Here is a 72,089-nt window from a genome sequence, read left to right on the forward strand (position 1 = left end):
AAACTGACTTAATATGGATTGTTGTCACATTCCTTTAGATATTCATGGCCAACTCTCAAATCAACTTTGATGTATTAAGTGTTGAATTGCATAAGAGTTATACGATCATATGCTATAGAATCATATTATTTAAGGCGAAGAACAAAGCACTTGAATTGCTGGGACAAGATTATAAGGAAAACTACTCTAAAATATTTTGGTATATGCATGCAAATCTTGAACTTTAATCTTGGTTCATGTCGTTAAACATAAATTGGTTAGGTGGTGGTTAATATCTTCATTTTAGGAGATTTTTTTGTTATGTTTGATGCCAATAGTAGAGGATTATTTTAAAGGTGTAGTTAATTCATAGGAGTTAATGGCTATCATATTAAAAAGCTGTACAAGGGTATGTTGTTTATAAAGAAGTTATATTAGCGGATAGGTTGTAATGATGGGGAGTGACTTTGCTTTATGAGTGACAAACAAAAGAGGATTTTAAATCCTTTAGAAAGCGTGTTTCTAACTTCCTTGAAGAGATATTATTACAGGCATATTTGTGCCAATTTCGAAGAGAAATTTTCTAATTTTTTTATTGAAGTTCTCATTTTGGAAGGCATGTAGAAGCTCCAATTCAGTTGAGTTCAACAATCACATTGCTAAACTATACAATATTAGTAATGCCCATCATAGATCGCCACTACATATTTTAATTATATGTTAGGCTAAGCATCAGTTTCCTAATATAAAATACTCCCATGTCAATAATAAAATGGCAAAATCCTTCAACAATGACTGGATTAATAACTTCAGAAGTATGTCAATTCTAAGAATGCTTAAGGAAATAAGAAGAATGATATTGATTCAAATTCATTAGAGGTATGAGCAAGTTGTTGTTTGGCAAGATGAGCCGTCTCCACTCATTAGAAGGAAAGTACTTAAAAGGAGGGAACGACTTAAAACATTATCTGTCATATTTGGCCATAATGATACATGATGGAAGACGTCTCCGAAAGAACAACTATTGATTTAAGGGCATAGCAATGTGATTGTGGCGAGTGGGATCTTTGGCGTGCCTTGTCCATATACACTTCATTGCATTGATGCAATGAGGTACAATATTAGTGACTATATGCACGGAAGAAGGGAGCCTTCAAGAATACTTGCAACATCAATACTATTCAATTCTTGATCAAAGCAAATGGCCTACTGATAACTCTATGAAATGAGAGTTATTATGACAATTCTAGACTTAAATTAAGATCACTTAGAGAGTAAATGATGTGTTTCTATTGTATTTTTGTTACATTTTGCATAAATATTCATATTAGTTTAGTCTTAATAAGGTTTGCTTAATTTAAAGTAATTCGCTCAAATTATATGCATAATTGTAGGTTTTCAGAAGCTTATAATTCATGGAAGGAATGCTGATGCAATAGGCTTGCAAAAATGAGGAAGAACTTAGCTACAAAAGAATTGAAACAAATCTGGAACATTGCAGTTGCTGTAGCCGTTATTGTAGCAACATTGCTGTAGCAATCCTGGAACAATTCCGTACGGGATACTTGCAGAATTGCGATTTGCAGTTTCCTAATCTAACTTATGTGCGCCCTAGGCTTCCGTTTACTCTAATTTTCAGCTATAAAAGAAGCACACATCATAAAGAATAAGGAGGGCCGTCATCCAAGGGGAAAAACAAAAAGAAACAAAAGAAAAACAAGATTCAAGAGAGGGATTAAGGGCTGAACAAGAGGAAAAATTGCAGAGATCAATTGGGAGCTCAATCTTTCTTATCCTTATCTTGTTTTCATGTTTTCTATTTATTCATGGGGATGTGTTTCATGGCTGAAACTTTATTCTTTATTTTTCTTTTGCAAAATCATGAACTAAATTTATTTGTAGTTGAGTGATAAACAATCTTGATGGTTTATTGACTGAATATATATGTTGTTGCATGTTTGCTGTAGCAGTTTGTTTTGATAGTATTTATGTTTATTCATTATTTTGGTTGATCACCCATTTAATGATACAAGTTAGGAGAGAGCCGCAAAAGGGCCTATCTTAGTGGAACATATCAGAGCAATACTTGGTTTTAGATTGGGTTTCCTGGATTGAGTTTAACTTATCCCAAAAGGGTCATGCTTAATCTAAAATTAGTGATGAACTAGACATAGGGATTCACTTTGTAGGGTAAATAGAACCTAAGCGTGTAATGCTATATCTTATGTTGGCATAACAACTGATCACTATTAGGTTGTATATAGATATAAGATATCCAACATGCGACGGCTGAGGATACATAAGGATTCTGCCCAGTGCTGTAGCAACCGAGCCAAACATTAGAAAAATAGTCAATACCATTAAGAGAGTTTATTCACTAAACTACTCTATATTCCCATTGGTTTTATCCTTGAGTTTGACGTGATATTACTTTGTTACATTTTATTTATTACGTTTTTATTTTAATTAGTATATTAGTTTCATTAATTGTTTTATTTTATTTTAGCACAAAATCTGCACTGTTAAGATTGCTGTAGCAAATCTGATAACATCAATCCTTGTGGAGACGATCTTGAATACTCATCACTTTATTACTTGTTGTGTATACTTGCACATTGACACCAATAGCATTAGTATTTATAACCAACACCTACACTTACACATGATAACTTGTAGTTGCCTATTATCATTAGAGCTATCAACAAGACTCAAATAAAGAAAAAGAGATAGGTTGGTAAGAGAAGGTCATTCTAGATGAGTTTTAGTATTAAGTGCTCAAATTAAGATGAGTTGGGAACAATGTAAGGACTTCCAATGTTCAGAAAGGTTCATAAAAAAAATCAAATAGGAGAATATCCAAGGCTTCAACACATATTATCAACTGGACTCTCACTATTAATGTACACATTCTTGAATGAATACTAATAAAAATGGTGTATATTTGTATGTCGCATAAAGGAGAAATCTCATACACCAAGAATCAAAAGGGAGAGAGCTTAGGCACCAAGAAAAAAGGGCAAGAGAGCTTAAGAACCAAGAATGTGTGTACTAATATTGTTACAATTGATATATATCGAATCTAGTAACAATAGAGGAGATAACATGTATAATTAATGAATGACAACAGAACCCAAACTAATCTATAATATATATAGACATACATACACGCACGAACGCACGTACGCATGGACACACACACACATATATATTGAGAGATCAGATGATGCATCGCCTTTCAATTGTAAGCACTAAAATATGAAGATGTATTATATTTTATTATTCAGCCACATATATGAGTTTGCGTTTTTGTATATTTTATACATAGTATGACACTATCAAATTCATAGGATTAATAGGGCCTATTTTTCCTTAGTTAATCCTAACCATACAAATAAAATTTCCTTTTTTAGTATATAAAAGTCTCTGTTGATTTATATTGGCTATCCAAAGTACAACCTAAATTTCGTTGTTTAATTTACAATTCATTATTGGAACACTTACGTATTTAACACATGGATAAGTCGTGTTTATTTTACTATTAGTATCTATTTTTACTTGATCATGTTTTATTGCAATGATATGTACCCATAATAACTATTCTGAAGATGGTACTTGACAACTATAATAAATTAGGTTTGGTTGCTTTTATGTTCAAATATGATATTATTTAGCATATAATTGTAATTGTAGTGAATGTATTGAGTATGTTGAATCATAGGATTAGATAATAAAATTTGTATTCTTTTAAAATAGTACAGAAAACTAGACTTAGATACATTCTTTTAATTAGGGCTATATAAGCATACGACATATGGACTATATTACCTCAACAAAAGGATTACATATATAGCTAATGCTTAGGATGCACTATTAGAACAAGAAATCCTTTGGTGAAAACCATTGTCTATAACCCAGAAATATTCATGATGTATCACCAAGAATCAATATTGAATTATACAGAAGCGTATTTGAATTTATAATGCTTAATTGCTCTTTAGAGTTGTGTAGTTGGCCTTCCAGATCAACATGTTCTCTTAGAGAATCCTTTAATTTTCTTTGCGCTCTCTCTCTGACGCTAGGATGTAAGAAAGAATAGAAAGATACATGTGACCTGGGGACCATAACCACTTATATAGATAACTTTTCCTGTTATCTTTAGGTATTCCTATTTCAGCCCATCATGGAAATAGAAGTTACCTCTTAAGTCTCTACATATTGAAGGCATACAGCCATACACCCTATCAGATACATTAAAGCCCAAATTACTAAAAATCTTAACAAATCACTTTTACTTGGGCTTAACTCTATATGACAACCTGTAACACGTAATTATTCACATATAAGCCCAAAATTGGATTAAGGATCCAACAATGCTAGATTAAAGAATTCAACAATCTCTCACTTGGACTATATGCGTAACTTTATAATTACGCTTTGCAATATAACTGTATGAGCTCAACCTTGCTGTTTATTACCAAAATGTATCTATAACCAATCTGGTCCATTAATCATGCCATGATCCAAATGGTATTCGTTACAACTATCGTAACGCGAACCATCAATGGATATTATGCCAATACAATTGAATGACATAGATCATGATGTGGATGTGTAGCATTGAGATTTTATGCAACGTGATCTTAACATATCTATTTCTAATTGTTCTACCTTAAACCTTAGTGAGATCAAATCATACTGAAATTAGAGTGCGAATAAATCAAAACTTTATTTATGCAGAAAATAACTTTCAATATCCATAAACTGAAATAACTGAAAATGTCTATAATAAAGGAGCATCTAAAATCACAATCTCCCACTAAAACTGAATATCTTTTATTGACATGACACCTATACAAGCAGTGTGCTCATGAGACATCTTAGGTGGCAATCTCTTAGTAAGTGGATCCATAATCATAGAGTTTGTGCCGATGTGCTCCATAGACAATTGTCTACTCTGAACTTTTTCTTTAACAATTAGGAACTTGATGTCTGTATACTTTTGACTTTTGTTGTTGTTGGAATACAGTACTGTTGACTTATTGTCACAAAATAACTTAAGTGGTCTATAAACACCATATATTATACGCATTCACGTGACAAAATTTCGTAGCCATATTCCATGATTGGATGTCTCATAACATGTTATAAACATTACTGCCATCGTAGAAGAGACTATAAGAGACTGTTTAGCGCTCTTCCAAGAGACAACACCCCTAGCTCATAGATAGATGTAACATGCATCTAGCAAAATCAGAGTTAGTATACCCAATAATCTCAAGCTGATCCAAACTCTATATGTGAGCATATAGTTTTTTGTTCTTTGTAAGTACCGTGAGATCCGTTTGGTTGCTTTCCAATGGTCTACTCTTAGATAACTTAAATACCTACCCAACATCCTAGTAACGTACTCAATATCTAGTCACGTACAAACCTGAACATATAATAGACTTCATACTGCTGACACATAAGGAATCTTTTGCGTTTCCTTTCCTTTAAAAATTATTTTTAGGGCAATGATTGAAACTAAACTTGTCTCCCTGAGCCACAAGAGTATCACATAGTTTGCAATCTTGCATGCTATATCTCTTGAGAACCATTTCGATATAACTCTTTTGTGATAATCAAAGAATACCTTGGGAGTGATCCCAGTGTATCCGTACGCCTAATACAAAAGAGGCGTTACAAGATCTTTTACCTCAAAGTTCTTAACTAGAAATCTCTTGGTGTAGTGCAACAAGCCTATATCGTTGCTGGCAAGGAAAATGTCAACGGCATAAAAACAGAAAAATATACTTGTTCCCACAGAACTTATGATCTATACAATCATTGACCATATTCATCTCGAAAATGAATGAGATGATAACTTGATAAAACTTGAAATACCATTGTTGAGATGCTTGCTTGATCTAATAGATGGATTTCTTAAGTTTACAAACTATATTCTTTAGGTCTCCTGACACAAAGCTTTCTGGTTGCACTATATAGATCATCTCATCAATGTCACTATTGAGATGACCCTTTTGATTCTTTTACTGAGTTGGTTCTCAACTTCAGCCTTAAAATTTTTGAACATATCCAAGGACTGTGACTTCTCATGGAGAAGATATATGTAGTCATATCTAGAAAATTGTCTATGAACGTTATAAAATATTATTGACCATTCCAAACAGTCACAAGAAATGGCCTATAAATATCCTTATGTATGACTTCTAAGATATCCAAAGTCTTGTTGGCTTCTAATTTCTTTTTATTGGTTTCTTTGTCCTTGATACAGTTAATACAAATATCAAAATCTATTAAACTAAGGGGTCAAGAATTTTGTTTGACACAAGTTTCTCTATTCTTCGTCTAGAGATATGCCTAATCTCTTGTGCTATAGCGTAACTGAATTCTCATTGGTTAATTTTCTCTTTAAATACCGTGTATTAAATTGCAGGGATTTATTAAATGAAGCAATTGTATCAAGCAAATAAAGATTTTCATTGCCTGACAAAGAACCAGAACCAACTAGTTTTGAATCATGAAACAAACTTAATTTTCCATTTTCGAAATGAACAAGAAAAACCAGATTTATCTAAAGCAGAAATATAAATCAAATTCAGGTGAAACAAAAAATGTTTCATCATGATCCAAATAAAATCCAGTCTTTAACAACAATATAAATTTTCCAATTTCTTCAACTTCAATTGTCTTGCCATCGCCCTTATAGATGTATTTTTCACCATCACTGAGTTTTTGGTAACTCAAGCAATCTTACATAGACACATTGATGTGAGTGGTTGCACCAGAATCTATCCACCACGTATATGTAGGTACCGAAGTTAAATTAACCTCAGAATAAACCAAACTAAGAACGGTACCTTTCTTAGTATGCCATGCGTGATAATTAGTGCAATGCTTCTTCTTATGCCTTTTAGCCTCAGAGAAGAAACAACTAATACCTTTCGGATTATCCGATTTCTTTTGTTGTTTCTTTTGAGATTTTTATTTGCAACTTCCTTAACCTTGTTCCTTTTCTTTTCTTTTTCCTTGCTCTTATACCTTATTGAAATTAAGCTTGTCAAAAGCGTACCAATTTCAGCCTTTTCGTTCTTGACAAACCTCTGTTCAATTTGTGTAAGAAACTTCTTAGCCGTAGTTGCCTTTTCAGACATTGAGCCTCTAAATGCTTCCTAAATGACCTTCTTCATGATCATGATACACATGTGATTTGATTATCAGAGGTATTTTCATCTGTAAGAGGTGGGGGAGAATCAACCCTTAGCGTAGGATCAAGATCTATGACTGCGAGAATTATTATAAGGTTTTTTGCTATGATTTGAAGTTAGAGCCATTTAGCATAAGAATAGAATTGATGTTGGCAGTAATATTAACAGTAGACATAAGTAAACAGAGAATAACAAACAAACAAAATAAGCTCATGTTAGTCTTAAAATAAAAATAAATTCAAATAAAGGTAAGCCCCATCTTAAGATACTATACACTCTATTAATATTTCATCTTTGGAAAAAATATTAACCTATAAGTGATATCTTGGTATAGTAATTAAATACAAATAATAAGGACATGTCAAACAATGAATCTTCCTTTGGGCCAATTTATTGTTCACATGTAAAACCGAATAATCATCAAGTGTTTATTACCACAGGTGCACATGCAATTCTATTAAAAATGGACCTTCCTTTGGGTCGATTGATATTTACAGAAATTACATATACAGAACCATTTTATATTCCAAATAAATTAGTTTTCACAAGAGAGGTAACTTGGCGACGAGTTGCTTTAATTAATTTATCTCAAAATATATATAAACCTACCAGTATTTGAATTTGAAATTGTATCAAAAATTAATAAAAAAATTTTGGTTTATGCCCGGTCAAAGGTCAAAGTTCAAAGTCAACAAATAAAGGTTGACCGTTGATCAGTCAACTATTGACCAATTTGGGGCTGAATAGGACTTGAACCAACCGCCAAAAAAAAAAAGAAAAAAACTCTAACCTTAATTTTTTTAATCTTTTTCTTCTTCTATGACCACCGTTTTCACTACATGCCGCGACTAGTATGATGGCGTCTCTCTTTCTTCTTTTTTCTTCCTTGGTTGTCGCTGTTGAAAAAAATAGCACAACATGCTATTTTGAGGGCACATTTTGAGTGGGTCCCACTTAACGAAAGTGAAAAATCTTGTGAGGTTCGGATTCTACTCCGTTAATACTTCAAAAGTATAATCTTATTTTCTCAAAATGGTGCTTGGGTGAATGAGAAATTGTCTCTCAAAGTTCACCCTTGAAGTTGGAAATTTGAAAGGAAATGAGGCTTATCCCACATGGGAAAAAGAAGCCTAGGGATTAGTGTTTATATATAAACACTTAACCATACATGAGTAAGAATTATAAGGATAGAGGCTCTCTCCACACACGCGTGCGCAGGGGGGGTGCAAATCCAAGACCGATTTGGTTGAATTCGTGTGCGCCCGCACGTCCTGCGTACGCGAATGTCAGCCCAAAATCATCCATGCAAGCTTGGCACATTTTTTTATTTCCTTTTGAATTTTTGTGTAACAGTTTCACACGTTTGAACACGTTTTTGAATTCAAACAAGTTGTAACAGCTTTACAATTATTTCTTGCTGTTATGTAATTCAATTTTTGAATTGAATTGTTTAAATTCAATGGCTATTACAACAATTTAATAATATGAATTGAATTCAAAAATTCAATACAAAGCTGCTGTTACATCCTCACATGGCTATAAAAAGGCACCTCCTCTTCTGTTTTTGGACACTCTGAAATCAGCACTAAGAGCACTTATTATTTTTCTTCCCTCCTTCTTCGTTTATTTTTTCTGATCAAGTTCGTTGTTGTGGTTTGCCGGAATTTCCATCCTGTGCTTGATCGGAAATTCGTCCCCGTTGTATCCTAGGAAACAGATACCAGCAGACCTTAAGTACTACAAGAGGCGGTAAATCTGTTTTAAGAAAACTGTCTTGTGCAGGCCTCGGGTTTTTATTTCTAATTCGGTTTCTTTCCTCTTCTGTTCTTCATTTGTTGTTTCCGATTGCTGGTTTACACTGTTGTTTAAATTGGCTACAATTTAAATTGTTATCTCACTGTGTATCGTTTTTCTTACAGTCGCTTTTACCTGATCTGCCATAGGTTGGTGGTTGTGGCGTGCTTGTTCGGCCGTGCCTCTCCCCAATGCTCGCGATGGCTGTTAGCTTGAATCCTTAAACCGAATGTGTATTTTTTTAATGGGAAATTATCAGCCATATACCCTTAAATGACACTCTATCAAACGTGTGTGAACACTTTTCAAGTGTATCACTCGTATACCCTAAGTTGACAAAACACTTATACCATCCACCAATCCGTTAACTTCTGTTAGAAAGTTAACAGAATTGTGGCAAATTGACTATTTTGTCCTTGAAACTCAAAATGAGGTAAAAAGATAAATTTACCCAAAAATTAAAATAAATTTTCAATACACAATTTTTTTTATTTTGTTATTAACAATACATTTTTTGATTAAAAAAATGAATTATTAATAGTACATATTATTAACAATTATCCTAAAAAATATCTATATTATACCATAAAAATTTATTAACAACATATTATTTACAATTATACATATTATACTACAAAAATTTTCAGTTGGAGCTTGGAGGAGTAGATCTTAAAAAATTTAGGCTAAATTTTGGAGGAGTAGATTCGGTTGTAAAATAGTTTTTTTTAGCAATTATTAATAATTATCCGATAAATACGATGACATGTCACTTTTATCAATATATATCATATGACATGTCATGTTTTACTAGGTAAATGGGATGATATGTTGTTTTTTTAATCAAAGTTTCGTCAATCTTAAAAGACTAGATTACCCTTATGATGTCAGCGCTTGCAAACAGAAGTTAACAGATTGGTGGACGGCATAAGTGTTTTGTCAACTTAGGGTATACGAGTGATACACTTGAAAAGTGTTCACACACGTTTGATACAGGTGTCATTTAAGGGTAAATGACTGATAATTTCCCTTTTTAATTAATCCTTAAAAAAATAACAGCCATAATTTTTTTTCAAATTTAATGATACCAGATTTGAGAAAACTAAAACTTTATTCATTAATCCAAAATAAAATTTGATTATCAATGATTCAACATAAAGAGGCTTTGATACAATTTGTTAGAACAAGAAATCCTTTGGTGAAAACCATCACTTATAATTCAAGAATATTCATGTTATATAACCAAAAATCAATAACAAATTATGCAGAAGTATACCTGAATCCATAACACTGATTGCTCTTTAGAGTTGTGTGGTTGGCCTTCCAAATCAACACTTCTCCTAAAGAATCCTTTAATTTTCTCTGCTCTCTCTCTCTCTCTCTGATGATGGGATGTTAGAAAGGATAGAAAAATACACGTGACTTGGGGATCATAACCACTTATATAAACAACTTTTCCTATTGTCTTTAGGTATTCTTATTTTAGCCTATCATAGAAATAGAAATTACCCCTTAAGTCTCTACATATTAAAAGCTCACATCCTATTAATACATTAAATTCGAACTTACTGAAAACCTTAATAGATCACTTTTAGTTAGGGTTAACCCTATATGACAGTCCGCAACACATAATTATTCATATATAAACCCAACATTGGGTTAAGGATCCAATGATGCTAGATTAAAAAATCCAACATGCACTAGTTGTTTCGACTTTTGCATCATTAGATCTTAAGGCATTGATTTAGGTACAAAAAACAGCATATATTCATGATCTACATTATCTTGGCAGCAGCTGAACCCTTTTTTGGTTGTTGAGACATCTCCAAGATAGCTTTCATTGACACTTGAAAACTCACTATCCACAACTATTGCGAAATCTCCTTTAGAAACAGCTCCGTAATTAAAGTTATCGCTCTCTAAAACCCATTATTTGAAGTATCAATACTCATTTCCATTAGGACAATGATAATAAACTTGTGTAGATTGTCATCAGATTCTAAAATCTTCAATTCAACATTCATGTTGCACTCGCATATTTTGTTAGAAAATCTGATGAGCTTGCCATTGACTATATCCCTCTAAGTTGGCTCGAAAAAATTGTTTGATTTGTTTGTTGTGTTTGAACTTTGAGAATCCATTGACATTTAAATGTGCTTAAAGCTGAGTTTGGAGAATGAATGATGAAACGCTATCTAAATCTTAAGTTGAAAATGAAAGGAATGGCAGTGAATGTGTAGGTTGTGAATGAATGTTGTTTAATCTTGTGTTTGCTTTGAAATAAATATGAGAATCAAAGTGAAGATTAACTGTACTTGAATGCTTGATTAAGGCTGTTTATGTACCTAAATTTAACTGATAATTTTATTGTTTCGCAGGAACAGCAAAATTGTAAAAATTACTTTAGTTTTTACAATTTTTTTATTTTTCATTATTGATTCATCAAAATCAATATGTATTCTTCTAAGGGGTATTATGGCAATTTCATACCCTTAATACAATTTTGCTCCAAAAAAACTATAGCTATTACACTTTAGTTATTCAAAATTTTGATGTCATCATTTTTTTTGGAGGATAAGCAAGAGTATTTTGATCTTTTAATTAGTTAGCAAGCGGTCCACGAAATGGTACACAAATGATAAGGGTGAGAAGTGGAATTACTGTCGTACATTCTACTAAACGGAAAATACATTAAAGTTGAGGAGAAGAAACTAAAAATAACCCTCACAAAGATATTGAATACAGTTGAGTAAAATGCAATTGTTTTTAATAGTTATAAGATATAAAGTAATATATAGTTTTTGATGGGATATTCCAAGAGATTGAAATGTGAAAATAATAGAGCTTTGGACCCCAATATGCTATTTTGGGGAATGGAATAAACTTAAAGTTTGTGCTTGCCCCTTCTGGGTTGTATTTGTAGATAAAAGGTTGATATTTGGGAGAAATTTAAAGTTTGTGCTTTCCTCTTCTAGGTTGTATTTGTGGATAAAAAGTTGATATTTGATAATAAAAGAGGCTAGCTGATTGGCAAGTATGTACGAAGCCTTCCCACAAATTGGCATCTTTCTATCTTTCTATCTCTCTGACTTGATTTGGAATAGTGGCCTACGAGCACACGGAGATTCTCTCCTCTTTTTTCAATTATTTTGAATGTATGAAATTTGTCATGATCCATCAAACCCCACTTGTCCATTGGGTTTGGGAGGTTCTCATTAAGTAAATTCAAGTACTATTGAATGGGACTAAGCTAACTGCTAACCTTCACTTATTGAGAAATTACTTCTTTCTTTGGAATACTTGTCAAATTGTCCGATATATGCTATAGTCATGTTTCTCTAGTGAGAAAATATAGGAAAATAGGAGAAAGCGAAATGAGATTCTCCAGAGATTCAGTTGATAAATAGAAAGTATAAATGCCTGTGCAAACCTATGCGCCGCCTAGGTAGTCCTAGCCTTGTGCTAGGATTTCTTCTTTTCTTAATTATGAAATAATTAGATAGAAGTATATAATTATTCCATAAATTTGTAGATGGAATAAATATTTCTCGTCAAATTAGTGAAAATAAAAATTTGGATTATAAGTTAATTTTAATGAGTCCAACAAAAGTCTAATTGTAAATATATTAGTAAGCTCTGATTATAATATATTATCATTTCAAAAAATAATTATAGAAGTATAAATAAATAGTCTAACTGGTTTGTGGTAATATTTATGCGTCGTTAGATCTAAGCAAGAATTTAATTCTCTTTAGGTGTATTTATAAACGTCCAATAATTTCTCAACTATACATACTTACATTGGTCCAACTATGTTACATCAGTTATACTATACCACTTATTTTGTCTTTTGTGACAAATTTTCATATAAACCCTCCACTCACTTTTATTTAACATTTTTTCATAAATATTAAGTTTATTTCTACCTACATCCACAGGTACATTTCAGTTAGCACCTCATAGCCAATATTGCATTTGTATCACAATACCCCTCTTTACTTTTTTTTTTTTTTGATTAAGCTCATTACTATTTTGAAATTGAATAATAGGATATTTAATTTAAACCTTACACTCCTTTTTTATTACAATTTTTGTTTAAATATCAGGGTTTTTTTTCATCCATTATCAAATTTTATTTTACACTTTTATACTCTTTTTATTTCAATTTTTTATAAATATTATGGTACTTTATTTCAATTTTTTATTTCAATTTAATTTATAAATTTTTTATAAATAGTAGTAGTAGTAGTACTACTACTACTACTACAAGTACTACAAGTACTACAAGTACTACAAGTACTACAAGTACTACAAGTACTACAAGTACTACAAGTACTACAAGTACTACAAGTACTACAAGTACTACAAGTACTACAAGTACTACTACTACTACTACTACTACTACTACTACTACTACTACTACTACTACAAGTATAAGTACTACAAGTACTACAAGTACTACTACTACTACTACTACTAATACTTTTTGTAGTAGAACTATTGGGGTTAAATAATTTGTTATACATGTAAGCAAAAAATACTATATATAATATTTATTAAAAAAATTTATAATAAAAGAGTGTAAAGTGTTAACTGAAATTTGATAGCAGATTTTAAAAAATATCCTAATATTAAAAAAGAAAAAAGAGTGCAAGGTTCTAAATTAAACATGGTAACTATTCAATTTCAAAATAGTGAAGAGGGGATATTGTGATACAGGTGCAACATAGAATAAAAATAATATTAAATTGTATAAGGTGCTAATTGAAATGTACTCATGGATGAAGGTGGAAATTAACTTAATACTTATGAAGTAAACTTTAAATAAAAATGAGTGAAAGGGGTTTTATCAAAATTTATAGCAGTGATGCCACAAAAGACAAAAGAAGTGGTATGATACCACCGTTGTAACGTAACTAAACCTTACATATCTATTTTCACCTAACCTTTAGGAACATGATCAATTGTCCTTTTAGTAGAGCATATGATCCTTTTTCTTTTCTCCTTCCACTAGCTTTCTTTAATTAATCCATAAGGTGCTTCTAGGAAGATCATTATTTTTTTTCTTTTTTATTCATTATTAACTCATGTACCTTGAACTTAAGATCTAAGCCATAAGACAATAAAAGAGATTTCAGCAGTAATCTATTTGGACAAGGATTCAGAGATAAGCTGAATTTCTACTAAGTACTAAATTAATTGTTGTTAGGTAAGAACTATAAAAAATAAATATACAAAATAAATCTTGAACGTTGATTTTTGCTTAGCAAAGCATAAGCTTAGTACCGAATCATAATCCTAAATTTAGACACTATAAAAGATCTATCAATAAAATTATCAAACCCATAAAAATACACAAAGGGATAATTTATAACATTAGGGAAACAAGATCTTTATATGAGAACTAATATTAAGGAATACATATATACAAACTATTCGATACTAACTAATTTGGTGCTATGGCATGATTGCTACAACCCATATTTATTGTTTTTATTGATAGTGAAACTTTTAAAATAATTACAGTTAGTTTTACCATAGAAATAATCAGTCGTAAAGAGAATTGATTAAACGTTTTGCATAATTTATTTTTAAAAGTGTTGTAAGTTTTAAAAGTAGTTATATGTATTTGATAAATCTTATTATTAAATTGATGTGAGAATGTAAATGATTGAATCAAATATAATGTTGAATAAAGTTTATTAGATATTTATAAACATGTATATAAAGTATTTTTTTGTGTATATAAAATAATTAATAACTAAGATAAGTATTTTGTATTATTAATCTTATTTTTTATTTTGTTATGTTAATATACTTTTTAACAATAATTGTCTCTTTAAAGTTAATGATTTTATTTCCTAATTGATAATGATAATTTTAGATTTTTATAATATATATGACGATACATAAGGAATTGTATTAAGCATGAAAGTGGTTCTCAAAATCATTTTTTGAAAGGTTCTCCTTATTTACTTTTTAAACCTGCTATAAGCTAGGGTTATTTTATTAAATGTCAATTCTAAAGAAATTTACCAAACATTAAAATTAGATTAGATTTTTTCAAAATTACTTTTGAACTTCGTAAAAGTGATCCCAAACGTTTCCTTTATCAAAATAGGCCAAATCAGTCAAAATTACAACATTAGCAAAATTGAATACAAGTATAAATAACAAGCTTCATATGAGAACAAGAAGTGCTCAGACCCATAAATAATTTAACCGAGCTATTTTAATTAGGGGTGGGCATTTCGGTTTTTGGTTTGGTTTGGTTTCTATTGAGTGTTGCATTTCGGTTTTTGGTTTGGTTTCTGTTGAGTGTTGAACAGTGTATATTCATAAAAGGTAAATTCATCATTTTACGCTATAAGTCTCATTAACATCTCTACTTTTATGTATTTCAGTCTCTTAAACTTTAATTATGTGTATTTTGTCATTATTTAAGTATTTTATATATTTTAAGGTTATTTTGCGATTAATAAGAAATTGTACTGTACATCAGATGACATTTCCGAGCTCAGAATAGGTAAAAACCATAGAAAGGGAATAAAGGGTAAAATCATAACTTTAATCATGCTTAAGGTCTCGGATGGCGGCACTGATGTCATGAACAGATTTAGAAGCCCTAGAAACCTAAAGACAATAGACACTGAGGTAAAACGAACTCCGATTGCATAAAAAAAAGATTTATAGAGTTTCGAATCTAGTAGTGTAGGATGTATGTTAATTTGGTGGAGCCCAACTCACTTTGCATTGACTGATAATATGGTAGGTTTGTCCAAGTTTTGAGTATGTTTTTATAGTAATATGTAACATCATATTAAGGTTAGTATCATAACTTCTCATTTCTCTTTATTTTCATTAGTTTTGTTTTTAAATTTTTATGTGTTCATTGTTTGCATGGTCAAAGGTCACAATCATCTAATCTAAAATCTGTAAACCTTGTATTAGAAAAGACACTCCGCACACTAAGACGTATTGCATCACAGGGTAAAATTGTAGATAACATTGAAATAGATTCAAAGCAGCAACAACTACAATCACCACAGGAGTGGTCATTTAAGGATTACTTTAGTTCATTAGCTAAATTGAGCATATCATACATATGATACCCAAATGTAGCTGCTAGGAGTTTCGAGTAAAACCCAGTGTGCTAAATTGTCTCCTATCATTTTGTAGCCTAGAAAAATGAAGATACAATCAATATTTGAATGATTTTATGCTATTTGTCAAAATTTTAAATAGAAAAACTTTTTAAATGAAGATGTTAAGCTTAGACTATTTCCATTTTCTCTAAAGGATAGAGCTCGTTTTTGGTTTAATACATTACTTGCTAATAATATTACATTATGGGAACAATTGTTAACCAAAATTTTTAAATAAATACTTCGTAGTGCATAAAATGAATGCCATTCATAGGAAAATCTCAGAATTTACTCCGAAAAAAGACGAGCAATTTCTCGAAGCATGGGAGTGATTCAATGGGCTACTCTTGACGTGTCCATATCATAAATATGAGAAATGACACCAATGTCAGTACTTCTTAGAGGGACTATTGCCACATGTGCAAGAATGGTTAATGGCAATAAGTGGAGGTGAGCTAATTTGTAAAAGTGCATTAGAAAATTGTGATTTCTTCCAGCAACAAGCAGACAATGCCCAACAACGAAAGGCAAATTCCGAAGCCAGTTAGTGCCTAATATTAAGGGAGTACATGAAATTAGTAGTGGTTCATCCTAGCAGTATGAAGAGGTCAAAACCATCATGACCTTGTGAAAAGGCAAAGAAGTCAACAACAAAGTGAAGATACCAGGGAAAAAGACAACTTAAGTTGTACCTTTAGAATTTGAAGAATCATCACCCAAGGAGGAAGAAGAAATAAGCCCACTAAAATACGTCCCTAAATCTCTATTCTCTTAGAGAGTAGTGTTGAGTGTTAGAAAATGCATATTTATAAAGGAGAAAACCGTCATTTTACATTTTAAGTCTTACTAACAACCCTTACTTTTATATATTTAACCTTCTTGTGATTTAATTACATGTGTTTTATTTTAATTAAGTATTTTATGTATTTTAGGGGCATTATAGTCATTTCACAATAAAGAAGAGATCAGACGGCAAAACGGACATCACTTTTGAACTCAGGACGGTCGAAAACCTTAGGAGGAGCATAAAAGGAAAAATGGCACTATTCACATGTACGGTACTATTCACGTGTACGGTACTGTATACGTTACTGTTCACGACACTGTTCACATAGACGGATGATGACGTGGCATTGACCGATGATGTGGCATTGACTGATGAGGTGTCACGATCCTGTTGGACTAAAATTCTTATGTACTGTTGATGGTGACGTGGCAGCATATCAGTGGACGAAAAATCTCGCGTACGGTGCATGCATCACACAGGATTATTTTCAACCAAACCGCGTTACTGTTCATCCGGGTCAAACCGTGTTACTGTTCATCCGCGTGGTCAAACCGTGGACTGTTGACTGATGACGTGGCGCAATCCTGAGCGTCCAAACTGTTTTTAATCCGATGGCCATGATTTACTCCATGTATCTATAAAAAGGGGGCCTCCCCCCCTAATTTGATATCTCTGAATCCATTTTTGGGATCCATTTTCTGTAATTCCTTCTCCATCTTGTATTTTCTTCGTATTTTAATAAATTCCCATTTTGCCCCTAGTTCAATTATGAGTGGCTAATTTTCTTTCAAGCTTGGGTTGAAGGTGAAGTCTCAACATGTGTCATGGGCTTAATTTGGTAAATTTATTTTCTCTTCCCCTCTAATTTTTGTGGATGTTTTGACTTCTCGTCGACAAATAATAATAGTCTTGTCTAGATACCGCCTTGGTTACACCGGCTCTCTAGTATAAGGTTATTATTATTTGGCACGATAAGCCCTTAGCACCATATTGATTAGAGCGTGGTTCATGAGGTGTGGATTCCCCCCTCATGATTTAATTGGCATTAATACGGATTATTTAGCCCATGATGCATGTTGATACGGATCCAGATACCCAAGTACGTCATTTCAATAGAATTATCTTCAATTTATTCTCGCCATTGCAATTCCAATTTTAGAATTTATTCTCGCCATTTTAATTTAAGTTTTAGCATATACCAAATCATTTCCACCATAAATCCAACAACCCATTTACAAAATTAATTCTATACACAATTAAAATCCACCTCCTCGTGGGATCGACACTCATCACCATAGATCTATACTACAATAGATTCGTGCGCTTGCGAGTACATTAAAATTTGCACAACAAGTTTTTGGCGCCGTTGCCGGGGAGGTAAGTAATTTTAATTCATAGAATTAATTTTTGTGAACAATTTCTTTTAATTATTTTCTTGTAATTTTTTTTATTAAAAAAAAAAGAAAAAAAAATTGAATCTGCATTTAAAGGTTAGTATTTTTTTTTCTTTTTCTCTTTTGTAAAATTCTGTAATTTAATTTTCAATTTATTTTTCTTTGTAATTTTTTTTGTTTATCTTATTAATTTATTTTTAGTTAATTTATTTCACATATTTGTTTTTGTGTATTTTTATAGTAAGGTTGTAATAGCGCAATAAGGTTAGTATCGTAATTTCTCCCTCTTCTTTATTTTTATTTGTTTTGTTCCCATTTTTATTTTCATTTTATTTGTTTTGCATGCATGGTCGTAGGTCATTATTACCTAATCTTGAACCTATAGACCTTGAATTAGAAAAAACACTTCGCACACAAAAGCACATTAAAAATAAATTTGAAATGGATTTGCAACCACAAGAGAGGCCATTTAAGGACTACTTCAGTCCTTTAGCTAATTTGAGCACATCATGCATAAGATACCCTAATGTAGCTGCTAGGAGCTTTGAACTAAAACCTAGTGTGCTAAATTGTCTCCCCACATTTTATGGCCTAGAAAATGAGGATCCATATAATCATCTGAACGATTTTCATGCCATTTGTCAAACTTTTAAATATGAAAATTTTTCAGACGATGATGTTAAACTTAGACTATTCCCATTTTCTTTAAAGGATAGGGCTCGTTCATGGCTTAATACATTGCCTGCTAATAGCATTGCATCATGGGAACAAATGGTTACAAAATTTTTGAATAAATATTTCCCAGTACATAAAACCAATGCTATTCGCAGGGAAATCTCGGAGTTTACCCAGAGAGAGGACGAGCAATTTTTCGAAACATGGGAGCGATTCAATGGGCTACTCTTGAAGTGTCCACATCATGGGTACGAGAAATGGCACCAATGCCAATACTTTTTGGAGGGATTATTGCCGAATGTGCAAGAATGGCTAATGGCAACAAGTGGAGGAGAGCTAATGTCAAAAAGTGCATCAGAAATTTGGGAATTCTTCCAGCGACAAGCAGATAATTCCCAACAACGGAGTCGATCACTTAGGACTACTAGAAGAATTAAAGGAGTGAATGAGGTTCAAATTGGCGAATCAACTTCAGGAATCAAAGAAGTCAAGGAGATGGTTGAAGGTCTTGCTCGACAAATAGCATCGTTATCGACTGCTAAATCAACAGAACCACATGACCAGGACTCATACTCAGATCAAGCCAATGCCATAGGTGTAATGAGAAAGCCATCAAATTACAACCCATACTCCAACACATATAACCCTGGATGGAGAGACCACCCCAATTTTTCATGGTCTCAAGGATTCCAACAGAATGGACCAGCAGCTCCAGCTCCACCAATGCAACAAATTCCTCAAGTTCCTCAAGCCTCTCAGCCCCCATTCAGACCATACAATCAGAACCAGAACTACTCTCAACCCAGACCATGGGAGGATGCATTCCAAAATTTCAAAAATGTTACTCACTCCACGATTGAGCAACAGAATCGCACCATTGATGGACTACGAAATGAGTTGAGAGCAGGCTTCAATTCACAAGCCCAATCAGTTTCAAGCCTCGAGAAGATGGTGGGACAACTTGCTTCTTCAGTTCAGACCTTGGCAATGACCGTTGAGAAAGGTAAGTTTCCAAGTCAACCAGTGCCTAACCCTAAAGGAGTACATGAAGCAAGTACCAGTTCACCACAGCAGCATGGAGAGGTCAAAGCAGTAATGACCTTGCGAAAAGGAAAGGAAGTCGACAACAAAGTGGAGATGCCGGTGACAAAAGAAAATCAAATTGTACCTGTGAATGTTGAGGACTTATCACCGGAGGAGAAAGAAGAAACTAACCCACGAGAATATGTTCCGAAAGCTCCATTTCCTCATAGGTTAGCTAAAGGAAAAAAAGGGAAAATCCACAGGTGAGATTCTTGAAATCTTCAAACAGGTAAGTGTTAACATCCCTTTGCTTGAAGCTATTAAACAAGTTCCATCTTATGCCAAGTTTCTTAAAGACCTTTGTACTAAAAAGAGAAATATGCATGTTCAAAAGAAGGCATTTTTAACAGAAAACGTTAGTTCTATACTCCAACATAAAATTCCTTTAAAATGCAAAGACCCAGGCTCCCCCACTATCTCATGTAGTATAGGGAACCACACAATTGAGAATGCTTTGTTGGATTTAGGAGTTAGTGTAAATCTTTTGCCTTACTCTGTATTCGTGAAACTTGGACTGGGAGAATTACACCCAACTCCAGTGGTGTTACAGCTTGCAGATCGGTCCACGAAAATACCTCGTGGTATTGTGGAGGACGTGCTTATCCAGGTAGACAAGTTTTATTTTCCTGTTGATTTCATTGTAATTGATACTCAACCAATACAGGATTCAAGGAAGCACATCCCCATTATTCTAGGCCGACCTTTCTTGGCAACTGCGGATGCTCACATTCAATGCAGGACTGGAAATATGCAGTTGTCCTTCGGCAACATGACTATGGAGCTAAACATTTTCAACATTGCCAAACAACCTTACAGTGTAGATGATGGAATTGTTGATGTGGATTTAATTGAAGCATTAGTTGATGATACTTTTGTTTCAAACCTTAGTGATCCTTTACAAACATGTTTAACTCACTTTGGTTTGGATTTTGATATTGACAGATCGGTCGATGAGGTCAATGCCCTGCTTGACTCAACACCATCTATGGACACTAATAAATGGAAGTCAAGAGTTGAGCAACTAGCACCATCAGAGAAGCAACTCATTCCATCATCAGAATCACCACCGAAACTCGAGCTCAAACCATTGCCCAACACTTTGGAATATACGTTTTTGGGAGAAGAAAGTACTCTACCGGTAATCATCTCAGCATCCCTCAATGACGAACAAAAAGGTAAGTTGTTGGATGTTTTGAAAGAGCATAAAGGGGCATTAGGATGGACCATAGCAGACATTAAAGGTATAAACCCAGTAGACTGCATGCATTACATTCACCTTGATGAAAATGCTAAAACTACTAGGGAGATGCAACGTCGGTTAAATCCTAACATGAAAGAAGTTGTTAGAACTGAAGTCCTTAAGCTATTAGATGCAGGTATCATTTATCCAATTTCTGATAGTTCATGGGTCAGTCCTGTACAAGTTGTCCCCAAAAAGTCAGGAGTCACAGTAGTTACGAATGCTGATAATGAATTGATACCCACTAGAGTAACTACAGGATGGCGTGTATGCATTGATTATAGAAAGTTGAATTTTGTCACACGTAAAGACCATTTTCCTTTACCATTTATTGATCAAATGCTTGATAGATTAGCAGGCCATGAATTTTATTGCTTTCTAGATGGCTACTCAGGATATAATCAGATTCCCATAGCACCAAAAGATCAAGAGAAAACTACTTTCACTTGCCCTTTTGGCACATTTGCATATAGGAGAATGACATTTGGATTATGTAATGCACCTGCTACATTTCAACGATGCATGCTAAGCATTTTTTCTGATATGGTTGAACGATTTCTTGAAGTCTTTATGGATGACTTTTCTGTCTTTGGCGATTCATTTGATCAATGTTTACATCATCTAACACTAGTTCTACAGAGATGTATCGAGAAGAACTTGGTCTTAAATTGGGAGAAATGTCATTTTATGGTAAAACAAGGTATTGTTCTTGGTCACATCATTTCGAGCGAAGGTATTGAGGTTGACAAAGCCAAGGTGGATCTCATTTCTAATCTTCCTCTACCTAAAACAGTCAGAGAAGTAAGATCTTTCCTTGGGCATGCTGGTTTCTATAGACGTTTCATAAAAGATTTTAGCAAAGTTTCTAGACCCTTATGCAATTTACTTGCTAAGGATGTACCTTTTATCTTTAATGATTCATGTCTTATGGCGTTTGAAAAATTAAAACGGTTGTTGACATCATCACCCATCATTCAGGCCCCAAACTGGAGCTTACCATTTGAACTAATGTGTGATGCATCTGATTATGCAGTAGGAGCAGTATTAGGACAAAGAGTTGATCGAATTCCCCATGTTATTTACTATGCTAGTATGACATTAAATGATGCACAGTTAAACTATTCAACTACTGAAAAAGAAATGCTAGCAGTAGTGTTTGCATTAGAAAAATTTCGATCTTATCTCATTGGTTGTAAAATAATTATATTCACAGATCATGCTGCTCTTAAATATCTTCTCACAAAGACAGATGCAAAAGCCAGACTAATTCGTTGGGTGTTACTTTTGCAGGAGTTTGACTTGGAATTCAAAGATAAGAAAGGGACAGAAAATATTGTGGCGGACCACCTCTCTCGTCTCCATTTTGACACAATTACAGAATCATTACCATTGAATGAGTCATTTCCAGATGAACAATTAATGAATGTGGAAGTATTACCTTGGTATGCTGATATAGTTAATTATCTTGTTACAGGTAAACTTCCAAAGCATTGGACCAAGCAAGACAAGGCTAAATTCTTTGCAGAGATAAAGAATTTCTTTTGGGATGACCCGTATTTGTTCAAGTATTGTGCAGACCAAATTGTTAGACGATGTGTCCCAGAAAGTGAAATTCAGAATCTCCTTTCATTCTGCCATGAACAAGCTTGTGGAGGCCATTTCAGTGCTAAGAAAACCGCGACTAAAGTTTTACAATGTGGTTTTTATTGGCCAACTATATTTCGAGATGCTTACACTTTCTGTTCTTCATGTGATAGGTGTCAACGAATGGGGAGCATTACGCGAAGGAACATGATGCCACTAAATCCAATTTTAGTGGTTGAGATTTTTGACGTATGGGGTATCGACTTCATGGGACCCTTTCCCCCGTCTTTTGGTCATCAATACATATTGGTTGCTGTTGACTACGTATCGAAATGGGTAGAAGCAATTCCATGTAGGACCAATGATCACAAGGTGGTGATAGGATTTTTGAAAAGCAACATTGTCTCGCGCTTTGGATTCCCTCGAGCAATAATCAGTGATGGTGGTGCCCACTTTTGTAACAAAGCATTCAAAGCTCTTTTGACAAAGTATTCAATCACACACAAAGTGGCGACCCCGTATCATCCGCAAACCAGTGGCCAAGTTGAGATCTCCAATCGAGAAATAAAGCACATATTAGAAAAAACGGTGAGGCCGGACAGAAAAGATTGGTCATTAAGACTTGATGATGCCTTATGGGCATATAGAACGGCTTTCAAGACCCCGATTGGGATGTCACCCTACAGGCTAGTGTATGGAAAAGCTTGCCACCTACCTGTGGAACTCGAGCATCGTGCATATTGGGCCATCAAGAAATTCAATTTTGACATGCAGCAAGCCAGCTCAGAAAGAAGATTACAGCTGGCAGAACTTGAAGAAATTCGCAATGATGCATACGAAAACGCCAAGATTTACAAGCAACGAATGAAAGTCTTCCATGATAAGCAAATTATGAGAAAATCGTTCACTCCAGGTCAGAAAGTGCTTTTATTCAATTCTCGCTTGCACCTATTCCCAGGTAAGTTACGCTCTCGTTGGTCTGGTCCCTTTATTGTTCATACTGTTTTTCCACATAGGGCAATTGAAATTAAGGACCCAGAGAACGGTGTCACGTTTAAAGTTAATGGTCAAAGATTAAAGCCATATCTAGAGTACCAACCACATGATGAAGACACCGAAATAAATTTGAGTGACCCACCAAATTTGAATTGATTTTTTTTTTCTTTTCGTTGATTTGATTTTTCTTTCTTTCTTTTTATTATTATTCTTTTGCTAATTGAAATTGTTTTTGCATAAGTGTGTTTATTTTACCATTAAGTTTTCTCTTATCATTTTTAATCATGAGTCTCATACTTAGACCGTTCCTCCTGAACATTCTTAAACCACTTCAACGTGTCAAAACTCATCTCAAAAGACAGATTCAATTTTGTAAAACACATCGCATTTGGGCTCTACAACCACCAGAGTTAGTAGCCTATGTTGAGGGTTTAGAACACCAACTCAGAGACATTGAGAGAAGTGTTTACGACATCCAGTTGGAGCTTGAGGTAAATTCAATACGAGGACGATTTTAATTTTCTTTGTGTGTTTTAATTTGTTTTTCTATTTGTGTGCTTTAGTTTGTTACCCCGGTGAAGTGGCGGATAACGGTACTCCGTGACAATCAAGTCGGTTACTTCAGTTTCCCATAATAACTGATATTCTGAGGCGAAGGTATGGACAGAAACGAGATTCTAGCGAAGCTTCACAAGCGATTCCCTTCACTTCCTCAGAATGCCCTCCTTACGATCTATAAAGCTCGGTCCGAACGTAGGCGATTACTCATGAGGAATAACATACCTGCTGACATCCGTTGGTTAATCGAGGCTAAAGTACGATCGGCAAGTGAGTTACCTCCAAAATTTATTGCATACATGCCTGGTTGTGGTAAAGGAAATTATGCAAGAAAACGACGAGCTCGAAGAATTTCTGTTGCTTGTCATAAGTGTGCCAGAATGAGTTGCAATAAAAACCCATGTTCTTTAGGAATGGTGTCTGATAACAGGGAAGATAAGATTCAATTCATTAGGGATGGCTTAGATAAGGAGTCATTGGATGATATCCTTTTGTCTCTTGAAACGCATCCCAGTGGATATGTGCAAGGAGCGATTCTCCAGTTATGGCCATTATTCCAGAAAGAGCATGCACGATATAGTCTCGGGAATCTGACTATAAACGACCCTGTTTGCCAGTTTATAAGAAAACTGGATAGGAAGCCTATCCTCGACCCATAGAGGGCGTTCAAGCCATTTCTGGACGTAAAACCAGAGGAAGATGTGAGCCACAGTCGCAACTACCTGTAAATATCCTTTTACTTTATTGTTATTTTATTTCACTATTGTCTTATTGTTTGCATTATTGTCTTTAATAATTTTATTACTGTTTGCTTTTTCCTTTTTACTGTTTTCTTTTTGACTTGCGAGCCACGTGCTTTACGCGTTATTTGACACTAACATATTACCTCATACACAACCATGACCCACTATCACCGAGACTCTTAAATGTGATTTCTTTTTTGTCAAGCACTCACAAATTGTTTTCGAGAAGTATCATAATGGCAGCTACTCCCAATAGACAATTCAAGAACATTTGTGTGCTTTCTGGATTTACCTATGGCAAACATAAAGAGTTCGTTGAGGCAGCCATAGATCTTGGTCGAAGCATAGCAGCGAGAAAATTACACTTGGTGTATGGAGGAGGTAATCGAGGGTTATCAAAAATGGTCTCAGAAGCAGCTTTTATCAGAGGAAGTCAAGTGTTAGGCATCATCCCAAGAGTCCTAAAACCATTGGGCAGTTCGTCTGACTCATCAACTGGAGAAGAGTTAGTCGTCTCAGGTATGCAAGAAAGAATAACTGAAATGCTTAATTATGCTGATGCTTTTATTTTCCTTCCAGGAGATCTTGCAACACTAGAGGCACTTATGACACTAGCATCTTGGGCCCATCTACACATTCACCAGAAACCCATCGGTTTGTTAAATGTCAATAACTTTTATGATGGCTTTATCGCATTTCTTAACCATGCAATAAAAAACTATTTCATTCCCTCTAATGCGAAAAAACTCTTTATTTGTGCTCACACTGCTAATGAGCTACTTGATATGTTACAAGCTTATCGACCAGAGCCAGACCCCTGGACCTTTGTGTTGGAGCGTCCAAATAATGATGGTAACAGTAGCCGCAGTAAGAAGTACAAATTAGATTTAACTCTCCGCCTGTAAATATTTTCTTTTGTGTTGCACCACCCAGGTGATGTCTTCTAAACTCTACTTCTTTCATTTCAAACATTGAGGACAATGTTTCGTTCTGGTTGGGGGGAGGGAATAGTCGACAATTGTGGAATTTTGGTTAAGTTTTTACTAATTTTTTGTTGTAGAAACTAACTGTTGCTAACTTTTTGTGTTGAAGATGGCTGAATATGGAGTGTAGTTACTCTAGAAACGCATCTTCATTGTTTGAAAAAAAAATTAAAAAAAAAAAAAATTCAGACATTTTCTTTTTCTTTATTATGTGTTTATGTTTATTTTTCTTCTTTAATTTCTCCTCTATAAATATACATTTTCCAACTTTTGAGTCGAAGATGGCTGAATATGGAGTGTAGTTCCTCTAGAAACGCATCTTCTTTTAAAAAAAAAAATCATTTTCGTTTTCTATCATTTTACGTGTAACTTTTCTAATTAGTTTTTATACATCATTTTCACATTTCTGCATGCATATTTTCCTTTCATGTTTAGAATAGGTTGGGGGGTAGAATGATGTTAAAAAAAAAATGTGTGATTTGTTTTAACATTGGATGACATGATTAATTTCAAATTTTAGTATTTGTATTATCTTTGGTCTTAAGTGATGTTACGCTATGTTTGCTACTTTACATGTTGATGTCGGAGACAAATGTGAGTTGCTTGAAGGAATGAACATGTCATAATAAGTACCAAGTGAGTTTTTGAGCCTATTATTTTTCTTGGAGAATAACCCTTTTGCCCACTCTTTATACAGCTTAGCAGTTTATTATTTTATACACGATCTCTAAATTACTTTTGAGTTAACCCTTAAAAAAAAAATTGTAAAATAAAAAAAAAAGAGAAAAAAGAAAAAGAAAAAAGAGTGTGTTGCTACATTTGGAGGCCCATCTAACTAGTAGATATGGAAGATTATTTAGAGCCCTAAAAGATGATGGAGAGGCCATCTTTGATCCGTTTGAGCCTTTCAAGCCATCTCTTTTATTTAATATCCATAGTTAACCCTTTTGAGCCTTTAAAAAAAAAAAAAAAAAAAAAAAAAAAAAAAAAAACCTTTTCTTTGTCAACTTATCATCTTGACCCACTCCGATTTGGAGTATTACCCGATATCTTATAAGTTCCATCACCTATTTATGTTTGAGAAAATGTAAATAATTATTTTGTTCAGTGAAGTTATGCCAAATAAAAGCAAAAAAAAAAAACAAAAAAAAAACAAAAGTTGTTGTTTCAAAAGAATAAAAATAGGTGAAATCCACCTTGCAACTTCCAAAAAAAAAAAAAAAAATTCTCTGCATTTTTCTCAAATATACACTTTGTTTTCCTTATTTTCCTTCTTTGTTAGCCATGTCCCTAGCCTACGTTTCGTCCTAATAAAAGTCCTTCTTGATTTTAGGGAACTATAGTTTGAAGTAGAAGCTAGTTATATGGGCTAAAAAGATGTAGTGATGCATAATTAAAAAAAAAAAAGATAAATAAAGTGGGTTGACTAACATTTTATTTGACTTGAGATCGTATTATTTCTAAGCTGAGGGCATATTTATTTCATCTTGGTGAGAGCATGTGATATCACTTCTTTATTATTTTCTCTCTCAATTACCATTCATTGGAGTGACTATTTTTATTGGAATTAATTTATTTGTGAGAGTGTCACTACTTCCAGTGAGATTTTGGGGTTTGACATGTCATTCTTGAGAGTAGCTAAAACAAAGTCTACTGGGCTAATTCATGTGGATGGTTGATGTGGGTGTGATGTTGCTTTAGACTGGAGATAATGCTTATACTTTTATTTGATTGCTATCATTAATCTGATGGAATAAATACGAGTGTTTCTATTAAAACAAAAAAAAATTATTTTGAATTTGAATTTTGTTTTCGCCTTATTTGCTAGGGACTAGCAATAAGCTGGTTGGGGGGTGTGTTGAGTGTTAGAAAATGCATATTTATAAAGGAGAAAACCGTCATTTTACATTTTAAGTCTTACTAACAACCCTTACTTTTATATATTTAACCTTCTTGTGATTTAATTACATGTGTTTTATTTTAATTAAGTATTTTATGTATTTTAGGGGCATTATAGTCATTTCACAATAAAGAAGAGATCAGACGGCAAAACGGACATCACTTTTGAACTCAGGACGGTCGAAAACCTTAGGAGGAGCATAAAAGGAAAAATGGCACTATTCACATGTACGGTACTATTCACGTGTACGGTACTGTATACGTTACTGTTCACGACACTGTTCACATAGACGGATGATGACGTTGCATTGACCGATGATGTGGCATTGACTGATGAGGTGTCACGATCCTGTTGGACTAAAATTCTTATGTACTGTTGATGGTGACGTGGCAGCATATCAGTGGACGAAAAATCTCGCGTACGGTGCATGCATTACACAGGATTATTTTCAACCAAACCGCGTTACTGTTCATCCGGGTCAAACCGTGTTACTGTTCATCCGCGTGGTCAAATCGTGGACTGTTGACTGATGACGTGGCGCAATCCTGAGCGTCCAAACTGTTTTTAATCCGATGGCCATGATTTACTCCATGTATCTATAAAAAGGGGGCCTCCCCCCCCTAATTTGATATCTCTGAATCCATTTTTGGGATCCATTTTCTGTAATTCCTTCTCCATCTTGTATTTTCTTCGTATTTTAATAAATTCCCATTTTGCCCCTAGTTCAATTATGAGTGGCTAATTTTCTTTCAAGCTTGGGTTGAAGGTGAAGTCTCAACATGTGTCATGGGCTTAATTTGGTAAATTTATTTTCTCTTCCCCTCTAATTTTTGTGGATGTTTTGACTTCTCGTCGACAAATAATAATAGTCTTGTCTAGATACCGCCTTGGTTACACCGGCTCTCTAGTATAAGGTTATTATTATTTGGCACGATAAGCCCTTAGCACCATATTGATTAGAGCGTGGTTCATGAGGTGTGGATTCCCCCCTCATGATTTAATTGACATTAATACGGATTATTTAGCCCATGATGCATGTTGATACGGATCCAGATACCCAAGTACGTCATTTCAATAGAATTATCTTCAATTTATTCTCGCCATTGCAATTCCAATTTTAGAATTTATTCTCGCCATTTTAATTTAAGTTTTAGCATATACCAAATCATTTCCACCATAAATCCAACAACCCATTTACAAAATTAATTTTATACACAATTAAAATCCACCTCCTCGTGGGATCGGCACTCGTCACCATAGATCTATACTACAATAGATTCGTGCGCTTGCGAGTACATTAAAATTTGCACAACAAGTAGCTAAAGTAAAAAAGAAAAATTCCACAAGTGAGATTATATAGATCTTTAAATAGGTACGTGATAGCATCCATTTGCTTGATGCTATCAAATAAGTGCCCTCTCACTCCATGTTTCTTAATGACGTTTTTACTAAAAAGGGAGGTATTCTCATTCAAAAGAAGGCATTTCTAATAAAGAACACTAGTTCTATATTCCAACACAAAATTTCACTCAATACAAAGAGCCTCACCTATTATCTCACGTAGCATAGAAAATTGTATATTTGAGAATGCCTTGATGGACTTAGGAGCTAGCATAAATATTTGCCTTACTTAATATTTGTGAAACTTCAATGAAAGAATTACACTTAACTCTAGTTGCGTTACAACTTCCAAATCGGTCCATGAAAATATCTTGCAATATTTGTGGAGGATGTACTTATTCAGGTGAACAAATTTTATTTAATTGGTGATTTCATTATGATTGACAATCAACCAATGCATGATTCAAAGAAGCATATCCCCATAATTCAATTGCCGTTGATCGCCACTGGAGTGACTATAGTGTGAGGCGTATGTATTCATTATAGGAAGTTGAATTCTGTCACATGAAAAGACTATTTTCCTTTACCATTTATCAATCAAATGATTGATAGATTAGTGGGTCATGAATTTTATTTCACTTTTTAAATGACTATTTAGGATATACCCATAATCTTATAGCACCAAAAGACTAAAAGAAAATTACTTTCGCTTGCTCTTTGGCACTTTTGAATATATGAGAATGTTATTTTGATTTTGTAACGTAGTTGCCACATTTCAATTATGCATGCTAAGCATATTTTCTAATGTGGTTGAATGTTTTCTTGAAGTCGTTATAGATGACTATCTTGTTTTTGTGATTTATTTAATCAATGTTTGTATAATCTACTGCTATTCTATACAGACGTATAAAGAAGAATTTGGTCTTGAACTGGGAGCAATGTCATTTTATCTTAAAAAATGTATTATTTTAGGTCACATCATTTCGATCGAAGGTATTGAAGTTAACAAAGCCAATGTGGATCTCATCTTCAATCTTCCTTCATCCAAAACAATTAGAGAATTAAGATCTTTCCTTGGGCATGCTAGTTTTTATAGATGTTTCATTAAAAATTTTAGCAAAATCTCTTGACCCTTATGGAACTTGCTCGCTAAAGATGTAGATTTCTTCTTTGATGACTCGCGTATTGAGACATTTGAAAAATTAAAGTAGCTATTGACTTCATTAACCATCATTTAGCCCCTAAACTAGAATTTACCATTTGAGCTCATATGTGATGCATTTGATTATGCTTTCAGAGTAATAATTTAGCCCAATGTCATTTACCATTTAGCCCAATGTCATTTACTATACTATTAGGACATTGAATGATGCTGATGCAGAAAAAGAAATTAAAGAAATCCTAATTGGATTGAAATTTATAATATTAAGAATATTTAATTAATTTATATTCTAACTTAATTTTGTTTCTTATTTAAAGTTTTATTATTTTGGCATTGCTTTTTTAAGTTGTATTTCTAATTTAAGGATAAGTCTTATTAAATAGGTTTTCTAATCAAATTAGGATAAACGGTAATTATTATAAATTAGTGTCGATTGTAGCTTTAGAAGTGGGCCTTGATTATTTGTTATTGATTATTTCTTGAAATAAACTCTTGGTTTGAGTCATATTCTTGTTATTTCTCCACATTTTATGAAATTAATGAGTTTTAGCACCTAGATTCGTAGGTACTCTTAAAATCAAGTGGATTTACTTTATTTTATTCTAATATTCTTAAGAATCAACTAAGTATTGAAAATTATCCTATCTATCCATTGTTGTATATCTTTTATCCTTTTGTTATGTCAGTTTAATCACAAAGGGTTCTGTTTTAGAACCACACTGCATCAGATGCACAATTGGTTACTCAATTATTAAAAATGAAATTTTAGTAGTAGTGTTTGTATTAGAAAAAATTTAATATTTTCTTATAGGATGTAAAATAATCGCATCCACATCTTTTTATAAAGAAATATGCGAATACTAGACTAATTCGGTAGTGTTACTTTTGGAGGAATTTAACCTCGAATTCAAAGATAAGAAGAGTGCAGAAAATGTGGTAGCAGATCATCTATCTTGCCACAATTTTGACAAAATTTTAAAATTATTACCATTTAATAAATCATCCCCAAATGAACAACTAATGAGTGCGGAAGCATTGTCATGGTTGTTGTGCAAATTTTATTGAACTCGCAAGTGCACGAATCTATTGTAGAATAGATTAATGGTGATGAGTGTCGATCCCACGAGGAGGTGGATTTTAATTATATGTAGAATTAATGTCGTATGAGGGTAATTGGATTTGTGGTGAAAATGATTTGGATTATCCTAAAATTCGAATTAAAATGGCAAGAATAAATTGAAGTGAAAATCTATTAAATTGACGTACTTGGGTATTTAGATCCGCATCAACATGCACCATGGGCTAAATATTCCTTATTAATGCCAATTAAATCATGAGGGGGTAATCCACACCTCATGAATCACACTCTAATCAATATGGTGTTAAGGGCTTATCATGCCAAATAATAATAACCTTGTACTAGAGAGCCGGTGAAACCAAGGCGGTATCTAGACAAGATTATTATTATTTGTCGACGAGAAGTCAAAACATCCACAAAAACTAGAGGGGAATAGAAAATAAATTTACCAAATAAAGTCCATGACACATGTTGAGACTTCACCTTCAACCCAAGCTTGAAAGAAAATTAGCTACTCATAATTGAACTAGGGGCAAAATGGAAATTTATTAAAATACATAGAAAATACAAGATGGAGAAGGAATTACAGAAAATGGAGTCCAAAAATGGATTCAGAGCTATCAAATTAGGGGGGAGAGCCTCCTTTTTATAGATACATTGAGTAAATCATGGCCATCGGATCAAAAACATTTCGGACGCTGAGGATTGTGCCATGTCATCAGTCAACAGTACGCAGTTTGACCACGTGATTGAACAGTAACACAGTTTGACCCAGCTTGAACAGTGACGCGGTTTGGTTGAAAATAATCCTGTGTAATGCATGTACTGTACGCGCAATTTTTGGTCCACTAACATGCTGCCACGTCACCAATCAACAGTGCATAAGAATTTTAGTCCAATAGGATCATGACACCTCATCAGTCAATGCCACATCATCGGTCAATGCCACGTCATCGATCCGTCTATGTGAACAGTGTCGTGAACAGTAACGTAGACAGTACCGTATATGTGAATAGTACCGTACATGTAAACATTACCATTTTTCATTTTATGCTCCTCCTAAGGTTTTCAACCGTCCTGAGTTCAAAAGTGATGTCCGTTTTACCGTATGATCTCTTGTTCATTGTGAAATGACTATGATGCCCCTAAAATATATAAAATACTTCTTATAATACAACACACATAATTAAATGACAAGAAGCTTAAATACATAAAAGTAAGAGTGTTAGTAAAACTTGAAGTGTAAAATGATGGATTTTCTCCTTTATAAATATACATTTTCTAGCACTCAACAATGGTATGCTAATATAATTAACAATCTTGTTATAGACACCTTCCAAATCGTTGGACTAAGTAGGACAAGGACAAATTTTTTGTGGAAACAAGGAATTTCTTTTGGGATAAACTTTATCTATTCAAGTATTATATGGATCAAATTGTTAGATAATGCGTCTTAGAGAGCGAATTTCAAAAAATCCTTTTATTTTATTTTAAACAAGCTTGTGGAGGCCATTTTAATATGCTAAAGTTTTATGATGTGGTTTTTGTAGGTCAACCTTATTTCGAGGTGCTTACCCTTTTTATTCTTCATGTGATAGGTGCCAGCATATGGGAAGCAGTACACAAACGAATACGATGCCCTATTCTGGTGGTTGAGATTTTTAATGTGTAGGGCATCAATTTATTGGATTATTTTCTCATTCTTTTAGCCATTAATGCGTACTAGTTGTTGTCAACTATGTATCAAAGTAGGTAAAAGCAATTCCGTGAAGAACTAATGATTACAAGATAGTTATAGGATTTTTAAAAAGCAATATTGTTTCGCAACATAAAAGACTGGTCATTGAGATGACGATGCACTATGGCCATATTGAACAACTTTCAAGACACCTTTGGGATGCCTTCTTATTGGTTAATGTATAGGAATTGTCATCTACTGGTGGAAATCAAGCATCATACATATTGGGCTATTAAGAAGTTCAACTTTGACATGCTTGGTTGGTCTAGAAAGGAGATTATTGTCACAGAACTTGAGAAGATTCATAACGATGCGTATAAAAATGCCAACCATATCATGAGAAAATCTTGTACTCAAAGACAGAAAATGCTTTTATTCAATTCTCGTCTGCATCTATTCCTAGGTAAATTTCACTCTTGATGGTCTGGCCATTTGTTGTTTGTACTATTTTTCTACACTGGGCCATTGGAATTGACGATCCAAAGAATGATGTCATGTTTAAAGTGAATGGCCAAAGAAAAAAACCATATCTACAGTACCAGCCACATGAAGATAGACACCAAAATAAATTTGAGCAACCCACTAAATCTTGACTAAGTCTTTCTCGTCTTTAATGGGTGGTTAAGTATTTGTCCTTTTGTTTTAGTATTACTTTACTGCTTGAAATCATTTGAAATCATTTTTTTTATGTCTGAATGATGTGCACATATATCTTTTGAATAGTATGATGTTTGTATATTTGACAATTGTGTTTCCTTTCATCACTTTTAGTGTATATCATGAGTACCTCAACAAGACAAACCATTTTCAACATTCTTGAAGAACTTTTACGTATGAAATTTCACCTAAGAGGTCTAATACAAATTTTTAAATAATATATTGTTTGGAATCTACGACCACCAATATTACAATTCCATGTTGAGGATCTAGAAAGCCAAATTAGAGGAAATAAAGGGTGTTATATAATGTTGAGTTAAGTTTTGATTATATCCACCTTTTAAACAGTGCGTTTTTATTTTGTTATTTTGCTTGCTTTCATGTTTGACTTGATTTCACAAAATTGATTCTTTTCTTTGATTTATTGTAATTTGTTACCTTAGTTAAACGGCAGATAAAAGATACTCTATGAATATTAAAGTCAATTCCTTCAGTTTTCCATAATAATTGATATTCCCATGCCAAGGTATAGATAGGAACACAATTTTCACGAAGCTTTACAAATGATTTCCCTCATTCCTTCTGAATGCACTCTTTACAATCTATAAAGCTTGGTCCGGACACTTGCGACTGCTTATGAGGAATTACATCTTTATTGACATCCTTTGGTTAATCAAAGCAAACATATGGTTGGTAGGTGCATTACCTCTTAGATTTGCTACTACATGCCTGGTTGTAGGAAAGAAAATTATTTAAAGAAATGAGAGTTAGATAGCTTTTATCATAAGTATGCCCGAAAAAACTACAAGAGATGCCTTTATACATCTTCGAGAATGGTGTCCGATAATAAGAAAGAGAAGATTCAATTCATCAGGGATGCTTGAATAAAGAGTCATTAGACAACGTCTTCTCGCTCTTGAAAGCATCCTAGTGAGTACATATAGAATACAATTCCCAAGTTATGCCATTATTCTAGAAAAAAACATGTACGATACAGTCTCAGGAATATGATTATAAATAAAGATTTTATGGGAAGTCTAGCCTCGACTTATTGTTGTGCAAATTTTAATGTACTCGCAAGCACACGAATCTATTGTAGTATAGATCAATGGTGACGAGTGTTGATCCCACGAGGAGGTGGATTTTAATTATGTGTAGAATTAATTTTGTAAATGAGTGGTTGGATTTATGGTGGAAGTGATTTGGAATATGCTAAAACTTAAATTAAAATGGCGAGAATAAATTCTAAAATTGAAATTGCAATAGAGAGAATAAATTGTAGAGAAAATCTATTAAATTGACATACTTGGGTATCTGGATCCGTATCAACATGCATCATGGGCTAAATAATCCGTATTAATACCAATTAAATCATAAGGGGGGAATCCACACCTCATGAACCACGCTCTAATCAATATGGTGCTAAGGGCTTATCGTGCCAAATAATAATAACCTTGTATTAGAGGGCCGGTGAAACCAAGGCGGTACTAGACAAGATTAGTATTATTTGTCGACGAGAAGTCAAAACATCCACAAAAACTAGAGGGGAAGAGAAAATAAATTTACTAAATAAAGCCCATGACACATGTTGAGACTTCACCTTCAACCCAAGCTTGAAAGAAAATTAGCCACTCATAATTGAACTAGGGGCAAAATGGGAATTTATTAAAATACGAAGAAAATACAAGATGGAGAGGGAATTACAGAAAATGGATCCCAAAAATGGATTCAGAGATCTCCAATTAGGGGGGGGAGAGGCCCCCTTTTTATAGATACATGGAGTAAATCATGGCCATCGGATTAAAAACAGTTTGGACGCTCAGGATTGCGCCACGTCATCAGTCAACAGTCCACGGTTTGACCACGCGGATGAGCAGTAACACGGTTTGACCCGGATGAACAGTAACATGGTTTGGTTGAAAATAATCCTGTGTGATGCATGCACCGTACGCGAGATTTTTCGTCCACTGATATGCTGCCACGTCACCATCAACAATACATAAGAATTTTAGTCCAACAGGATCGTGACACCTCATCAGTCAATGCCACATCATCGGTCAATGCAACGTCATCATCCGTCTATGTGAACAGTGTCGTGAACAGTAACGTATACAGTACCGTACACGTGAATAGTACCGTACATGTGAATAGTGCCATTTTTCCTTTTATGCTCCTCCTAAGGTTTTCGACCGTCCTGAGTTCAAAAGTGATGTCCGTTTTGCCGTCTGATCTTTCCTTTATTGTGAAATGACTATAATGCCCCTAAAATACATAAAATACTTAATTAAAATAAAACACATGTAATTAAATCACAAGAAGGTTAAATATATAAAAGTAAGGGTTGTTAGTAAGACTTAAAATGTAAAATGACGGTTTTCTCCTTTATAAATATGCATTTTCTAACACTCAACACACCCCCCAACCAGCTTATTGCTAGTCCCTAGCAAATAAGGCGAAAACAAAATTCAAATTCAAAATAATTTTTTTTTTGTTTTAATAGAAACACTCGTATTTATTCCATCAGATTAATGATAGCAATCAAATAAAAGTATAAGCATTATCTCCAGTCTAAAGCAACATCACACCCACATCAACCATCCACATGAATTAGCCCAGTAGACTTTGTTTTAGCTACTCTCAAGAATGACATGTCAAACCCCAAAATCTCACTGGAAGTAGTGACACTCTCACAAATAAATTAATTCCAATAAAAATAGTCACTCCAATGAATGGTAATTGAGAGAGAAAATAATAAAGAAGTGATATCACATGCTCTCACCAAGATGAAATAAATATGCCCTCAGCTTAGAAATAATACGATCTCAAGTCAAATAAAATGTTAGTCAACCCACTTTATTTATCTTTTTTTTTAATTATGCATCACTACATCTTTTTAGCCCATATAACTAGCTTCTACTTCGGACTATAGTTCCCTAAAATCAAGAAGGACTTTTATTAGGACGTAACGTAGGCTAGGGACATGGTTAACAAAGAAGGAAAATAAGGAAAAAAAAGTGTATGTTTGAGAAAAATGCAGAGAAATTTTTTTTTTTTTGAAGTTGCAAGGTGGATTTCACCTATTATTGTTATTTTTATTCTTTTGAAACAACAACTTTTGTTTTGTTTTTTTTTCTTTTTTTTGTTTTTTTTGTTTTTGCTTTTATTTGGCACAACTTCACTGAACAAAATAATTATTTACATTTTTCTCAAACATAAATAGGTGATGGACCTTATAAGATATCGGGTAATACTCCAAATCGGAGTGGGTCAATATGATAAGTTGACAAAGAAAAGGTTTTTTTTTTTTAAAGGCTCAAAAGGGTTAAATATGGATATATCACAAAAGGGATGGCTAAAAAGGCTCAAATGGGACAAAGATGGCCTTTCCATCGTCTTTTAGGGCTCTAAATAATCATCCATATCTACTAGTTAGATGGGCCTCCCAATGTAGCAACACACATTTTTTTTTTGTTTTTTTTAAGGGTTAACTCAAAAGAAATCTAAAGATCGTATATAAAATAATAAACTGTTAAGCTATATAAAGAATGGGCAAAAGGGTTACTCTCCAAGAAAAATGATAGGCTCAAAAACTCACTTGGTACTTATTATGACATGTTCATTCCTTCAAGCAACTCATATTTGTCTCTAATATCAACATGTAGAGTAGCAAACATAATGTAACATCACTTAAGACCAAAGATAATACAAATACTAAAATTTGAAATTAATCATGTCATCCAATGTTAAAACAAATCACACAATTTTTTTTTTAAACAACATTCTACCCCCCAACCTATTCTAAACATGAAAGGAAAATATGCATGCAGAAATGTGAAAATGATGCAAAAAAAACAAATTAGAAAAAGTACACTTAAAATGATAGAAAAAGAAAATGGTTTTTTTTTTACTAAGAAGATGCGTTTCTAGAGGCACTACACTCCATATTCAGCCATCTTCGACTCAAAAGTTGGAAAATGTATATTCATAGAGGAGAAATTAAAAAGAAGAAAAATAAACATCAAAACTTAATAAAGAAAAAGAAAATGTCTAAATTTTTTTTTGAATTTTTTTTTTGAAATTTTTTTTTTCAAACAATGGAGATGCGTTTCTAGAGTAACTACACTCCATATTCAGCCATCTTCAATACAAAAAGTTAGCAACAGTTAGTTTCTACAACAAAAAATCAGTAAAAACCTAACCAAGATTCCACAATTGTCGACTATTCCCTCCCCCCAACCAGAATGAAACATTGTCCTCAATGTTTGAAAGGAAAGAAGTAGAGTTTAGAAGACATCACCTGGGTGGTGCAACACAGGAGAAAATATTTACAGGCGGAGAGTTAAATCTAATTTGTACTTCTTACTGCTGCTACTGTTACCATCATTATTTGGACGCTCCAACACAAAGGTCCAGGGGTCTGGCTCCGGTCTATAAGCTTGTAACAGATCAAGTAGCTCATTAGCAGTGTGAGCACAAATAAAGAGTTTTTTCACATTAGCGGCAATGAAATAGTTTTTTATTGCATGGTTAAGAAATGCGATAAAGCCATCATAAAAGTTATTGACATTTAACAAACCGATGGGTTTCTGGTGGATGTGGAGATGGGCCCAAGATGCTAATGTGATAAGTGCCTCTAGTATTGCAAGATCTCCTGGAAGAAAAATAAAAGCATCAGCATGATTAAGCATTTCAGTTATTCTTTCTTGCATACCTGAGACAACTAACTCTTCTCCAGTTGATGAGTCAGACGAACTGCCCAACGGTTTTAGGACTCTTGGGATGATGCCTAACACTTGACTTCCTCTGACAAAAGCTGCTTCAGAGACCATTTTTGATAACCCTCGGTTACCTCCTCCATACACCAAGTGTAATTTTCTCTCTGCTATACTTCGACCAAGATCGATGGCTGCCTCAACGAACTCTTTATGTTTGCCATAGGTAAATCCAGAAAGCACACAAATGTTCTTGAATTGTCTATTTGGAGTAGCTGCCATTGTGATACTTCTCGAAAAACAATTTGTGAGTGCTTGAAAAAAAAAATCACATTTAAGAGTCTTGGTGACAGTGGGTCACAGTTGTGTATGAGGTAACATGTCAGTGTCAAATAACGCGTAAAGCACGTGGCTCGCGAGTCAAAAAGGAAACAGTAAAAAGGAAAAAGTAAACAGTAATAAGAAAAAAATAAACAGTAATAAAATTATTAAGGACAATAATACACACAATAAAACAATAGTGAAATAAAATAACAGTAAAGTGAAAGGATATTTACAGGTAGTTGCGACTGTGGCTCACATCTTCCTCTGGTTTTACGTCCAGAAACGGCTTGAACGCCCTCTATGGGTCGAGGATAGGCTTCCTATCCAGTTTTCTTATAAACTAGCAAACATGGTCGTTTATAGTCAGATTCCCGAGACTATATCGTGCATGCTCTTTCTGGAATAATGGCCATAACTGGAGAATCGCTCTTTGCACATATCCACTGGGATGCGTTTCAAGAGACAAAAGGATATCATCCAATGACTCCTTATTCAAGCCATCCCTAATGAATTAAATCTTATCTTCCATGTTATCAGACACCATTCCTAAAGAACATGGGTTTTTATTGCAACTCATTCTGGCACACTTATGACAAGCAACAGAAATTCTTCGAGCTCGTCGTTTTCTTGCATAATTTCCTTTACCACAACCAGGCATGTATGCAATAAATTTTGGAGGTAACTCACCTGCCGATCGTACTTTAGCCTCGATTAACCAACGGATGTCAGCAGGTATGTTATTCCTCATGAGTAATCGCATGCGTTCGGACCGAGCTTTATAGATCGTAAGGAGGGCATTCTGAGGAAGTGAAGGGAATCGCTTGTGAAGCTTCACTAGAATCTCGTTTCTGTCCATACTTTCGCCTCAGAATATCAGTTATTATGGGAAACTGAAGTAACCGACTTGATTGTCACGGAGTACCGTTATCCGCCATTTCACCGGGGTAACAAACTAAAGCACACAAATAGAAAAACAAATTAAAACACACAAAGAAAATTAAAATCGTCCTCTTATTGAATTTACCTCAAGCTCCAACTGGATGTCGTAAACACTTCTCTCAATGTCTCTGAGTTGGCGTTCTAAACCCTCAACATAGGCTACTAACTATGGTGGTTGTAGAGCCCAAATGCGTTGTGTTTTACAAAATTGAATCTGCCTTTTGAGATGAGTTTTGACACGTTGAAGTGGTTTAAGAATGTTCAGAAGGAACGGTCTAAGTATGAGACTCATGATTAAAAATGATAAGAGAAAACTTAATGGTAAAATAAACACACTTATGCAAAAACAATTTCAATTAGAAAAAGAATAATAATAAAAAGAAATAAAGAAAAATCAAATCAACGAAAAGAAAAATCAATTCAAATCTGGTGGGTCACTCAAATTTATTTCGGTGTCTTCTCCATGTGATTGGTATTCTAGATATGGCTTTAATCTTTGACCATTAACTTTAAACGTGACACCATTCTTTGGGTCCTTAACTTCAACTGCCCCATGTGGAAAAACAGTATGAACAATAAATGGGCCAGACCAACGAGAGCGTAACTTACCTGGGAATAGGTGCAAGCGAGAATTGAATAAAAGCATTTTCTGACCTGGAGTGAAAGATTTTCTCATAATTTGCTTGTCATGGAAGACTTTCATTCGTTGCTTGTAAATCTTGGCATTTTCGTACGCGTCATTGCGAATTTCTTCAAGTTCTGCCAGCTGTAATCTTCTTTCTGAGCTGGCTTGCTGCATGTCAAAATTGAATTTCTTGATGGCCCAATATGCACGATGCTCAAGTTCCACAGGTAGGTGGCAAGCTTTTCCATACACTAGCCTGTAGGGTGACATCCCAATCGGGGTCTTGAAAGCCGTTCTATATGCCCATAAGGCATCATCAAGTCTTAATGACCAATCTTTTCTGTCTGGCCTCACCGTCTTTTCTAATATGTGCTTTATTTCTCGATTGGAGATCTCAACTTGGCCACTGGTTTGCGGATGATACGGAGTCGCCACTTTGTGTGTGATTGAATACTTTGTCAAAAGAGCCTTGAATGCTTTGTTACAAAAGTGGGCACCACCATCACTGATTATCGCTCGAGGGAATCCAAAGCGTGAAACAATGTTGCTTTTCAAAAATGCTATCACCACCTTGTGATCATTAGTTCTGCATGGAATTGCTTCTACCCATTTGGATACGTAGTCAACAACAACCAATATGTATTGATGGCCAAAAGACGGGGGAAAGGGTCCCGTGAAGTCGATACCCCATACGTCAAAAATCTCAACCACTAAAATTGGATTTAGTGGCATTATGTTCCTTCGTGTAATGCTCCCCATTCGTTGGCACCTATCACATGAAGAACAGAAAGTGTAAGCGTCTCGAAATATAGATGGCCAATAGAAACCACATTGTAAAACTTTAGTCGCTGTTTTCTTAGCACTGAAATGGCCTCCACAAGCTTGTTCATGGCAGAATGAAAGAATATTCTGAATTTTATTTTCTGGGACACATCGTCTAACAATTTGGTCTGCACAATACTTGAACAAATATGGGTCATCCCAAAAGAAATTCTTTATCGCTGCAAAGAATTTAGCCTTGTCTTGCTTGGTCCAATGCTCTGGAAGTTTACCTGTAACAAGATAATTAACTATATCAGCATACCAAGGTAATACTTCCACATTCATTAATTGTTCATCTGGAAATGACTCATTCAATGGTAATGATTCTGTAATTGTGTCAAAATGGAGACGAGAGAGGTGGTCCGCCACAACATTCTCTGTGCCTTTCTTATCTTTGAATTCCAAGTCAAACTCCTGCAAAAGTAACACCCAACGAATTAGTCTAGCTTTTGCATCTTTCTTTGTGAGAAGATATTTAAGAGCAGCATGATCCGTGAATATAATTATTTTACAACCAATGAGATAAGATCGAAATTTCTCTAATGCAAACACTACTGCTAGCATTTCTTTTTCAGTAGTTGAATAGTTCAACTGTGCATCATTCAATGTCATACTAGCATAGTAAATAACGTGGGGAATTCGATCAACTTTTTGTCCTAATACTGCTCCTACTGCATAATCAGATGCATCACACATGAGCTCAAATGGTAAGCTCCAGTTTGGGGCCTGAATGATGGGTGATGATGTCAACAACTGTTTTAATTTTTCAAATGCCATAAGACATGAATCATTAAAGATAAAAGGTACATCCTTAGCAAGTAAATTGCATAAGGGTCTAGAAACTTTGCTAAAATCTTTAATGAAACGTCTATAGAAACCAACATGCCCAAGGAAAGATCTTACTTCTCTGACTGTTTTGGGTGGAGGAAGATTAGAAATGAGATCCACCTTGACTTTGTCAACCTCAATACCTTTGCTCGAAATGATGTGACCGAGAACAATACCTTGTTTTACCATAAAATGACATTTCTCCCAATTTAAGATCAAGTTCTTCTCGATACATCTCTGCAGAACTAGTGTTAGATGATGTAAACATTGATCAAACGAGTCACCAAAGATAGAAAAGTCATCCATAAAGACTTAAAGGAATCGTTCAACCATATCAGAAAAAATGCTCAACATGCATCGTTGAAATGTAGCAGGTGCATTGCATAATCCAAATGGCATTCTCCTATATGCAAATGTGCCAAAAGGGCAAGTGAAAGTAGTTTTCTCCTGATCTTTTAGTGCTATGGGGATCTGATTGTATCCTGAATAGCCATCTAGAAAGCAATAAAATTCATGACCTGCTAATCTATCAAGCATTTGATCAATAAATGGTAAAGGAAAATGGTCTTTACGTGTGACAGAATTCAACTTTCCATAATCAATGCATACACGCCATCTTGTAGTCACTCTAGTGGGTATCAATTCATTATCAGCATTTGTAACTAATGTGACTCCTGACTTTTTGGGGACAACTTGTACAGGACTGACCCATGAACTATCAGAAATTGGGTAAATGATACATGCGTCTAATAGCTTAAGGACTTCTGTTCTAACAACTTCTTTCATATTAGGATTTAACCGACGTTGCATTTTCCTAGTAGATTTAGCATTTTCATCAAAGTGAATGTAATGCATGCAGTCTACTGGGTTTATACATTTTATGTCCGCTATGGTCCATCCTAATGCTCCTTTGTGCTCTTTTAAAACATCCAACAACTTACCTTTTTGTTCATCATTTAGGGATGATGAAATGATTACCGGCAGAGTACTTTCTTCTCCCAAAAATGCATATTCCAATGTGTTGGGCAATGGTTTGAGCTCGAGTTTCGGTGGTGATTCTGATGATGGGATGAGTTTCTTCTCTGATGGTGCTAGTTGTTCAACTCTTGACTTCCATTTATTAGTGTCCATGGATGGTGCTGAGTCAAGTAGGGCGTTGACCTCATCGACCGATCTGTCAATATCAAAATCCAAACCAAAGTGAGTTAAACATGTTTGTAAAGGATCATCACTAAGGTTTGAAAGAAAAGTGTTATCAACTATTGTTTCAATTAAATCCACATCAACAATTCCATTATCTGCACTGTGAGTTTGTTTTGCAATGTTGAAGATGTTTAGCTCCATAGTCATGTTGCCGAAGGACAACTGCATATTTCCAGTCCTGCATTGAATGTGAGCATCCGCAGTTGCCAAGAAAGGTCGGCCTAGAATAATGGGGATGTGCTTCCTTGAATCCTGTATTGGTTGAGTGTCAATTACAATGAAATCAACAGGAAAATAAAACTTGTCTACCTGGATAAGCACGTCCTCCACAATACCACGAGGTATTTTCGTGGACCGATCTGCAAGCTGTTACACCACTGGAGTTGGGTGTAATTCTCCAAGTCCAAGTTTCACGAATATAGAGTAAGGCAAAAGATTTACACTAGCTCCTAAATCCAACAACGCATTCTCAATTGTGTGGTTCCCTATACTACATGAGATAGTGGGGGAGCCTGGGTCTTTGCATTTTAAAGGAATTTTATGTTGGAGTATAGAACTAACGTTTTCTGTTAAAAATGTCTTCTTTTGAACATGCATATTTCTCTTTTTAGTACAAAGGTCTTTAAGAAACTTGGCATAAGATGGAACTTGTTTAATAGCATCTAGCAAAGGGATGTTAACATTTACCTGTTTGAAGATTTCAAGAATCTCACCTGTGGATTTTCCCTTCTTTCCTTTCGCTAACCTCTGAGGAAATGGAGCTTTAGGAACATATTCTCGTGGGTTGGTTTCTTCTTTTTCCTCCGGTGGTGAGTCCTCAACATTCACAGGTACGATTTGATTTTCTTTTGTCACCGGTATCTCCACTTTGTTGTCGACTTCTTTTCCTTTTCGCAAGGTCATGACTGCTTTGACCTCTCCATGCTGTTGTGGTGAACTGGTACTTGCTTCATGTACTCCTTTAGGATTAGGCACTGGTTGACTTGGAAATTTGCCTTTCTCAACAGTCATTGCCAAGGTCTGAACTGAAGAAGCAAGTTGTCCCACCATCTTCTCGAGGCTTGAAACTGATTGAGCTTGTGAGTTGAAGCCTGCTCTCAACTCATTTCGTAGTCCATCAATGGTACGGTTCTGTTGCTCAATCGTGGAGTGAGTAACATTTTTGAAATTCTGGAATGCATCATCCCACGGTCTGGGCTGAGAGTAGTTCTGGTTCTGATTGTATGGTCTAAATGGTGGCTGAGAGGCTTGAGGAACTTGAGGAATTTGTTGCATTGGTGGAGCTGGAGTTGCTGGTCCATTCTGTTGGAGTCCTTGAGACCATGAAAAATTTGGGTGGTCTCTCCATCCAGGGTTATATGTGTTGGAGTATGGGTTGTAATTCGATGGTTTTCTAATTACACCTATGGCATTGGCTTGATCTGAGTATGAGTCATGGTCATGTGGCTCTGTTGATTTAGCAGTCGATAACGATGCTATTTATCGAGAGAGACCTTCAATTATCGCTTTGACTTCTTTAATTTCTGAACTTGACTCGCCAATGTGAACCTCATTTACTCCCTTAATTCTTCTAGTATTCCTGAGTGATCGACTCCGTTGTTGAGAATTATCCGCTTGTCGCTGGAAGAATTCCCAAATCTCTGATGCACTTTTTGACATTAGCTCTCCTCCACTGGTTGCCATTAGCCATTCTTGCACATTTGGTAGTAATCCCTCCAAAAAGTATTGACATTGGTGCCATTTCTCGTACCCATGATGTGGACACTTCAAGAGTAGCCCATTGAATCGCTCCCATGTTTCGAAAAATTGCTCGTCCTCTCTCTGGGTAAACTCCGAGATTTCCCTGCGAATAGCATTGGTTTTATGCACTGGGAAATATTTATTCAAAAATTTAGTTACCATTTGTTCCCATGATGAAATGCTATTGGCAGGCAATGTATTAAGCCATGAACGAGCTCTATCCTTTAAAGAAAATGGGAATAATCTGAGTTTAACATCATCGTCTGAAAAATTTTCATATTTAAAAGTTTGACAAATGGCATGAAAATCATTCAGATGATTATATGAGTCCTCATTTTCTAAGCCATAGAATGTGGGGAGACAATTTAGCACACTAGGTTTCAGTTCAAAACTCCTAGCAGCTACATTTGGGTATCTTATACATGATGTGCTCAAATTAGCTAAGGGACTGAAATAATCCTTAAATGGTCTCTCCTGTGGTGCTTGTAAATCCATTTTATTTTTAACGTGTTTGTGTGTGCGAAGTGTTTTCTCAAGTTCAAGGTCTATAAGTTCAAGATTAGGTAATAATGACCTACGACCATACATGCAAAATAAATAAAATAAAAATAAAGATGGGAACAAAACAAATAAAAATAAAGAAAAGGGAGAAATTACGATACTAACCTTATTGCGCTATTACAAACTTTCTATAAAAATACACAAAAACAAATACGTGAAATAAATTAACTAAAAAGAATTAGTAAGATAAACAAAAATTACAAAGAAAGAAGAAAAAAAATAACTTGAAAATTAAATTACAGAAATTTAAAGAAGAGAAAAAGAAAAGAAATTACTAACCTCTAAATGCGGATTCACTTTTTTTTTAATAAAAAATACAATAAAACAAATAAAAGAAATTATTCACAAAAATTAATTCTATGAATTAAAATTACTTACCTCCCCGGCAACGGCGCCAAAAACTTGTGCAAATTTTAATGTACTCGCAAGCGCACGAATCTATTGTAGTATAGATCAATGGTGACGAGTGTCGATCCCACAAGGAGGTGGATTTTAATTATGTGTAGAATTAATTTTGTAAATGAGTGGTTGGATTTATGGTGGAAGTGATTTGGAATATGCTAAAACTTAAATTAAAATGGCGAGAATAAATTCTAAAATTGGAATTGCAATAGAGAGAATAAATTGTAGAGAAAATCTATTAAATTGACATACTTGGGTATCTGGATCCGTATCAACATGCATCATGGGCTAAATAATCCGTATTAATACCAATTAAATCATAAGGGGGGAATCCACACCTCATGAACCACGCTCTAATCAATATGGTGCTAAGGGTTTATCGTGCCAAATAATAATAACCTTGTACTAGAGGGCCGGTGAAACCAAGGCGGTACTAGACAAGATTAGTATTATTTGTCGACGAGAAGTCAAAACATCCACAAAAACTAGAGGGGAAGAGAAAATAAATTTACCAAATAAAGCCCATGACACATGTTGAGACTTCACCTTCAACCCAAGCTTGAAAGAAAATTAGCCACTCATAATTGAACTAGGGGCAAAATGGGAATTTATTAAAATACGAAGAAAATACAAGATGGAGAGGGAATTACAGAAAATGGATCCCAAAAATGGATTCAGAGATCTCCAATTAGGGGGGGAGAGGCCCCCTTTTTATAGATACATGGAGTAAATCATGGCCATCAGATTAAAAACAGTTTGGACGCTCAGGATTGCGCCACGTCATCAGTCAACAGTCCACGGTTTGACCACGCGGATGAACAGTAACACGGTTTGACCCGGATGAACAGTAACGCGATTTGGTTTAAAATAATCCTGTGTGATGCATGCACCGTACGCGAGATTTTTCGTCCACTGATATGCTACCACGTCACCATCAACAATACATAAGAATTTTAGTCCAACAGGATCGTGACACCTCATCAGTCAATGCCACGTCATCATCCGTCTATGTGAACAGTGTCGTGAATAGTAACGTATACAGTACCGTACATGTGAATAGTGCTATTTTTCCTTTTATGCTCCTCCTAAGGTTTTTGACCGTCCTGAGTTCAAAAGTGATGTCCGTTTTGCCGTTTGATTTCTCCTTTATTGTGAAATGACTATAATGCCCCTAAAATACATAAAATACTTAATTAAAATAAAACACATGTAATTAAATCACAAGAAGGTTAAATACATAAAAGTAAGGGTTGTTAGTAAGACTTGAAATGTAAAATGACGGTTTTCTCCTTTATAAATATGCATTTTCTAACACTCAACACTTATGAAAAGGGCTCAAGTTGTTTTTAGACATAAAACCATGGAAGATATGGGCCACAGTCACAATTACCAATAAATATTTTTTTTGAATGTTCTTTGATCATTTGTATTATTGCTTTTAATGGTGTCATTTTAATTCTAATAACTATTTGTTTACCGTTTTCTTTTGAATATTAAGCCACGAGTTTCATGTGTCATTTGACAAACAATCACTTGTATACATATGTGTATCATTGTTTTTGTCCCCAAGGTCTTTAAATATGAGCTTCTTTTTCAAACACTAACTTTGGAGAATTGCCTCAATGGCAACAACTTCGAGTAGACAATTTAAGAATGTTTTTGTGTTTTCTGGGTTTCACTTTGGAAAATACAAAGAGTTCATTCATGCAGCTATAGATCTTGGTTGAGTCCTTGGTGTATGGAGGCGGTGACCGATAGTTATCAAAAGCTGTCTCAAAAGGTGCTTGTATTAAAAGAACACAAGTGTTAGGCATCATTCTAAAAGCCCTAAAACCTTATTGGATGTCTGCCCAGTTCACAAACTAGAGAAAAATTAGTTTTCCTAAGTATGCAAAAAAGAATATCTGAAGCACTAAATCATGCCAATGCTTTATTTTGTTACTAGATCTTGCAACTCTAAAGGCATTAATTACATTTGCATTTTTCATCTCTTTAAACAATCATAAAAAACCCATCGGTTTGTTAAATGTTAATAACTTTGTATTGGATTGGTCGACTATTGATGATAGCAGTAACTGTAGTAATAAGTGCAAAATAGATTTAACTCTCCATTTATAAATATTCTCTTATGTTTATTGCTGTAGCATTCATATAAAGTCTTCTAAACTCCACCTCTTTCCTTTATGACATTGAAGGCAATGCCTTGTTCTAGTTAGGGTGAAGGAATAATTGATAGTTATAGAATAACTGATAATGGTGCTTGTTGTTTGTTTACTAACCTTTTTAAAATTTTTGAGTTGAAGATGACTAAATATAGAGTTTAGTTACTCTAGAAACGCTTCTTCTCAGTTTTGGTGATGTTTTTACTAATTTTCATTATAAAGACTAAATTTGGATAAATTTGAGTTCACGATGGCCAGATTTTGAGTTTTGTTACTTTGTAAATGCATCTTATTAGTCTCGGAGTTTAGTTACTCTTGAAAAAAAAAACTAAATTTTTAAATTTTCTCTTCTGCCATTATTGACTAACCTTTTTTGTCTACCGTAGCCATCCTGAAAGGCTCAATAGGCCATTCTAGACACAAATGCATGATAGGTGATACTGATGGTAAGTTAAGATTGTGATACTGATGGTAAGTTAAGATTGTATATTACTTAGTCCTTTCATTTTGTTCATGAACTACAACCAAAGACACTAGTCATTTTACCCCTAAAAAAGAAAATGCTCTTTCTTATTAACCAAATCTCTTGCCTAATTAGCAAAGTGTTTTTATGTAAAACAGTTAGAGTTGATTAAGCTTATGTTATGTGCGGGCTCTTAGTTAGTAATCGGGATTGCTACTTAATTAGTAATGGGTATTCGCATAAAATGGTGAGAGTTTGATTTGTCAAACCTAACTCTTTCTTAGTAACTGGGCAAATTGCTTAGCAAGCATTGAATGTTCGCGTAAAATAGTTAGAGTTACTTAGAAATATATTATAAATAAACCCGTTGCCTAAGGAAGAAATCCCGATGAAATGGTAAGAATGAAACTATTGCTTTATTTTGACCAAACCCCATAATCATTATGTCAAACATCACTAAGCACAATTGTTGAATTATTGATTGATGGTTGAGTGGCGAAGGGGATGAAAAGAATTTTTAGAGAGTTTATTTAAAAGATCTCAATTTGGGTTTGAATTTTGCTAGATATTATCGCTTAATTTGTTAAGGACTAGCAATAAGTTGGGAGTTGTGCTGAGTGCTAGAGAATGTATATTTATAAGGGTAAAATTCATTATTTTTGCACTCTAAGCCTTACTAACATCTTTCCTTTTATGTATTTAAGTCCCTTAAACATTAATTGTGTGTACTTTATTATGATTTGATTTTTTAAATATATTTCAAGGGTATTTTGGTTATTTAATGATTTATAAGAAATCAGACAGCAAAATAGATGACATTTTTGAGCTCAAAATGCTAAAACCCCTAGGAAAGGAATAAAAGGTAAAATCATAACTTAATCATATTTGGGGTAACATTTGGGGCAAATACATCATGAACGGATTTAGAACTCCTGAAAGCTTAGGGAATGACAAAAATTGGGGTCAAAACAGACTCTGATTACATTAAAATAAAGGATTTACAGATGTCCAAATCTAGTTTTGTAGGATGTCTACTAATTTGGTGGAGCCCAACTAACTTTGCATTGACTAATGAGGTAGTAGCATCTTATTTGACCATCCTGCGCACTTACTGTGAACCTATGTGCACTAAAACAATGTCCACGGACTTTGCATTCGCTAATGACATGGCAACATATTAATAGACCAAAGAACGGGCGTACATTACATGCATATAAATTGAATGACAGCCTTGTACATATGTTCCATCCAATCGAAGACAATCATGTGTGTTCAAATTGTTTTCATCCGATGACTATGATTTATCTAATGTACTTATAAATTGAATGACGACTTGTTTAATTCAACATAATTAAAAAATAATTATGAACTTTATCAAACTTAAACATTTTAACTTTTGCCATTTATCTTTTTCGTTTTGCCATGCTTCCAGTTCAAGCGCATTTTCTAACTGACTTTTGCCATTTTACACTTCTTTTTTTTTCTATGTTTCTAGCACATATGTTAATTGAGATTGAGCACTAGAAATTACAAAGTCTAGTTAACATCCTAATTCAAAATGGTGCCACCCCTTTGCATATATAATTTCAAAATGGTGTCCAGTACAATATATGCTCCAGTAACACATCATACAAATATAAAGTTAAAAATTCCCATTTAATATTAGAAATAGAGGTTCAAAATCCTAACATAGAGTAGCCCAAACATGTACGGATTATATCTCACGATGAAGCATTTGAAGGATATATCACTTCCTATGGTGATTAGGCATAGCAAAGAATACACGTAGTAGATCTTGCTTTGTGGCCAACTTAGTTGTCGCATCATACATCTCGCTCTCAGTTAAGCCTTCAATTGTCATCATCTCATCATACAACTTAACTTGTAAGTCAGCAACATCCTTATCTACTGTATAAAGCACATTAACCAACCCGTTTATCTTAAGTACCATTGCTGCCACAGTTTCAGCCCCCAATACTTTGGACACATATGGTCAATTGTTCTCTCCTTATTCTTTCTTTTCCTAGATCGATTGGTCGAACTACTTAGAGTATTTTTTGGTTCATGAGGAACAACATGTGATTGAGAGGTATAAGACATATCATCAACAAACTCATCCATTACAATCTCATTAATCATCCTACATTTACATTAACATTGTCCTATTCGCGTACCTCATCCTCACCGTCATCTGCATTTCCCTCATTTGCTCCGATCGCTCAATCTCGATCATATATCAAAGACAAAGTGTAATAATATAGGAATGGTTTGTTATCTTAGGGATTTTCTACAATTCTCATAAAGCAAGAAAATCATAATTTGCATAAACTTTAATCCTTAAGATCATAGAATATCATAATTTTCATATTATCATAATTAAGAAAAGACATACCTTGATCCATGACAATTTTCTTGATCAAGATTCTCTACAAGAATTAAAGATTTAACAATATTGATTTCTCTGTCTTGACCTTTTTAGAGTGACTCACTTTTTTAATGGATAGAAATTTGACGTGGTATTCTTTTTTATATGGGTGGAGAGATGGCTAATTTTAATAAAATCTTAATTCTCAATTTCCATCAAAGTGGGTAGTTAATTTTTTCTCATTGACCAATAAGAGTTTAGCCCATAATTTGTTTTATTATTTAAACCCAAATATTACCCAATCAATAATGTAACATGTAGGCCACTGAAATGCCAACATTCTCCCACTTGGCACATGTGACACAATCAACTTAACAGTTTAATAATAATAAATGTTAAGCGCTTAGTAAGAGGTAAATTCTTACTTGCATTGGTCAAACCATAAAATCATCATTAACCAAAAACTAATCGGATCATTATTTCGACATAGTTCATTCTATGTATCACAATATCAATTTTATACTTAACATTACCTGTAATGGTAAAGAGAACAATAACGGTCCAAAAACAATGACTTTGTCAAAGACAAATCCTATTAACAATTATATCATCATTCATGTATATACCATTAAATGAAATAGGATATAAAGAATCAGAAACAATACTTAAATGAGCTAAGAGTATCAAATACATTAAGAGCTTAAAAGCATGAACATAATGTCAATAATGGCATCTAGTAATACCCATCCTTTGAAAATGTTCATTAAAAACCTTGAGGTTAATCATTTTGTTAAAGCATCTGCAATAATAAAGTTGGTGCTAATGTGCTTGATTGACACTCTTCGTTTATGAACTTCTTTAATAGCAAGGTATTTTTATTCCATATAATTAACACCCTTTGAATACCTGTCATTTTTCGAGAAAAAGATTGCAGTAGCATTATCACAAAAAATCTTCAGCGGCTTGGTAATACTGTCGACAATTCCAAGCCCTAAAATAAAGTTCTGCAACCATAATTAATGAATAGTGGCCTTAAAACACACCATAAACTCAACTTCCACAGTGCAAGCAACAATGATAGATTGTTTTTCACTCTTCCATGAGATGGCTCATCCAGCCATCATGAACAAATAGCCAAGTTTGAATTTTCTGGTATCCACATAGCTAGAATGATTTGAATTTGAATGCTCTATCACTTCGAGATGATCAGATATATTATAAGGGAGCATATGATGCTTCCTTGCAAGTATATTAATACTTTCTTTACAGCTTTCTAGTGATTTAATCTAAGATTACTTTGATTTCTGCCCAGTATTCCAATAGCGAAACCGATGTCTGGCCTGGTACACTGTTGTGCAAATTTTATTGTACTCGCAAGCGCATGAATCTATTGTAAAATAGATTTTGTGGTGACGAGTGTCGATCCCCCGAGGAAGTAGATTTAATTATGTGTAGGGTTAATTTTTTAGGTGTAAATGTGAGTTGGCTAAAAGTGAATTTTTTTTTTATCTTAGGATTCAAAATAAAAAAGTGAGAATAAATTAAAGATGAAACCAATGCAAATTAAATGCTTGAGCCTCTGGATTCACACTCAACATTCAACATGGTCTTAATATTTCCTTTTTAGTTCCAATTAATTCATGAGGGGGAATTTCCTCTCCTCATAATCCTCACTCTAATAAATATGGCATCAAGCGTTTAGTGTGCCAGAGGTAATGATCATCCATTAAATGTGGTGCCAAGAACACGCTGTGCCATATGATAATAATCCTTTTGTTGACAACATGGTAAGACCATCCACTAAATAGCTCAGATACACTCTCTGTTGATACTGTGTCAAGACGACCCAGAAAATAATAGAGAACTTTCTCTCTAATTAACATGGTGCTAAGTGCTCATTGTGCCAGATAATAACGATCCTTCACTAGGGAGCCAGTATACCGTGTAAAATCTAGACATGATACACTGTTTGTCGACAATGAGTCAAAACAACCATATAAATGAGAGAGTAAAAGAAAATAAACTTACCTAATTAAGCCCATGGATCATGTTGAGGCTTCACCTTCAATCATCGGTCGATGCCACATCACCATACTATATATGTGAACAGTTCCGTACTTGTGAGTAGTGCCGTGTATGTGAACAGTACCGTATATGTGAACAATACTGAATACCCTTTTATGGTCCTTTTAAGGTTTTCGACTGTTCCAAGTTTAAAAATGCCATTAGTTTCGCTATCTGACTTCTTATTAGTCGTGAAATAGTCAAAATATCCCTAAAATACATAAAATACTTAAATTATAATAAAACACACATAATAAAAGCTTAGAGAATTTAAACATGTAAAAGTGAAAATGTTAGTGAGACTTGGATCATAAAATAACGATTTTACCTTGCATAAATATGTATTTTCCAGTACTCAACAAACAAGTCTGAGCATGCATCAAGCTTCCAACAATGATTACATAAGGAATCTTTTCTATTTTTTTACATTCAATTCGTTCCATTGCATAAGGCTGAGCTTATCTCCTTTCTGAATTAGAACAACACTCGCAGAGCATTTTTCCATTCCGAATCTCTCTAAAATTTTAGTAATATATACTTTCTGAGACAATTTTAGCAATCCATGTGCACTGTCATGGAATATTTCAATTCCAATTACATATGATGCCTCACCCATATTTTTATTTTGAAGTTCTTAGAGAGAAACTCCTTGGTCTCATGAAGTAGACCAAAATTATTAGCAGCAAGCAAAATGTCATCAACATACCGAATAAAAAAAATAAATACCTCTAGGGCATCCACTAATTGAGATTTTTCATGGAACAAATAGATATAACCATAACGTGAAAAATCATCAATAAAGGTGATGAAATACTTTTCTCTACCAAAAGATGGAATATTGTGTAGTTCTTGTGGCTCTTTTTATACTTGTTTGTTTTCCTTTAATACGATCCACACAAATATCAAGATCAATAAGATCCAAATTTGGAAGGTTTTCATTTTTTACTAATCTTTTTATTCTTGCTTTAGATATGTGACCTAAATGCTTATGCCACAATTAAGTTGAACTTTCATTCATTAAACCACGTTTAGTGCCAAAATTATGATGCAAGGTTAACAAAGACTCAACAAAAATATTTTCAAGCTTTAATTTGTATAGACCATCAGAAAGAATTCCAGAACAAATGGTACTATTATGTTTCAATAAACTAAAACATTTGTTTCCAAATGTAAAAGCATATCCAACAGAATCAAGTTTGGACAAAGAAATTAAATTGCAAAAAATAGAAGAAATATAAAGAGTCTGAAAAAGATCTAAATGATGTCCTGCATATAAAATCAAACGATAAGTCCCAATGTCTTTAATTGGAGCTTTAACTTGGTTCTCCATGAAAATAAACTTCTCATTTGGGTTTATGGTTTGAATTGTAAGAAATTTTTGCATCGTATTTGAAACGTGAGTAGTGCAACCAGAATCAATCCACCATGTGTTATAAAGAACTTCAGCTAAGTTTGATGTAAAACATAGTAAAGCACTAGACTTACCTTCGTTTCGAATCAGGCTTTACGCTTTAGGCAATCTTTGGTGAAGTGTCAATGTTTATTGCAAAAATGACACTTTTCCTTCTTAATATCCTTCTTGTGGATTTAGGTGGGTTGCACTTTTAGCTTTGATGCTTCTTTCTTGCCCTCGCGATAATTTTTTTCCAAATTTTTTTCAGCTCCTTTATGACCAATGTGATTAATTGAGTGAGTTCCTTATTTCTTAAGTCTTGCTTTTTCCTCAATGAACATGGTCTGAAGTTCATTTGCACTCTATTTGTCCTTAATGGTGTTATAGTTTATTTGAAATAGACCATAGGCAGTAGGCAAAGAGTTGATAATGAATTGCACAAGGAAACTCTCACCCACTTCCATATCCATGGACCTCAATTTTGTTGTTGTGTCTATTATCTCAGTCACATGTTGATGCATGATACGTGTACTATCAAACTTGCATGTGGTCAACGTACCCATTAATGCCCCGATATGGGACTTATCAGCCGATTCAAACTGAGAAAACTCTTTCACAAATTCTATATATTCCTTAGCACTTTCAATTCTTGGAGTTGTGGAATTGATGTTGTTGGAAATTGTGATCTAATTAAACACTAGGCTCAATCTGTTTTATCTCTCCCAAGTCTTATGGAGAGATCTTTCTTCAGCGTTGCTTTCATTAGTAATAGCAGCTGGTCTTTCAGTTAACAATACTAAGTCAAGATCCAAAACACTTAAGTGAAACAAGACTTGCTCAGACCAATCTGGGTAATTAAGGCCATTGAACGTAACAACAAATGAAGAGCAACAAACATAGATGTTGTAAACTTTAATTGATACAACAATACACTACAATAAATATAATTGATGCTTAACTTTAATTTCACATAATTAGTAATCAAATACACATTAACTAGACATGCCTGCTATCTTTAGATATACTAAACATGCCTAATCAAGCATACTAGTTATTCACAATCATAATCATAGATTATAAAATTAATTAATCAACCTTTGGGCGATTCCTAAATATTTTATAATCTATGAATTTCAATATACCCATATAGGAAAATCATCATGTCATTCAATCATAAGCATCACAATAATTATGAGTACTTGAAACTTAATTTAATTTGACATCTATGAAAACTTTCTAATTTAGCCACTTTGGTGACTAACAAATTATATATGATATACACATCAAAATTAAATTATAACAAATGTTGAAACAAAAATAGGCATATAAATACTTACGGTAATATTCATATATTCATGAAGAGGAACATAAGTGCCTTCAGTTTATTAATGTTGCATGTAAGCCAATAATATGCAAACAGGTTCAACACTTATTGGACAAATTCCATATGATTCTTAAAACTTGATCAGATTCGAACACACACATATGTGTGTATATATAAGAATTCAAGTGTTTATATATATATTTGCACACCGGGCAATTTTCAGAAACCTCCCCTGAGGTTTGATATAATTTCACTTAGATGGCGAGTTTGATTGTATTCTCACTTACCTCCCCTGCTGTTAGTATACATACGGTTTGACCGTTAGTTGACGAGGGTAAATATGTAAAAGACAAGGTGAAATTATAAAAAAAATCAAATAACAATAAAAAAATGGTTCAAAATCTATTGGACAATTGTATTAACCGATTAGACACAATATCCATTGTGTAAAAGAGTGTTTTTCTCTTTCTCTTCTCTTTCCCCAGTACAAAAAAGCAATGGTTGTCAATTTCTCACCATTTTCACTCCACTTACCTACTCTCATCTACTGGAACAAAAAGAAATACACATCAAGAACATACATAACCCATGAAGAAGAAAAACATAGGTGGTCGGAGAAGGCCACCGACCGGTGACGATCAACGGCAATCGGAAGATGCCACTGTTATTGGAGTTTGTAAGAGGTTAGTTACTTGATGAAAGTCTAAAATTTATAAATACCTTTGGTTTTCTTGTTTTTGGAGTTTTATAAGTGGTTGTTGGTTGTGTTTTATTTATCTTGTTCATGGGTTGGTGGTGGAAAAATTGATTAAAAGGAAAATGAGTTTAGCCATATGTGGCCATGAGTTGAAAAAATTTAATTATTAGTTATTTTATGTTTGTGATTTACACCATACATAGTGTAATAAGGCTACAAAGCCAAAAATTTGTTATTGTTATGCAAATGGGTGTGTAAAATAGAAGTAGTCTTAGCTGCAATTTTTATTTTTCCCGCCAAAGTTTGCTTAAGTTGATATGTTTATGAATTTACAGTGTTTGTGTGCGCCCGTCGCAGAAACACAGTTTCTGCGTTTTTGGGTGACAAGTTTGTCTCCCGTGCGACAAGACATTGTTGCACTAATACAGACTGAGTTTTTGGGTGACAATGGTGTCGCATGTGCGATGAACTGATGTCGCCCGTAATGCGTTTCTGTGTTTTAAGGCAACAATATTGTCGCACGGGGGACAAGTCTTGTCACACAAAAACAGTGTTTTTGTCTGTTGTGCGGCGATATCCTCTTGTCGCACATACATTATGTGTTTTTGGGCGAAAGTTTTGTGTCTCCCGTGCGACAATTGTGTGTCGCATGAGTGTAATTTCTGTTTTTGTAGGCGACAAATAGGATTTTTGGGCAACAAGTGAAACAATATTTTTGTGTTCTGTGTGGTGACATGCTCTTGTCTCACATACAAAATTCTGTATTTTTGGGCGACAAGGTTGTCTCCCGTGCGACAAGGTTGTCGCACGTTCTCAGTTTTTGTTTGTTATGTGACATGAAAAATTTTAAAATGTATTATTATTATAATTTTTTCTTTATTATTGTAACTGTTGTCGTTGTTGTTTAGCAATGCCATTATTATTATTATTATTCATAATTATTACTTTACTTTCACTTATTAACGTGTGCTTATTCACATATGATAGAGACGAAAGGCCAGTTGAAATGGACTGCTTTGACTTAGCGGATCAGAATGAGTTTGCTCTCTCTGATTTCAATGATGAGGTTAATGAAGTTGAGCAAGGGACGGCAATAGAAGATTTGGTTGAGATGATGGCAACAAATGACGATAGAGATGTCTTTGCAGATGAATGTACAGAAAATAATATTGAAAATGATTTGCCTCATGCTGATAGCGAAGGAGAGGTTAATGAAGTTGTTGACGTTGTGCTTGATAATGGGTTGGATGACTACCAATCTGGTGATGATAGTGGTTGTAATTTAGATGAAACTGATAATGAGGCTGCGAACGAAGCTTGTTATCGATATGAGCGAAACTCAGGTGGTTTTGAGTTTGCAGCCGATGGTGAAAATATTGTACTTAAACCAGGTCAGTTGTTTAAGGATGTAGATGAATTCAGGAAGGTTGTGAAGGTGTATGCAATAAAGAATGCATTCAGATTAGAAAGAGTAAAGAATGAAAAGTCAAGAGTTACACTTAGGTGTGCTACTACAGGATGTACTTGGAGGCTACATGCTAGTCCTAACTGGAATGAAGATCATTTTTAGATCAAGACATACTGTTCAGAGCATACTTGTGTAAGAAACACCGAGAATTACGAAGCAACATCAACATGGCTAGCTATTTCCTTTCTTCATCTGTTCAGGGCTAATACTCAACTGCCAATTGATGTCATTGCATCATAACTTTTCAGAAGATATGGAATAACTTGCTGCAATCAAAGGCTATATCGAGCAAGAAACAAAGCATTAGAACTGTTGGGACAAGACCATAAAGCAAGCTACACCAAACTATTCAGGTATATGCATGCCATACTTGCTTCGAATCCTGGATCCACTGTATCATTAGATGAAGATTGATTAGGAGGTGGTGTGGATCCTTATTTTAGGAGATTCTTTGTGTTCTTTGATGCAAGCAGAAGGGGATTCTTTGGGGGTTGTAGGCAATTCATAGGCATTGATGGTTGTTTTCTAAAAGGACCCTATAAGGGAGTGTTGTTGTTTGCAGTTAGTGTGGATGCCAATTATGGTATTTACCCATTGGCTGTATGTGTAGTAGAAAATGAAAACACAGAGTCTTGGGTGTATTTTCTGGAGAAATTATATGAAAAATAGGCTGCAATTATGGGGAAGGTTTGTGTTTTATGAGTGACAGACAGAAGGGGATACTAAATGCATTAGACAAGGTCTTTCCTCATGCTTTGAAGAGATACTGTTGCAGACATATTTATGCTAACTTCAAGGAAAAATTTCCCGGTGTTTTGCTTAAGAAACCATTCTAGCAAGCGTGTAGAAGTGCAAATGTTTCTGATTTCAGGAGACATACGGCTGAGTTGAATGAAATCAGTCCCGCTGGACATGATTGGTTGATGCAAATACCAGTAGTTTGTTGGGTGAAGCATTGTTTCCCTACCCATACTAAAAGTAACCATGTCACCAATAACATGTCCGAGTCTTTCAACAACTGGATAAAAAATTATAGAGGCATGCCGATCCTTCGAATGCTTGAAGAAATTAGGAGGAAATTGATGACACTCATTCACACGAGACAACAAGAAGTTCTCGCTTGGCAGGATGAGTTGCCTCCAGTTGTCAGGAGGAGAGTTACGAGAGAAAAGGAGGCGGCTAGATCATTGACTATGATATTTGGTCACAACCAGACATTTGAGGTCATGGAAGATATGTCCAAGAGGACTGTTGTAGATTTGTTAGGAAAACATTGTGATTGCAATGAGTGGGACATATCAGGGCTGCCTTGCAAACATGCAATTTGTTGCATTGATGCCATGAGGTTCAACGTGAATGACTATGTCCACCCATTGTTGAAGAAAATATCATTTTAGAACACTTATTCACACCAATTATATCCAGTGCCTGATGAGAGTAAATGGCCTCTACTTCTGCACAATAATCTTCAGTAGATGTGCTGGTAGGCCTCAGACCAAGAGAAAGAAAGAATTGGGTGAAGCAAAGTCCTTCAAAAGGAGTTCGAGTGTGAAATGTTCGAGATGTGGTCAGTGGGGCCACAATAAGAGGGGTTGTAAGGCACCTATGCAGTGTTTGAAGTTGAAGAAAGCGGAACTGAAGCGAAATTCAGCAAAGGTGAGTTATTACAATTTTGTTGTTTATTTTTATGCATTACTATTTATCCTCCAACATATCAACCACTAATATATATATATATATATATATATATAGGGAAAATGTCGTTGCTCTGGTTCAAAGTATGGTGATGATGGCATTGCTTCAAATGCTGCATCTACTGAAAATATGGTGTCAACTCAGTCCAGTGTCATTGGACATGGTATTATCCTAATAATCTCATTTATATTTTGTTTAAAATGATGAAATAATATATACTTAAATATTAGATAATCTTCTAATTATCTATATTTACAATTGAAGGACAATTAACTGAAGAGTAACAAGTTTGAAGTACAGTGCATTCAGCAGCATGTCAGTAGCACAAATGTCTTATTTTTTGTAAAGATAGTAGCACCCGAACTCATCCCATACAATACATTCTTTTGAGGGATATGATAATACAACACCTTTTCAGTACGAGCAAGGCAATCGAGATGTCGTATCATCTTTTTGTACTCAGTCATAGGCACAAGATTGAGTTTTTGTATATTTTGTATAAATGTTATACTAACATAGTGACAATGCCATGTATAAAGTATAACTCAACTATCTATCATGGCACACTGTTACTGTAGTTATTATTTTTGTTCTTTTTGTATATATGGGTGACTGCTAGATGTATAGGCTGATGAAATTCAGTCAAATTGTGATTGTGATCAACTGTAAGCTGCGGAAATGCACATGTTCCTATTATTTAATTAACTGATATTAATGTTTTTTAGGTTTCGGCATAAATTAAAATGTTTGTTATTTGTATCGTCGGTTGGGTGACAAACAACTTAATGGAGAGTATAGTCTATTGCTGAGAAAAGTAAATTAAGTTTTTGTAGTTTTTTATTTCACCTCCAGGCAAAAATTCTGAAATTTGGGCAGACAAACTATCGCATGGGAGACAACATCTTGTCTCCCCAAATGTCAGAATGCTTGTATCGATATTGGAAAAACAAGCATTCTGAAATTTGAGGAGACAAGCGGTTGTCTCCCGTGCGACAATGCTTGTCTCCCCAAATTTCAGAATGCTTGTTTCGATATTTCAAAAACAAGCATTCTGAATTTTGGGGAGACAGAATTGTCGCACGGGAGACAACCGCTTGTCTCCCCAAATTTCAGAATGCTTGTTTTTCCAATATCGATACAAGCATTCTGAATTTTGGGGAGACAAATTGTTGTCTCCCGTGAGACAATTCTGTCTCCCCAAAATTCAGAATGCTTGTATCCAAAAGTTGGAGCGACGACTGCTCGTCTCCCGGGAGATAAACATTGTCTCCCTAAATTATAGGATGTTTGCTTCTCTCAGGAACAAACTATACCAGTCTCCACCAGCAAATGATTCAATTTTGCTACAAAGACCAAACCACTAATATTTGACACAAGCTGCTATCAACCTATAACAGAACTCAGATTCTCACCAACCAACATCTCAACAATCAACTCATTAACACAAGGTATCAAAACAGATATAATAAAAATCTTAAATATATGAATTTTCAGTTCGGTCGACACAAGATTCAATAATTAATATAAAAGAGTAATATATCATTTATAACATAATATCACCGTTAAATATGTCAATGGCAATCTTCCTCCTAAAATAATGTCCATGCCAACTGTCAAAATTAAATTGTAGCTTGAACATTAAATACATTGTAAACATTAACATAAACACCCCACAATCGCCGCTTTCGGGTTGTTGTTGAGGCACATCATCAACGCTCACCAGTTTCCAGGGTTCCGCACTACGTAAGTTTGGCTGGCTGTCATAAAACCCAACATCTTCAAGCCATTGGGGAAAGATAACTTGAAGTGGCTTCAAAAACTGACCATATGTTTTGTCCTCGCGAAACTCCTTCATCGAGTCATAGATCTCTATCTGCTTGTGCTGGAAGTCTACCCGGGCTACAACCCAATGGTTGTCTTCCAAGTTAATTGGAATTAAAACCTGTAGATGGCCATAAGAATTCGTATCCAATGTGAAGAAATCATAAAATCAACTAATTATTATTATCAGAACTATATTGAACCATGTAGGAACACACACCATATCAACGTCCGCAAACGGTTTTGATTTCATGTCTTCCCGACCATCAATGTAAGTGTTCAGCCTGGTATAATCTAATGAATGTAGATCACAATCACCGTTATTCCATTGAGCCTTCAAAAAAACCTATTGAATTCATCGCAATCAAATATTTCAATGTTATATTTTAGTATAGGGTAGTAAATCAATGATTAGAACTGCAAGTCTCTTACCCAAAAAAAGACATCTGTATGCGTGCAACGTTGATACAAGGCATTTGGATATTGCTGCTGCTTTTCACTTGTCAACCGGTAGTATTCATGGATATGCTGCACGTGGCAAATACATATGTCAAACAACCAACTTAATTTAATCATAAGTAAATTAAATAAAGATTAACAATAATTACCTCATCACCTAGCCACCCCATTGAGTCTTTCCCCAACAATGTTCTATAAAATTGCATCGATTGATGGATCTCACGATCAACTGCAACGTTACTAGCAAGCCATTGCTCAAACTCATGAAATAGTGTCCGATCATCCAATCCTCTCAGTGGATTGATATCGACAATCATCCTTTCGTCAATCTCGCCATTCGTCGGCTCTGCAGTGGGGAGACTCTTAATGCCCCTTACTCGCTTGTAAGTATGTAAGTATGGACTTCTAAGGACATGTGACGTCCTATATGAACGGCCAAATTTGCTAATGCCGGGATGTGCTTCCTTCAGGATTTGCACGCTGTCATCGTTTAAGTCCCCATATAAACTCAATGACATCGGGGTGTGCTCATATTGATCTCCAACATCGTTAGGGACCTGTCAACAATAAAAAACTGTTATTGTCAAGTACTGTAGTTACAATGTAGTCAAACAAAAGGAACAATTATTTAAATAGCTCACCGTGTAAGAGTTACTCATTGGGGTATCACTGTAGGAGCAATTGAATGAATTACTGGTATATGAATTAATAAACTCCGTAACAGATTTTGCAAACTGTCTCTGCTCTTGTCTAAACTCTCTCTGTTCTTTTCTAAATTGTCTCTGCTCCTTACGCTCAGTCGCATCTTCGGACAACATCGTATTCATCATTTCTTTCATGTCAATAATGGAATGATCAATCCTCTCTATTCGATAGATGACATCATCATGGGAAACCTTTGCTTTTGTCTGTGATCATAGAGAAAAAAAAACTTTATGTATAATTTATTAAATCTTACACTTTCATGAAACAAATAGTTAAAATGCCGAAAATAACATATAACCTCATGCGAGTCGTCGGCTTTATATTTGTCGTGAATAGGTGGCTCAACATCTGCTTCATATTCATCACCAACTGGTGTCTTATTTTTGTCCTCTTCGATGGGCGGCATGCACATGTTGGGCTGATGTTGCAACGAAAACAAATTATACAACTTGCAACAGTTTGACATTGGTAACATAACGTTATAACTAAGTTGAATAATTTTATTACATTATACACCCACTGTGGGATTTGTTTCATGTAATCCTGCACGCTTTTCCACAATAGCATGTCCTTCTCATGCATGGTTGGATTGAGAGTTTGTTTAACAACTCCCTGTGCATAAAGAAATTGAAATTTCTTGTAAACCGAACTATCTATAATTTACTAAATCTTCGCAACCAATGTAAAAATATATGTAATACTTACAATACGAGTCTTGTCGTTGAAAAACTTATAGACCTCAGTAAAACATATTCTTGTGGATGAAACACCTTCCCACTTCAATATACGCGGAGTCTTCGTTTTGGTTTTGATGGCCCACTTTTCATTTAGAAACCCTTCACATACTTCGAACAACCAAGCCTATACTAAGTGAAAATATAAATTTCGGAAGCAAAACAACCTTAATGATTAAAAAGTACATAACAAAACAAGCATAACTTTTAGTCTTTTCAACGCACCTGCACCCCAGGAGAAAAGCCATAAATGTTGTACTTCACTTCTTTAAGACTAAAATCCTGGAAAAGCTCTGATTTTTGATTCAGTGCGGTATCCAAACTGTCGTATACAGTTTGCCAAGAGGAACGACCCCATGGAAGACTTCTAAAGTACTCAAGATCATCGACTTCGTATAGCAACTTTGAATTTGGTTTACGCTCATCTTTTCTTCCATTGAGCACTCTATCCGCAAAATAATACAGCGCGATCTTTAGCGCATCAACATCGTCCACGTCATTAAAGTTCAAAGCCTCAAATCTTACGTCAAATTCTTTAAGGGTCGCTCCTAGATCCCCATCAAAATACAAATCACGTAACCTGTGTTGTACCCCAACCTTTGCTTTTCTGTGTATGTCGTATACACTATACTTAAGTCCGGTAACTAAACACCACTCACCGATTGATAATCGTGCTAATTGGCCATAGAATTCAAACCACATCTGATCTTCATCATGCTTATCATGTGCTACTTGCCTAAGTAATGCGTTGTGCACAATTGCGCCACTGAAGACATAGGCATCCATTTTTGCGAACTGGCCAAAAATGTCTTTCTTGAATAATCTTAATTGTTGTCTCGTCAACTTCCTTTTGATGGCTTCCATGACATTTCCAAATTTAGAGGTATTCGTAATACGCCCGGGGAAATGTTCTGATGCCGGAATCTTCATCCTGCCTGGTTTCTTTCTTGGACCGGGTGGATTACACTTAGACCGCGGCTTCTTGGCCATTATATCTGCAAATCCAATTTTTTATTCATTAATCAAAATCATAGCTCAAAATATTACAAATAAACACATATTCATCTTTCTACAATTTTGTAAGACAAGATTGTCGCACGGGAGACAAGAACTTGTCGCTTAACATTACAGAGCAATTTCATGGGACAAATAAAAATACTACCAATAAAAGTCATCACCGCATGTTCCTTGAGAAGAAACTTAAATAAAAAATTAAAATTAAATGGCTGCATGTCACGCGCGCAATGGCAACATAAAATGGGGCACGCGGGACAACAAAGCAAAGCGCGCCTAATGGACGCTGGTCGCGCGCGCGACAGTGCCCATCGCGCGCGCAACAGTGCCCATCGCGCACGCGAAAGGGCCCATTCGCGCGCGCGACAAGCACTCGTCGCCCGCGCAATGGCACTGTCGCGCGCGCGACGAGTGCTTGTCGCGCGCGACAATGCTGCAAACTTTGTAAATGTGTTTTTGTCTCGTTTTTTCGCAGATTTGTTGTGCTGCATGATGAGCTTACAAATTTTGTCTTCCCATCAATGTGTCATTCTACTTAATTTACTTAAAATGAGACAAATAAACCGTAATAGGTATTTTGTCGAACACCTCATGTGCCATTTTTTACCTACCAATTTAATTAAACCGTTTTTTATATTTACACAATAATCAATCCTAATACTCATCTATAGTCAATCTTACACTCATCTAGCTATCAATATCATTTCATTTCATTTCGATATAAATAAATATGGTTAAAAAAGAAAAAGAAAAATGATTTATATAAAAGGAAGAAGGAGATGGGTTGAATCCAACTTTTTAGCCTAAATATTGAGTACTTACAATAGTAATTAATTAAAAGACCGGCTGGGCTTGAGAAAATGTTTGTTCCTTTCCTGTTAAATTAAAAGATAAAATAAAAAACATATAAATTAATTGATTAATGGATGATGGGGGGAAGCAAGTATTGTGTAGTGTGTGTAGAATATATAGATGGAGGAGAGTCATAGTACCAAGAGCTGCAACTTTCTAAAAAATTCGGCCAAAATGGGGAGAGCAAACCTAAGTTCAATTTGGAGAGAAGATGAGGTAAGTGTATATCACCCTATTTTTGTCCATAAACACACTCATTGGTAAAAGAATCCGTATAAAGTTGTTGGCGCCAAATCCTAGGCTTGGTTTTAAGTGGTTTGGATATTTTAGTAATTTTACAAGTCAACTAACGGTCAAACCATATGTATACTGACGGCAGGGGAGGTAAGTGAGAATACAATCAAACTCACCATCTAAGTGAAATTATATCAAACCTCAGGGGAGGTTTCTGAAAATTGCCCATTTGCACACCACATAGATCACATAAAGTCAATCAATTCATCAGGCCATTTCCGTGAGATTCATAAGCCCATATCAAATTCATAAAACAGAATTCATGGCCCAAGCATAATTAAGATATGATGCTCAAATCTTAGAAATAATAATAAAATTAAATTAAATAAATAAAGATAAAAGCCCATAATTTATTGCAAAGGCCATAAGATTCATGACCAATGCACGTGAATAGAAGTTCACAATTTTAATTATAAAGGCAACATTTTGAAACGTGGAGCCAAACTGCATGTATTTCTTCAAATAAGGACCAAGTTTCATTTATTCGGCAGATTTGATAAACCGTAGGAAATAAATTCATGCGGCTCAATTGATGATCAAATCACAATGATTTTTTAATGGAAAAACACGAACTCTAATTTAGTCTCAAATACCAATGTTGGGGATTCTAAAAGCAAGAAAACCCTAATTTGCATATCCTGATTTTCACATCATCATAATTGAGAGAAGACATATCTTGATTCATAGCAAATTTCTTGATTAAGTTTCACTGTAAGAATTAAATATTTAGAAAAATTGATTTGTCTTTCTTAACCCCTTTAAAGTGACTTACTTTTCTGATGGATAGAAAATTCACGTGATATCATTTTTTATATAGGTGGAGAGAGGACCAATTTTAATAAAATCCTAATTCCCACTTTCCATTAAAGTTGATAGTTAATTTTTTCCCATTGACCAATAAGGATTCAACCCATAATTTGTTTTATTATTTAAACCCAAATATGATCCAATCAATAATGTGGCACGTGGGCCACTAATATGCGAACATGTTAAACAAACTATTTGCATCCTTCTTTTTTTGTTAGAAACAAATGTTGTTAATAACATAAAATCAAGTAAAGTAACAAAATTAACATTATACAATTCAAAGATTACCTTTGCAAACTCATCGAAAACATTCTCTTCACACAAGATAATAATCTTGTTGTCGTCAAAAATAAACCCACTCAGAGTATATTAGACATAATACACTACTTTTGTTTAAACCATTTCACATTATTTTCAAACCACAACCCGACCATTTTGCTTCCACATTATTTTCTGATTGTGGCAAATACCAATTCTTGAGCAAACATTACTGGACAATAGCTCAACATCACTAGTTGAGATAGAATTGAGGAGATCCACTAAGGCAACCTTTCACTAGATATCCTCCACCTGAGTATGTGATACTTACAGATTGAGGGGAGCCAAAATGTTTTGAAGAAGCTATGTCTCACAAACATAAAAATGAGTAAGTTAGAGCCATGTAAGAGGAAATGAAATCCTTGAGTGAGAACCACAGGTATGACTTGATAAACCTTCCTAAAAGAAAGAGGGCACTGAAGAACAAATGGGTTTATGGGTTGAAGACTAAAAATAACTTACAACAGCAGTATAAGGTTAGATTGGTTGTGAAAGGTTTTAGTAAGAAAAAAAGGTGTAGATTTTGAAGGAATCTTTTCTCCTCTGGTGAAGATGTCTTTTATCCGAGTTGTTATGTGATTAGCAGCTACCTTGAATTTGGAGATTAAATAGCTTGAGGTAAAGACAACTTTCTTGCATGGTGACTTAGAGGAGGAAATATACATGGAGTAACCTAAAAGATTCAGTGTCAAAGAGAAAGAAGAACTTGTATGCAAGTTGAAAAAAAGTTTGTATAGACAGAAATAGGCACCAAGACAGTGGTACAAGAAGTTTGATTCTTTCATGGAGAATCATAGTTTTAACAAGACAAGTTGAAGAAAAGTCTGCATGGACTGAAACATGCACCAAGACAGTGGTACAAGAAGTTTGATTCTTTCATAGAGAATGATGGTTTTAACAAGACAATGTGTGATCATTGTATTTTTATAAAGAAGTTTGGTGATAATGATTTCATTATTCTTTTGCTTTTTGTGGAAGACAAGTTAATTGTTGGCCATGATGCTAGTAAGATTGATAATCTAAAGAAAGAACTTATCAAGTCTTTTGCAATGAAGGACTTGGGATCAATAAAACAGATTCTTGGCATGAAGATTTCCCGCGATAAAAAATCTAGGAAGTTATGGTTATTTCAAGAAGCATATGTTGAAAGAGTTCTTGAAAAAGTTAACATGAGCAAGACAAAATCTATTTTTTCTCCACTTGTAGGGCATTTTAAGTTTAGTTTCGAGCATTGTCCTACAAGTGAGAAAGAGAAGCAAGAGATGAAATGAGTTTTCAAAAATCAGGTGGCGATATAAAGAATAAAAAGCAAGCGGCTCACCTAATTATGAATTGCAGCAAAAGGACGAGAGAGGTTTTGATATGTAATTGGACGACCGGAAGGCGATTTTAACTCCATTTTCTGTCAAATTTGGAGGATAAGTTCCTAACATCACCCTCTACAATCCTATTGGTCTTGATTTTTATTTTATCCTCTCTTTGGATGTTAGTTGAGATATCCATTTATTAGAAAGACATATATTAGATTGTTATTGTAATCCATGAATATTGAAATTCTTTATGTTATTAGCCTCTAATGGTTATCTAGAGAAGAAATTGTGTTGTATTCCCATTAATATAGTGAAAGATTATATCAGACTACAGTCCCGTGGTTTTTCCCATTTTGGGTTTTCCACATGAAAATCTGTCTCTTGTGGTTGATTTATTGCTTGGTTGTGTTAGATTTTTTTTTTTGCATATTTATTTATGGCAAACATCCCTTTTAAACAAACAAATACAGAAATAGTTTTGTTTCCACTTAATTGAAGTTGGTTGTGTGAGTCCCTTTCCCATCACAACTTAACTAAAGTCGCTCCAACAGGTTGACCCCTCTCATTCCATTTACCTTGTCTAGCTTTCTTCCCAACATGAAAATCTAATCTTGATGGACCACTTCCTTTTCTTTCTTTCTTGTGCATTTTCTTCAACATTGGAAGATTCGATATCCGATGAAGCCATCTAGTCCTAAGGAAAACAAACATAAAGAAAAATAATAGAATTCAAATGAAACCCATGGTAACAAAAGGAAAAGGAAAAAAAAACATTAATAAGAGCATATATAGCAAGTTAATAAGACGACCAGAACCAAACACTTTCATAAATTAGAGGTTACGACTATATAATCTAAAACATTATGAAAATTTCTAGAATGTCAAAAGATATTATATGTACCATATATAAAAATCTCAGCTAATTTCATAATATTTCATTAGGTTCTCACTCAATAAAACTACATTAATCAAATTATCGATAAAACAACAATAGCATCAGCATGACTTTGCACAGTTATTAAAAATAAGATACTTGATAGATTTTAATAAAAAAGTCAGAATTAAAATAAACATCCGGCGGAAAAAACATATTAAAATTTGAACTCATTATGATATTATTAGGCTGGTGTTTTATAAGATGAAAAATAGGTAGCATTTGTTTTTTTTTTTTAAATGTGAATAGATCTAAATTTTTTTGATGTATGAATGATCTCAATACAAATATTTGAATGACATTTTTTTAACATCCAAATATAAGTGGCATCTTGTTTGTTTTTATAAAAACAAACATTAAAAACAAACATCTTGAACATGTTTATTGTCAATCAAAACAAATAAAAGGGATTATATTTTATAGTTTAGGAAATAATATATTTTATAGAGATATTTTTTAAATGTAATATTTATTTTTTATTTTAAACCTTTTCCATTTTGGTTAAAGTCACAAAAGTTAATTTTTTCTATTAAGATGTAAATGTTTCAAAATCATATATAAGTTAAAAAAAAGTAAAGTTTTAAAAAGATCTGAATTTAATGAAATTTTAGACTTTAAATATTTAACGAATAAATCCTAAGTAATAGTATATTTTGAAAGGAACTTGTGGCAAAGACAGTAAAGTTTAAAGAATCATTAAAAATAAATTTTAATTTTTTTATGAAACCTTCCAGATTTAAAATAAAAATATTATAGTTTAATTCCTTGAAATTTCAGTTCATTTTGATATTTTCAGACTATTTGTTTACAATAGCAAACATGGTAGACAAGTAATTTCTGAACACAAAACATAAAAGTAACAAAACAAAATAATGATTTCAAGCAAAGTCTTACTTTCAGTGCACTCAATTCTCCTGTTATCTGCTTCACATCAACTTCACTTCTAGAAATTTTAGCCAATCAATTCCGGGCTTTACATGCTCTCATGCCATGCTCACTGTAACCAAACAGAATCTGCAAGAAAGCTTGCTTATATATACATCTATTTTTACCCATTTCACTAATCAATAATCATCAATTATGTTGGAAATGGCCAAACCTAAATAATAATGATCCTTGTCCTGATTTTCCCAAATTCGAATATGCAAAATCTAAAAAATCATAATCGCGATCCCCAATTACCCCCAACCTATTTTATCTACAAATTTAAAGGCCACCAATATCTAATCTTGATAATTTTTTACCCCTTACAATTTTTTTCCCTTAAACCAGCAAGAAGGCGAAGGGTTAGTCCAGACCTTATCTATAATACAAATCAAATAATGAATAGAGCATAAGAGGGGTATATAAACCAAAACTTCCAAAACAAAAAAAGAATAATAAGTAGGATACAAAAAAGTTCTAAAAAATAAGTCAACGAGGCGAAATCAATGTCAAACATGTGGGATCTCGAGAGCATCCAAATGAAGAATGCCAGACAAGCCAGTTGGAAGGTCTCCAATACTAAAAAATTACTGAAGAGTCTGATGAGTATAGGACTTGTTGGCTACAAAATCAATAGCAGATGTAGCCTCCCGAAGAAATAATGGTGGAAGGACTATAAGATAAAGTAAAATCCGGCCAAGGAGATAACCTAAATTCCATTGCATTGAGCCATGAGAAATAACCTAAGAAATCACAATAGATGAATCAAACTCCACCTCAAGAACAGAAAACATAAGCTATGTAACAAGATCCAAACCCACATGAATAGTTATCAACTCAACAAACAAAATAGGTTGGTGTCCCGAGAAAGAACCAAAACAGCCAACACCACTCCTCGATGGTCACAAAGAACACCACTAGCAGTAGACATACTAGGATTGCCTTTAGAATAACTGTCCACACTCAACTTCACTATCTTTGGTGACGGCTTCAATTAGGAAACCAAACGAACCAGCCTATGAGGAAGCAGAATAATCTGCAAACCCTCCCTAATTTGAGTATCAAATACACCTTTCAACTGAGAAGGTTTAAAACCAAAAGCAGTGCTAACGAGCCTCAAGTCGGAAACCACCAAAAAAAAAAAAAATCCCCTCCCCAAATTACTAAATCAACATCCACCATGCATAAGACAAGCGTTCTTTGAGTGAAAATATCAGTTCACTTACGCCATTTATGATACATGTGGCAATTGAGATATTATTTATCACTTACTTATTTGAGTTGTCGAAAATATATTTTAACAACTTGCAAATATTTCAAGTAGTAAATAACAAATTGTATTAACCACATACTATAAGGATTCTGTACTTTTTTTTTCCTTTAGTGAAAATCATTGAATTGATTACTTTCTTTTTTATAGAAAGTTTTTAGAGAAACAATTCTAAACGGCTTAATTATAGTAAATTATGTAATAGAAATTAAATATTGTTGTAATTAATTAATTTTAAAATGTGTAGGCATGTCTCGCTACCTGAAAATTAAACGGTTAATTAATTTATGACCTATACGGTCGTAAGGTATGTATACCTAAGTGGCCCAAGTTATTTTTTTAGAGTTTCAGTTGTGGCTTGGAAGAATAAGAGCAGCACCTAGAGGTATATTTAATTTTTCTCTTTTAAATGTTTATTTACTTATTTACATGACAAATAAAAGAACAAAAGAATAATATCTCTGTTAAAAGATTATTCAAATAGAAATAAGTTTATATTAATTTAATCACATTACTCTCTTATCAAATTTGACTGCCCGCCATTTATTCAATAATATAGTTAGGGTTCGCCTACATTACATTGAGTGTAACGTACACTCAGTCTGTGAAATTTCATCTAGCCCATTATACTTTATGTTATTTATATTTTATTCATGAATATTATAAATTTTTTGAAATGTAAAATTTCGTTTAACCCCTTATACTCAATTTTATTTTATTAAAACCCTAGAGTATGAATTCGCCCCTATAATATTAAATTCTCAAAATAACCTCCATTTAATTAAAAAATATAATTATTGTTAAATGAATTATAATTA

At 34.2% G+C, this 72,089-nt stretch overlaps 1 protein-coding gene and 2 non-coding genes across 3 annotated transcripts; 2 read left to right on the forward strand and 1 right to left on the reverse strand.

Annotated features, from left to right (window-relative positions):
* Positions 1-19,126: 19,126 nt before the first annotated feature.
* On the reverse strand, positions 19,127-19,230 carry LOC127898777 (small nucleolar RNA R71). Its single transcript, XR_008050605.1, has one exon. It is a non-coding gene; the product is annotated as a small nucleolar RNA R71 (small nucleolar RNA).
* A 2,067-nt stretch (positions 19,231-21,297) lies between these two features.
* On the forward strand, positions 21,298-58,236 carry LOC127903575 (uncharacterized). Its single transcript, XM_052443898.1, has 6 exons — positions 21,298-21,470; positions 22,197-22,392; positions 22,594-22,950; positions 23,197-23,538; positions 57,002-57,053; positions 57,654-58,236. Exons 1-6 carry the CDS (start codon positions 21,324-21,326, stop codon positions 58,234-58,236), a joined length of 1,677 nt encoding a protein of 558 aa, XP_052299858.1. The 5' UTR covers positions 21,298-21,323.
* LOC127898781 (small nucleolar RNA R71) lies at positions 45,243-45,346 on the forward strand. Its single transcript, XR_008050606.1, has one exon. It is a non-coding gene; the product is annotated as a small nucleolar RNA R71 (small nucleolar RNA).
* Positions 58,237-72,089: the final 13,853 nt, after the last annotated feature.

The sequence above is a fragment of the Citrus sinensis genome, chromosome 1 (assembly GCF_022201045.2).
Source record: "Citrus sinensis cultivar Valencia sweet orange chromosome 1, DVS_A1.0, whole genome shotgun sequence".
Taxonomy (NCBI): domain Eukaryota; kingdom Viridiplantae; phylum Streptophyta; class Magnoliopsida; order Sapindales; family Rutaceae; genus Citrus; species Citrus sinensis.

What these genes read in the sequence shown, in the direction of transcription:
- LOC127903575 (XM_052443898.1), top strand. Translation starts at nt 21,324, where the DNA reads ATGCATTACATTCACCTTGATGAAAATGCTAAAACTACTAGGGAGATG. An exon ending in CTTATGGGCATATAGAACGG is followed by an intron (nt 23,539 to 57,001) that starts CTTTCAAGACCC and finishes ATGAATTTACAG; the next exon opens with TGTTTGTGTGCGCCCGTCGC. An exon ending in TCTGCGTTTTTGGGTGACAA is followed by an intron (nt 57,054 to 57,653) that starts GTTTGTCTCCCG and finishes CACATATGATAG; the next exon opens with AGACGAAAGGCCAGTTGAAA.